Here is a 72089-nt window from a genome sequence, read left to right as displayed (position 1 = left end):
AATCCTAAATCCATCCTTGTTTGGAACACTTTTGCCATATCTTGGGCAGATCTTCTAGTGATACCCTTTCTCTTTTAGACAAGGTGCAAAAATGAATTGTTTTTGCACCTTGACCTGCAATAATTCATCTATTAATTTTTCTGTTATTCGTTATCTTGCTCTATATATTTCATCTTTTCTGTAATAGTAGTTGCTTGCAGCTTTGTTGGAAATAAAGATGTTATAAAAAAAAAACATTTTCAATGTTAGCCCAACGTATTGTATTAGCTGGGATGTTATGCATTTTACACGTTTTTTTTGTAAAAAAATTCTTTTTTTAGTAAATTAGATTCATGCAGCCTGCAGTAATTTATGTTTTAAAAACTATTTTATCTAGTTCAAAAACATATAACAGTATACTGAACATCAAACAAATAAGATAATAAAGGCTATTACCAACCAATCTGTAGAAAAAATAATTAAATATTTATGTCAAGTAATGCAAATGAAGAAATAAAAACTTTACTATACTTAGGTCACAAACAATTCATAACATAACTATTAACAATAACAAATCATTTAGTTAAAGCATAAAAAGTAAATAAGTTTCTCACCAGTCAATCATCACAATCGAAACTTGTTAAACTAATTAGCCAAGCACACTTTATAAGCCTTTTTCCTTTAAGCAGAATCTTTTTCACAATTAATGACTGATTTTTTAATTTTACATGCAAACGATCCAAAAAACATTACGCAGAATAATTTTTGGATTATTGGCATGTTTTTATACTACAATAAAATGCATAAAAAAATCATAAAAAATCACATCATAAAAAAATAGTAGCCAAACAAAATACCTAAAAGGTACAGCAACATATTTCAAGTGTAACAACATTGATCAAGATAACGCCATACATAATGGTCACAATATAAGTCTCCATATTATTGAGACTTATATTGTGATTTTTGACTTATAGATTATAAGTCAAAAATCAGGCTTTATAAATACAACATATAAAAGTCATTTTTGACACAGGCTTTGAGCTATTATTCATATTACTAAAGTGTATGTCTGATAACAACATTATTTTCAACACAAATATTAAAAAATTAACTTTATCTTGCAGATAATTTACCAGTAAATATAACTGGCCGATATGATGGCACATAAAAGAGAATCATTTCTAACTAACTAAACTTTTTGTGTGGAGACACCTAAAAACTTCACCTCTTATCATTGGTATCTTAACTTTTACACTTTGTTATGGAGAAAAATTCTAAACAATTCGATTTTGCCTTACTCTATCTTCTATAAAGTATAAACTTCATGAACTTATTTCTGAAATTGACTCACTTCAATTGTAACACCTTTAAGATGACACAATTAAAAGGAAAAAAATCCAGTCTTTATTAATAATTATTCCTCTCCTAAATGATGCTAAAATTTAAATTAGTCAAAGCCCAAAAGGAGATATCGATGCTTTTAATTGATTTTTCTAATTCTATAAACATACCTAGTCTTCTGTCCACTTATTCTTGTCTAGAATATATGACCTTTGAAAATTAGCAATTTTAATATAAATAGTCAATTGCGTTTTCCTTTTTAAATATTAACTCATTTATATAAAAATGTTAGCAATGTTATTATAGGCCGTATGCAGGTCTATCTGTTTCTTTCATCCCGTTGCTCAAATTCGGGGTCTACATTTTTACTAAATAAACTTGCGTGTTAACATTTAGTGAAACGAAAACATAAATGTTTACAATATTAAACACCATAGTTTACCTATAATAAGTATTTTTTTGTTCACCTTTCATTCACGCGTGTCGTGTTCGAGATTAATCGATAGAATAGTTTTTTTTACACTTTAATAAATGTGTAAATTAAGAAACGAATTTACCAGAGCGTTTATTGAAAAACAAGTCTAAAATAAAGTTATGCAAAATATTACATTGAAAAAAATATATTATCAAAATAAATGGCGGAAGGTAAAATTTGCTTGATACATTTTAACAACAATGTAAATCAAGATGACCTTGTCAAATTTACTAGAGCTTCTTTTGAAAGATTTTTAGAATTTCGTCAAGCGTGGAAAAATTTAAATGGTAACCACAGAGAAGTATCTGCTAAAAGTTATTGTTATTTTAGCGAAGAAGATGAAGTACAACTTCAGCAACAACTTCTAGTTGTTTCAGATTCAATTAAGACCGATTTTTGGTATCATCGTTCATGTTATCAAAGATTTACAAATAAAATTATTTTAGAAAGGGTTTTAAAAAGAGTTGAAAAAAATAAGGATGAGCTGCAAATATCTTTACAACAGGACATCAATTTGGATTTACTAGAGTCTAATAAACATTTTGATTTAAAAAGAAAAAGTAAAAGGTTGTTATCTGTCGAACTTAATAAAAAAAATATATCCAAGTCTGCAAATGTATTACCAAGAATTTGTCTTATATGTAAGAAAGCGCAACTAAAATACTATGATCAAGTAATTCTGTTATTTATTAATATAAGTAAAAAATTGTATAAATAAAATATTAATATGATATAAATGTATAAAATAATTGATTAATATAATTAAGAAGAGTGTATAAATAAAAATAAATAAAAGAGGGTTTAACCTGTTAAAAAAATGATTTTGTTACATTAGTTATACTTATATTTTTATTAGTTTGTTTTATTTAATGTTATGAATTATTTATATAGGTTTCTAAAAATATGGTATTCCAAAGTTTAACTCAAGCATTAACTTACAATGCCGGCAAGTTGCGACTCGCAGCTGAACATAAAAATGACACAAATATTTTATTGGAAATAGGTAGTAATGAGCAATGCTCTACTAGAGACTGTTCTGCAATTGAAGTATGCTATCACGCACGTTGCTACAAAAGATATGTAAGATGTGTTCAAAATGACAATGTTACAAAAGCAACAACTTCAAAAACTCTCATTTACAAAGATTCTTATGATTTATTCTGCAAAGAAGTAATTATAGATCGTTTGTGTAAAGAAAGTGAAATAATTACCATGTCACGTTTATATCAGATATTTTTACGATATATCAAAAATAATGAGGGCATAGATGCATCTTCTTATAGAAAGTATAGATTTAAAGAACGACTACGTAAAGATTATCCAGATATATTATTCCATAGGCGTGAAACAAGAAATAAAAGTGAAATTGTTTTACATCACAAGCTTTCAGCTGGAAAAATTGCAGAAAACATGATTTCGAGTGATGATACAGTAACAACTGAATCAGATAGTGACACGGATGAATTAGTCAAGAAACCTGTTCATTATGAAAATCATTTGTTAAATATGTATAAAAGTGCTGTGAGTTTACATAATGAAATCCGAAATTGTGAATCATTTGAGTATGAGTGGCCACCAACAGCAAATGACTTTAATTTACAAAATTGCAAAAAAATGGTTCCAATTAATCTATTTAATCACTTATGTTGGATGTTAGGATTTTCTAATACAGTTCCTGTTCATAACACATACATTTTGTTATCAAAGGAGAAGGAACAATGTGTTTTGAATATTTCACAGGATATAATTTATGCTGCATCAAGCGGTCAAAAACAGACAGTAAAATCTTTAGCTCTCGGAATGGCAACTCGTCAAATCACAGGTTCAAAGGAAATGATTGACATTTTAAATGGGTTTGGACATTCTGCATCCTATGATACGATAGTCAGACATGACACTGCATTAGCAACTTTAAATTCTACTACAGATCATGTGGTCCCTGCAGAACTGATTCCTTGTGTTCCTACAACATTAGTTTATGATAATCAAGATTATAGTGAAGAAACGAGGAATGGAAAAGGTCAAACCCATGTAGCAGCTGGTATATCTATACAGAGAGCTTCTGGTACTTTAGTTGGAGCTGGCAATAAACTAAAAATTAGCAGAGTTGAGCGTTCATTTAAATGGGATAAAAATAAGCTACCTATTTTCAATCTGGGAAATAGATTATCTCCATCTTTAAAGGATGCATTGTCAGATATTAATATCACAGATTTGTTTTATCAACCTTTAGTAATAGCTGCTCGAAAAATTGATTTAGCTTACAATTTGTGTAAGTTGTCACAACTAAAATTGTCATTTTTTTTACCTGATTGGACGGGATTTAACACAAAAATCTCACCTGTTATACCTACACTTTCTAAGATAACTTATCTTCCTATTATCGATAACCCTATTACTGAACTTAGTACAATAAATGAAATTTTACACCAAGGCATTGTTATTGCAGATAAACTAAATCTTCGGTATATAACAATGGTGTTTGATGAAGGTGTTTATTCAAAGATACAGCAAATTAGGTGGAAAAGTGAGGAATACAAAGATAGAATTATTGTTAGACTTGGAGAATTTCACACTATTATGTCTTACTGTAGCATTATTGGGAAAAGATTCAAAGATTCAGGATTAGAAGTAAGTTGTTTATTTAATTCAGGTATAGATTTTTTGTGTCACTTTTTTTTACATTTCTATTTAATATAAACATTGTTATTTTGCATTGGACCCTTTCACTTAAATATCTAGATTGTGAATTCTAGAATCTAGAATGAAAAATGCTTTTTCTTCTTGTTGTTGCACTTCTTTAAATAAATTAGACTTTAGATAAGCCATGACATAATTTTTATTAAATAGAAAACTAGAAAAATAATGAGATGTTTAGAGCACAATAGAGTTAGGAAGGATGTATTAAAATAATAGATGTCACCTATATAAATATATATATATGTTTAATCTTGCACTGTAATTTATTATCAGTATATTGCACTGTAATTTATGTCTAAAAATGTTTAAGTTGTATTTAAGTTTAGAAAATTCAAAATATCATTTATTTTTTTGATTTTAGCAAATCTTGGTGTTATCTGATATTGTATCAAGTGGATCAATTAATGGAGTGATTTCAGGTCGTAAGTACAACAGGTGCATACGTGCTTACAAGATTTTATTTGAAGCATTAGAGAACATCCGATTTTCAAGTTTTCTCGAATGTTCATCAATTGAACATGATGAAAATATAAATTTTATTGCATGCATGGCTAAATCTTTTCTATCTGTAGATTTTCTTCAACATGTAGAAAGCCAACAATATAGCATACTTTTTAAAAATTATAATGAGTGGATAATGGATTGGAACAAAAAAAGTGCAACTTTTTCATTCTGGTCTTCTTTCATAGAAATGGTTCAACTTCTTCTGATTTTTGTTAGGGCAACACGTACAAACGATTGGAAACTTCATGTCTCTGTTGTTCGTTCTATGTTACCATGGTTCTTTGCATATGATCGCACTAATTATCAACGTTATTTGACTGCGTATTGGCTAGAAATGATTGTCCTTGAAAAAACAAATCCAGGTATTTTTTTGTTGTTGTTGACTGATGTGATTTATTATATATTTAGTTTATTGTAGTGGATCAAAAGTTTTAATCATGTTTTAAGTTTAAGTTTTAAAAACTTGATTAAAACTTTTGATACACAACAATAAACTAAATATATAATAAATTGAAAGTTAAGTTTTCTGCATTTTTTTAAAATTCTTAAGTGTATTACAATACATACAGACTAGAATTGAAATATTTATATAATAGAAACATATTATAGAAAAAAAGAAAAAACATATATTTCTTTTCTTGTAAAGGAGCTGAAGAACAACTTGTACAAAACTGGACTGTTCAGCGTCAAGATAAGTATGGGTTTTCATCAGTTCCTTGTGATCAAACAATAGAACAGACATTTAATCGTGATTGCAAAACAAAAGGTGGTGTTATTGGGTTTACAATGAATAAGAATGCTCACCAAAGATGGATATTAGGTCAATCTCATAGATCACAAATTACTGCACACTGCAAAGAGCTAGCTGGAATTCAACAACACCAGAGGTAAGATTTTTTAAATATATTTTTGACTTTTTACAAAAGATTATACATATATACTTTTGCAAAGTACTTTTGGTGAATAGAATTAAATTTGTTTAATAATTTGCTTTTACTTGACAAAAGTCAAAGTTTTGTAGCTTTATTTTTTGTAATAAATTGTTGCCCCTTTTATATTTCTAGGTATCGTAAAGATCTTGACACCACATCCATAAGAAACCATAACGAAATTCTAATGGAAGTAATTTCTACAATCAATAATATGGTGAATCCTTTCATTACGTTTCCATCAAGTGAACTCATTCAAATATCTAGTGGAAGAGTGGCATCTTGTGATGTTAAAAATGATTTGCAAGAAGCTGTTGTTAAAGGGGAATTTGAATTCCAAAAATTTGTAAGAGATAAAATTGCTTGTGAATCACCAGAAATATTTACAACATTAAAACGACAAAATCTGAAAACATTTTCATCGCTGAAATCAAACTTTGAAACAAAAAATTCAAAAGGTCAAATGATTTCCTTGAAGGCGAACAGAAATACATTTGCGCGTCTTTTCCTTGTTGCACAAAATAAATCTATTAATGCCAAAGATATCCTATCAGGTATATTTATTCATTTATAATTAATAAATTATTATATTCTCACAAAGAGTTCTTTTTTTTATAAATCTATCTCACAAATTAATTTTTTTTGTTACAGGTTGTCTTAGTGCATATCCTTTGTCTATTGCTGGGTCTGACGGTACTTTTGTTAAGTCTCCAAAATCAAAACTGCTCCACGAATTAGAAAAAAAGACCAATGATCCAATAACTGATTCAGTTCCAGAGGGTAACGCCCTAATTTTAGATGCTATGGCACTTCTGCATGGGCTTGTTGATGTCCCTGATTCATATGGAGAGGTTGCCGACTTAGTTTTAAAAATTGTTATTCAACAAGCTCATTACCATAAATCGTCTAGAGTAGATTTTGTTTCTGATCGTTATCCTTTGCAGAGTATAAAATATGCGGAACATTATAAAAGATCAACAGAAAGCGACATTTTGATCATTATCTATAACAAAGATCAAAAAGTATACAGACCTTGGAAAAATTTCATGTCTAATGGAAAGAATAAGGAGACTTTTATTTCCTTTTTGTTTAATTGTTGGAAAGAAATTAATCCTATTTTGATTAATGGGCTGGATTTATATTTCACATACGAAGATAAATGTTATAGATTTACTTCTTTTGACAGTGAACTTGTGGTAGTGGAAGTAAATGATTTGAAATGTGATCACGAAGAAGCTGATACTAGACTTATGCTACATGTGCAACATGCTTCCAATACGAAGCAGAACATTATTGTTAAGTCCTCTGATACAGATGTGTTTGTTTTATGTACTTTTGTAAAATGTTTGTTACCAAAAATCGATCTGTACTTTTGGATTGGACAACGCAACCTTCAGCGAATTATTTCCATAAATAATGTTGTTCATTATTGGAGTACCCAAACTTGCCTTTCTTTACCAGGATTCCACGCCTTTACTGGTTGCGATTTTACTAGTGGGTTTTTTGGGAAAGGGAAAGTTTCGCTATTAAAACTGATGCAAAGTAATGTAGTATTTTTGGAAGCTTTTAGTGATTTGGGTAATAATTCGTTTGCAAAAGAAAAAACATGTACTGCACTAAAAAAGTTTATCTGCTACGCATATGGTGAACGGAATACCGTTGATGTAAACGAAGCTCGTTATCAACTCTTTAGGAAAGGAAAGTACGGAGAAGAATTTATGCCTCCCAATAATGATGCCCTTGATAATCACATTAATCGGGCTAACTATGTGGCTTACATATGGAAAAGATGCTTGACACAGTGGATTAATGTTATGAGCCCAGTTGGTAATGGCTGGCAAATTATTAATGATCAGATAAATATTTTATGGCTAAAGAACCCACCAGTGTCTGATGTAATTCTTGATATTGTTAGCTGTGGTTGCAAAAGTGGATGCAAAACAAACCAATGTTCTTGCCATCGAGGAAGTTTAAATTGCTCAGAACTTTGCAAATGTACTAATTGCGAAAATAAGAAAATGAATTCAGATGAAAACACTGATTCGGATATAAGTGGTATAGAAAGCGAAAATGAAAGTGACAACAATCTAAATCCTTTCGAAGATAGTTTTTAAATGAGGGGGGTGGGTGTAAAATATATAGCCTTTGTCTTTTTTTTACCTATTTACCTATTATAACTCAATATTTGTTTATATAAGTAATTACAAATGAAAAATTATATTGTTTTTCTTAAAAAAGTTTGTTTGTGCAACATGCCGCCCCTCTTACTTTGACCCCTTTGTTCCTCAACGAGTATTTCATTGTGTCATGAGGTTAAAGCTGTAAACATTTTTTTTTTACAACAAAACAGTTGTATTGTAGCTTTTAGAAAGGTTAAAAGTTAGGCACTAAGTATGAGCAACGAAACTTAATTTCTAGCCACATTTAGAGATACTTGCATACGGCCTATTAAACTTTTTTTCTCGCTTAACCCATCCCATTCGCTTTTAACTTTTTCGCTTCTCCGACCTTCGCTTTTAAAACGCTCTTAAAAGTTTCGCTTTAAAGACACCGAACCATTTTCATAGCATAAAATCTTTTAATGTTTATACTTTTATTACATCAATACTTTTATTAAAAGTTTTTAAAGAACTTTCCTACGCATAATCTAAATTCAACGTTATTTCAACGATAATTCAACGTTAAAAAAAAACGTTTAAATAACGTAAATAACAATCTATGAGGAATATTAAATCAAGGAGGAATCCATATGATTCCCAATATTTTGATAGTTAAAGAATATAAAAATCTAACAATATGTGATTGTGTTTAGTGTTTATACAAATATGTATTCAAAAAAAATTTTACTACCGTCGGTTTCAGCAGTCATTCCATATCCAATGTTCACCTTGAAGTCTACTAAAAAATACTCTATAAGCGATGCTTATGTATTTTATAAACTATTTTGAATTCAAAATCTTTCAGATCTTGTATAATTTTATTGCATTTTACTTCATTGCATATTATTATAACATTCGAACAATGGTCATTCTCCTTGTTTTATCTATGATATATCCAGCGATTTTTATTCACCCGTAAATTATTATAACTAAATAAATTTTTGTTGAAGTTATTATTTTATATGCTTACTGAATTAGTTATAATATAGTTTAAACTGAAATAATTCAAGTTTAATATTTTGTTAGAAATTTAAAAGTTTTGTTATAAAAAAGAAGAGGAGTAATGAAATCTGCATTCTAAAAATAAAGTTTATATATAAAACCGAATATCATTAATATATTAAAGTAAGTTTTTAAAATTATTAATATTAAATAATTTTATAACCACAAAAAAAACAATGTAAGTTTTTTATGGAAATGGCAATTCAAGTAGAAAAAAACATAGCATTTGTGAGGTCTTTTCTTAGCTTATCAAATCCAAGTTAATTTGAAGCATAGTATCTTCTGTAAATAAAAAGTAATTTGATCTTTGGTATTTTTTTGTTTTTGACCCATGGTATCTAATAGTATTTTATCTGATTACGTTTTGTTCGAAAAGGTTATATTTATGTTCTTCAAACTTTGATATTCCATCTGCTTAAATGAACAAAACCCAACATTCGAAACTAAAAACAACTGTACAATAAAATTTTAATCAATATTATTAATTTATTTGATTTCATAACAACACATTGATATTAGACATGAGATGATTAGATAGTAACCATAGATATGATAACCACATTTGAAGTTCAAAATTGTTGCAATAAATGTTGGAATCAATAACATTTTCTGTCCCTGTTTTAAAATTAAAAGAAGATATAATCTCAACAGTTAAAACATTTATTTGTGAGCAGCAAAGTGACCCAAAAAATGACGTCAAGCAAAGTAGAACGAATTATTAATTAATTGTTTTTAGAAAGAAAGTTGAACTTTTTATTTCACTCAATTTACACAAAATTTTACAGTTAAATATTTTTGCACTTAATTAGATTGTAGTAGGTACAGAATAAAAGACCTAAAAAAAGAATTTTAATTTTAACTTAATTTAAATTTTAACTTTTTTGTTTATTGCCTGTATATCTTGTAAAGTATTATTCTTAAATTATTAGGTTAATAAAAAAACTATTTAGAAAAATAGAGAGAATTTTGTTGATTTACTATTAAAAACTTTGTTATTTTGTTGATTTACTATATAAAACTTTGCTTGAATTTTAAAAGAAAAAAAGTTTTTTTAAACCTTTGTGAGATATTTGTATATCTGAACTCAGACTTGAACACATTCGAATGCAATTTTTTGAAGAATTTAGAAGAAATATGTTCACACCCGAAAGATATTATAATACAAAATTTAAACATGGTGAAAGAAAGCATAATGAGAAGTCTCCGTGAACGTTTATGCGAAAATCAGTTGCACAAAGAGATTTCAAAGACCATAATCTCTGGTAAGAATATAGAACTTGCGCACGTGGACGATAAGTTTCTAACTTAATCATTAAAAGATTTAATACGATTTTCAAAATCAATCCAGATCGAAAATATAGAACTAAAAGTGGAATTAGGTTTGTTAAAAGAAAAGATAATTATACAAAATGAGCTTATTGAAGACCTAAAAGTATCTAACGATAAACTTTTATTTCTTAAAAATCAACCAAGTCAAAACATAAATAGTAGTTCAAATCCACATCATAAAAACACGTGTCACTGAAGCAACACAAAACGTCAATAAGTCTTGCGGTAAATTACTTGAAAATATCCCTAAAGTATCAAATACTGGAAACGTAAAATCTGATTATAATCCCCAATATGAAAATAAGCTTTTTAATTATCACACGCTAAATAAAAATAAAAATTCCAAATTCACCGCAAATGTTGCAAAAGATATTTTTCAACAACCTTTTGGAAAACCGATGGCAAATAATTATACAGAAAGTCAATTACATCATGTCAAAACATATGCAAAGGTTACGGGATTCGTAAAAGACTCCACCTCTTCTATCTTTAATCGATACCTCTTTGCTCGAAAGAATTTCCGCAAAGCCGTCAAAGCAGCCCAAAACAATAAACTATATCAACAATACATAAAAATTAAAAAACTAAAAAACTCTAACCCAAAAAACTTTAGGAATGTTTTTAAGTGTAGGGATGAGTGACCTAAAACGGGCTTCTTTTCAAAAAATGATAGAATCAGCTATCTATAACCAACCTAAAATTACAAACAAAGTATTTTTCAGGAAATTCAATCTATACTCCAAAATTTAACATCAAAAAAATAAAGGTGTGGCTATGCCTTTCATTAAGAAATAACCGTTGAACAAAGAGATGCTAGGGGTCCGTTTCACCCTTGAGGTAGCCTAAAATGGGCCCCTTATTTAATTTCTGAATAAAACCTAATAACTAAACAAAAATTGACTGTAATTTATTGATGGTACATAATCTTCTGTTCATTGTTCACATTAAAATTTGAGACTCTGAGTAAACTCAACTAAGGCAGAATGTACAATGTGCCTAAATCGAAGTGACAACTCTCAAACTAATCTTGTGCAAATTAAAAGATAATATGTTTAATTTTAAAAAATATCAAAAAACATAATAAACATAAGTGCTTTTTATAATTGCAATAAACATAAATACAATATTTAGCTCAACAAAATTTAAAAGTGGTCTTTTCAAGTATATTTTAAAAAATGAAACTTCAGTTTTATTTATTACTTATAGCAGTAAAGATTAGATATCTTTATTGTTGAATTCTTCAGCACATAACACTGCTTTTTTTATTGGGTTTTTTATTTTTATTGGTTTTTTTGATAAAGTGTGGTCTTTTTTTGGCTTTCGTAATTTTTTTTTTTCTTTTGCTCTTTTGATTTCTGTTAATAACTTTCGGTTTTCTTTTAATAACATTTTTATTGTCTTTATATTTTGCTTTTCTTCCAAATCATATTTGTATGAACTGCTTGTCAAAACAGCAGTAAACCCTTGTGCTGATGATTTTTTTTTCGAGGAGTATTAATCTTTGGAATAGGAGAAACTTTTTTCAAGGGAAAATATTGGTTTTTATTTGATACTGTTGGTGGAACAATCAGTTGAAAGTGCTGAGGCAAAATCATTGTCTGTAAAAACATTTCGATTTATCGGGAAAATGCCAGTCTTAACGAAACCATTAACAGCAGTGATAGCAGATGCTGCTCGCAAATAGCTATTTTTAAACAGTTCGGCTATTTGATAAGTTGTTACAACTCGTCCAGGATGATTTCTCAGCCAATTTTCAACCTCTTGTGCATAATAAGTCATTAAAGGCTTCATAAAAGCTACATCTAAAGGTTGAAGTCTATGGCTACAATGTGGTGGAAGACACAATAAAATAACGTTATTTTGACGAGCTAGATTAATTACTTTTAGATTTGAAGTATGAGTTTTATGCCCATCTAATATTAGCAAAACAGGTTCATGCTCTGTTGGGTTAACATGCTTTACAAAGTGCATGAACCAAGTAAAAAATATATCACTTTGCATCCAACCTGATGGGTGACAAACAGTAATTGAACTGGGCGGTGCAGCATCCATTAGTTCAGATTTCATGTGAACTCTTAGAAAAACAAAAGGAGGTGGCACAAAATTGCCGGAAGCACTCATGCAGATTTCCACTGTAACCAACTGCCCATGCTCAGCAGAAGTTAGGCATCCAACCTGTTTCTTTCCACAAATAGCAACCACTTTTGATGGCTTATTTGGAACAGTAGTAATGCCTGTTTCATCAACATTATAAACACGATCTGGAAAAAAGTGATGCTTTTCCTGCAATGCTTGCAATAAATCAAAAAACTTTCCGACACTGGCTTGGTTAAAGCCCAGTGGTCTTGCTGCAGAAGTTGGCTCTAGTGTTCTTACAGATAATTGACGGTGTCGAGTCAAAAATCCACGAAATCAATTAGCACCAGCTTGTTCACTTTTTGAACTGAACCTTTTATGAAGATTGTTAAGTTTAGCAAACTGGTAGGCAACTTTACGCAAAACTTGAGGTGTTAAACCAAAAAGCATAGCTTCCATTTGCTTGATATGAGTCACCAGCTAATTTTCCATTTCAATAGAAAACACACATTTTACTGATCCAAGTGATTTCAACCAGACTTGTACAAAGTTCAAATTAAGTCTACACCTTTTTTGCAAAGTACTCCGTGGTACATTGAACTGCTTGCATGCTTTTTTTAATCCCATTTCTTTCTTTCTTACAGCCTCAATAGCTGATGACATAGACCTCTCACTCCAACACTGCCTTTTTGTTTTTCTTACATATTTCCCCATATCTAAAACAAGAGGAATTGATAGAAAAAAAGCTTATAAAATCAGTCCAATTCAATCAAACTATAAAAAAAACGTCTTAGGATGTACATTTTACACTAAAACTTTTTTGTAACTATATATAACTCTCTATATATTGTATATATTTAATATAATTACAATATATAGAGAGCTATATATAATAGGGATGTGAGAATATGCGTTTTTTGCCGTAAAAAAAGTGTTTTAAAAATTGGTCCGCATTTTTTTTCATTTAGCAAAAAGTTGAATTAGGCAAAACCAGGCTGCACCTCTATTTTGGAGCTAAATGAAATGAAATTTTGTATTTATTTAAAAAAAAGATAAAACTAAAATTTGATTTATTTCATGGCTATTTTTGTAAATAAAAATTAGTGTAATTTTACTTTTTAAATCTTTGATGTTTTTCTATGAATCACTGCTCCTAAAATAAGCAAGGGTCCTTCTTTAATTCAAAGGTTCTTTTAAAATATTTATTAAGCCACCTATCCTCAAAATTTGAAGTAAATCTGGTGTGCTCATATTAAGTTTTTTGTGAATTTGAAAATTTGAAGCATTGTTACACTGAGTTCGCATATATAAAATTACCTGATCACATGGTAATTTTATTGAATTCTGATTGGCGCAACACTTATTTTTTTATTTAGCTTCTAAGCTTTGAACAGATTATTAAATTTTGTTTTATTAAATATACAAGTTGTTTGGTCTGTTCAGTCTATTATTTTGATTTTAGTGTATTTTTTATTAGAATTTTTGGGGACCTCATGATGACATGATCTTTAAACGGAACACTTTTATCCATAAAATTTTAAAATAATAAAGTTTAATGATTTTTTTATTATTTTGTTTGTACATATAAAACTTTATATTTACTTTTAATTTTTTTAATTATATATTCAGTTTTATATTTATAACTTAACATTTGTTTAATATACTCTAAGCTTTATTTTGATATATGATTTTTTAGTTGAAAGACAAAAATTTAGACGAATATACATTTTGTTGCAAAAAAAAATTAAAAAATTGGGTCCAACTTTTCATAGCCTCTCCATATATAAAAAATCGCAACTTAAAAATCTCATAACTTTTGAAGTACTTGACCTACAGATAATTTTTATATTTTTAAAAAATTCAAAATTAGAGCCTTATATTTATGTATATGATATTGTTTTGTTTTGAAATTTCAAAATTTTCTCACATCCCTATATATAATCTTGTAATTATATATTACAAACTCTTTAAAAATATAATTAAAAACACACAACGTATAAAATAACATTTAGATTCAGTTCAATATTATATATCTAAATAATATGTATACATTGTATTTAATAAGGATTGATAAAAAGTATTGCCAAATCTATAATTAAGTAAGATTTACATATTTTCACAAAAATTACAAATTATAATCAATATTCAAATATATATGTAAATAAATGACATGAATGAAAATTTTTAAAAATACAAATACATAGCTGTTGCTTTAAATTACAATAAAAAATAGCAAAGGAAGTCGTTGCAAATACCTTTTTCAAATAAAAATATTTATGAAACCCGTTACTACATTTATAATATTGCCAATTGATTCTTTTTTTAACTGACACTAGGCTGAAATATTTTGCCGTAAAATCTTGCTAATTGCACGGGTGAAATCGGTTTGGAGTGTGTTATTGATATTTAGTGAAAAACATAAATTGTTAGACTATTCTCATAAAAACCTTGTGCCAATAAAAAGATAACATGTTAAAGCTTTAAAAAGTATCAAAATAACACAATAAACATAAGTGTTTTTTACGATTATAGTAAAAAATATTTAGCTCAAAAAAATTTCAAAAGTACTACTTTCAAATATTCCTTTTGCCAAAAGATAACAATGAAAAAAACTATTTTACGGATGGTTTTCTTAAATGTTTATAGTCTGCTGCAAAATATTCTACAGTTAAATTTATAACAATTATTGTCCAAGCAAGAGATTTGATAGGGGCCCATCTCACCTTAAGGGCCCGTTTTAGACCACTTTCCCCTATAAAAAAGAATTCAAATCCAAAACTTTTTGCTATAAACAATAAAAAGGATAAAGAATCGATTACCGCAGAATTTGCTACTATATTTGAAAAACGATTAAACACTGAAAGGTTAAATCATAGTTCTATTTATCGTCAAATTCCACCTTGTGAAAATCCTGATGAAATAGTTATTACTGATGAAAATATAAAAGTCGCTATTTCTTGCCTAAAATTAGATAAATGCCAAGATCATTTCAATATATCTGCAAAACATTTAAAATATGCCCAGTGTGATGCACTAACGCAATGGATAAGAAAATTTTTTCACTTTTCAATTAATCGTGGATGGACCCCTACATCTATGTCAACTTCAACTATTATACTGCTAGTCAAATCGTATAAAAAATCACTTATTGACCCAAATAGTATTATTCCAATCATTTTTTTCCAATCAGCATTATTCCAATATTTACGAAACTTTTAGAATACCTAATTTTACTCATCAGTCCTGAGATAAAAGAAACACACCCTCTTCAATTTGGTTTCAATAGTATGAGTTCGACCTTGCGTGCTGAATTTGTTATAAGCGAAACAATTAAGCATTACAACAAAAATAATTCGCCTATTTATTTATGTTCTTTAGATGCTGAAAAAGCTTTTGACAGCTGCAACTGGGACATTCTCTTTGATAAACTTTACTTTGATAAAAACTTACCTCTCCAAATAGTTAGCACTATATCTTCTTTATACCACAAAAGTAGTGCAACTGTCTCCTACCTAGGTTCCAAATTAGTTTCATTTTCTCTAGAGCAAGAAGTGAGACAAGGATCCATTCTATCCCCCTACCTATATAACATATATACCGAAAAGATGTAAAGGAATTATGTAAGATCCATAAAATAAATATGAAAAACTCAATTCAGGATAAGAAGAAAGTGAAAATTAATATTTCAGAAAATATAATTCCTGAAGATACTTATCAAATTTTAGTGCAGGCAATTCAATGTTGGAATGCAAAGCAACAGCGAACAATTTTCAAAAATACTCTTGAAGAAAACATTATCAAGTGATATACTTTATTCTCTCTTTATATACTTAAACTACTTTTATGTATTTTTACCTTGTAAACACATTTACAGAGGGTGTTTAATAAAATAATAATACAATATATATTAATTTAGAAATAATTTTGACTTGTGAAGGCCTCTAATATTGAATTATAAAGAGCCTACGACCCATTTCCTACCAAGTATAATAATAAATAATAATAATAATAATAATAATAATAATAATAAAGACTAATAAATTTATAAAGTAATAAATACGAGTTTGAGATGTTACAATATTTACAAAAATATATATTATTTATATATTATATATATATATATATTACAATATATTAATAATATATATATATATATATTACAATATATTAATAAAATGAAAGATACATCTCAGAAATCCCTCACATAAATGAAAAATTTTAAAAGTTTTTTTTTTACGCAAAGTTTATCATTGATTCACAATTTTAAAACTGAATTTTAAAATTTACTATAGATCTTTTAGAAATATACTTTATTGAAACATAAACACTTTGATTTTTATATAATTTCTGGGACATAGCAAAATACTTTATTTAAAGCAAATTGAAGTTATTCTTATAATAAAGTTAACAAAAACATAAAAAGTTTATTTTTGAAAACAATAGAATTATCAGTTAAATTTGATAAGGTCAGCTCAACAATTAAGAAGAAGACTCTCAAAACTATATTCACATTATATTAAAGTATGTTTTATTGTTTATATACATTTTTTATATTGAGACACTCTTTTCCCATTGCAACAACACAGGCTACATAAAATAACTTACCTTCATTCAGATTTCAGTATAAAAAAAAACCATCTAAGAAATATTTTGTTTAAAAAACAAAGAATTGGTTGCTAGTGTAAGTTTTTTTTATTTATTCAATTATAAAATGATTAGGTTTTATATATCTATTGCAATATAAGTGTTTTTAAATCAAGTAAAGATTGTTAATTTATAACAAATTTAGCACAAAATGTTTAATCTTTTTATGTTAGAATGAAAAATTGAATCTACGTAGCTAAACCAACTACCAAAAAGTTTAAAATCTTAAATAATTGAAAAATAATTTTAATTTTAACGCTCAAATAATAAGCAAAAGTATTTTAAAAATTGTAAACAAATCGCAAAAAAAGGTAACTTTTTTGTACTTACATTTTTTTCATAAGGAAACATTTCTTATTTAGTTTGAAACAATAATTTACGTAATTACTTTGTGTATAAACTTACTTAACTCAATAAATAATTAGAAACGTATATTATGACCTAGAATATACAAATAACTGGTTTTTAATTACATTTTTTCTGTTGCTGAGGGTCTTCTACTTACTCTTTTTTTACTTACACGAATAAGTAAAAAACGAGTAATTGAAAGACGAAGTAACGAGTAAAAAACGAGTGATTGAAAGACGAAGTAATGAGTAAGTAAAAATCGAGTAATTGAAAGACGAAGTAACGAGTAAGTAAAAAACGAGTAATTGAAAGACGAAGTAACGAGTAAGTAAAAAACGAGTAATTAAAAGACGAAGTAACGAGTAAGTAAAAAACGAGTAATTGAAAGACGAAGTAACGAGTAAGTAAAAAACGAGTAATTGAAAGACGAAGTAACGAGTAAGTAAAAAACGAGTAATTGAAAGACGAAGTAACGAGTATGTAAAAAACGAGTAAGTAAAAAACGAGCAAGTAAAAGAAGTTCATTTTTATCAAACAGGTAATTTTAAACCTTTTTGTAAATTTATAATTCCATATAAGTAATTAATTTTTTTGAAACGATTTTTAGTTTATAATGTAAGTTTTTTTACTTTCAAAAGTAAGTTATGTAAAAGAAGTTTATACTAAAAAGTAATTTATTTTTACATGTAAAAGTAAGTCACATGAAAAAGCTGTTTACTTTTACATTTAAAAGTTAATTACTTTTGAAAATTACATTACATAATATAAAAGTTCGTCAAATTGTAATTTACATTTACCTATAAAAGTACCTAATTAGGTAACTAATTTAAAGAAAATTATATTTAAAAAAATTTGCATTTGAAAATAAATTACATAAAAGTAATATGCCACCAAATGTACACTAAGTTTACAAATAAAATAATATTTTTTAAGCAGCACTTTTGATTTTCAAAGTAATAACAAATCTTTATTAAAAAGAAAGTTATATAAAATAAAATTAAAGTTACATAAGCTTATATTTTATATAATTTGTAAAGTAAATTAAAAGTAGTTTATATAAAACAAGTAAATTTACTTATATTTTACAATAATATTGACAGGATCTTGTACAACAGTAATGCAAAAAATTAAAGTCTAGAATTCAGACAAAGTTGAAACACGGCAGTTAGAAGGCGAATATACCCATGGGAGACTTAGAAAGGGTAGACTATTTGAAAGGAATAATTGGCATAACTGTTAGTTCTTTTTACAGGTGTTTTGGGTGAAATTTTATATTATTGAAAAACTAACGAGGAAAAGTTTTTATTATTTCTGGATTATGGGGGCTACAACCCCATGTCCCGCAGTTTTAGGAGCTCCAAAATTTGAAAGAGGATGCTTTATTTTTGTAAGGTTTTTTCGCCACTTTAATAAGAAAAAGGCTACCTGTTTAAAACTATTCCTAGACCCTGCAAGTCTTATTCCGGCATTGGTTTTGATAACTACGGTATTTTATGGGCGTAAAAAATTTAGAACTATTTATGTAAATATCTCATCTGCGTGTAGTATCAGTGACTAACTACAGCAAGGTTAGTGTAAGCAACATTTACTGTCCCTTAAGCAACTAGGCCCAGGGGAGCGAGGTTTAGGAGCCTCAAAATCTATTTAAAGATTTTTTGTTGTTAATTTTTTCAGCATAAGTTGATGTTCCAGTTAAACAGAAACTAAGCACCTGTACCTGTATGCCAAATGGCCAAAAACATTTTGCTACGCCACAGTGGAATATATGTATAACTCGAGCAGTAGCTAAGTAATGATTTATACTTAGGTTAGGAAATAAAATTTGTGGTGATGGGAGCTTGGTAAATACCTGTAAGATATTTACCTGATACCTGAAGACATTTACCAGGTACCTGTAAGACATTTACCATTTCAACCCCAATTGTGAGGGCAATAAATTTGTAACTTTTGTTTTTCATTTTCTTACACTAAATTAAAGTCGACAGGTTTTAAAATTCAAAACTCAAAGGTTATGATTATATAGAGTTAACACTCAAACCGAATAAGGTGGTTGTTTCAACATTTTTCTAAACATTCTTATGTGATATAAATAAGAACATAGTTAAGTTTGGCACTTAAGTTTGTTTTATTTACCAAAAGTAAATTTATTAACCAAAATCATTGGTTTTTCATAATTATATTATTATTACATCTCAAAATTTACGCAAGTAGATATCATTATATTATTGGTTACCATAAAGTCTTTGAATGAGTTTAATATGGCTTTAAACAACACATTAAAAGACCTCATTATAAAATCAATTAAAAATTAAATCTTGTATTTTATTAAATTTATATCTTCATGGATAATATTTTTTATAAAAATTTTATTTACAAAATACAAAATTATTCAAAGTTTCTGTTATGCAATATTTCTTTTGTTTTAGTATGTTATTTTAGAAAAAGATTTCTCTTTTTAAATAACATACTAATAACATAGTAAAACAGGAGAACTTGGTATTTCAACTACTTATATATAAATTTTTTTAGGTATATTCCCAAAAAATACAAAACTATAATTGTCAAATAAAATAATCTTATTAAACTCAAACTTCAGAAAAGCACTTGATCATCAATTTTTAGCGACAATTTTTAATGACTTTATTATGTACCGATACTTAGGGGCTTGGCAATGAGACTATTTTTGTTTTCTTCTTGCCCCCGCCATTTGTATATTTTACAAAAGAAAAGTAATTATTTGTAACTGCAAATTTAGAAAAATTAAAAATTAAAAATCAGCCACTGCTTTAAAGAATGTCTTTATGTAACAAAAAAAAAAACAATAACCAGTGTTTAATTTAAATTTGAAAAAAAAAGATAATTTGATAATATTGTTTAAAAATTACAAATAATCTTGTAGACTAAAGTTACTTATAAAAACTTAATTTTTTTCGTTATTCTTCGACAAATTTTTACGATGAAGTCTGTGTCATTTTGTTACTTATTCGCGTGAATAAGTAATCTGTTAAATCAGTCTGTTAACAATAAACCCTTTAAATGTTTTCCTCCCTTTCATGACATTCACGTGAGAGCGACGAGTTTATAACATTCATATATACATTTTTGTAACATTTTAAACTAAATTTAAGTTCATTAACTAGTCTCTAAAGTCATGCAATAATCACTTTGTGTTTAAAAATTATGACCATATAAATTTTTAGCAACCTTCCCAATTATTTAGGGGATTTAAAATATTATCTTTAATTAAGTTATAAATTTGTCTGACAATGAAATTCCGTTCCTCATTCAAAAGATCGGAGCGAAAGTTAATTTCACTCTTTTTTCGTGATCAGCAAAAAAGAGTTATTTAATTAACATAAATTATAATAAATATAACAAATGTAATAAAATTTACAATGGCATGAAAAGGGAAGTAAACATTTTAGGGGTTTATTGTTAACAGACTGCGATTATTGCAATACTTTTGATAAGCTTTACATAAACATGTATATGTAAATGTTTGGAGTTTGCTCTATGCCGTTACATAAAGTTAAATTCTTAATCAAAAACAAAAAGCTTGCTTAGGGCCTGATTTGTGATTGGAATCTGGTTGTTTAAATATTGTGATTTACAATTTTGTTAACTTTAAATTACTGTTACTTTTGTATTAACTTTAAATTACTTTTGTTACTTTTTTTACTTCAAATTTAATTTAATTTAAATTTTAATTTAATTTTTTTAATTTAAAGTAAAAAGAGTAACAAAAATTCACTAAAAAAAAAAGAACTTGATGTTATTTCATCTATATGATGAAATAACATCAAGACACTTTTCTTCACAATCGACCATATAATTTGAAATTTAAAAGTATGCTTTTTTGAACGACCCTACTAAATTCGCTATATTAAATATTAAAATAAGTGGTTGTTGTGGTTATGAAAAGCTATAAATATTTTTAAGTTAACTACTTTTACTTTTTTAACTTTAATTTTTTTTTTGAAATCAATATTGATGTTATTTAAGTCAGTTATTTCTGGAAATGACTAAGTGTAATAATTGTTGTCTGTAATAGACCAATTCAAATTAGCTCATTCTAGACATTGACATTAATAAATAAAGAAATAATAATAATAACTTTCATTTATGTTAGAGTTGTTGTACGACTAGAGCTGACTAGGGCCAAGACGAACGAGGGGTGGGGGTGAAGGATATATTCCCTCCCCCCAAGCTTTATATATGCATTTGAGTTCGCTCATTTGTACATTTAGCATTTAAGTTGGCAAGTTTTGAGGTAAAGTTGAAGTATAGCTGGCAAATGTCAAATATATGTTTGACATTTGCCAACTATACTGTTTCTAATTGGCAAAAAACACATATGACCCTCTCCCCCACCCCAATAAGAGACCTTTTCGCGACGGCTCTGAAAACAACCACGCTGAATAAGAGAAGCAAAAAGCAGTATCATAGCTACAAATATGCCCGGCTCCTTTAGGGTAAACTTTTTATCAGGGCCACTAACACTCCGATAAATTAATACTAAAACAAATAGATTAAAAAAATGTCTTTTCAAAGCTTTTTTGCAAAAAAATCTTTCTTTCTGAAAAGTTATAAACCCCAACTTTAAAGAAAAACAAAATATTAGAGAAAAAAAAATAAGGGTACGACCCCCATTGCCCAGGAAACAAATTTAACTTCATGTTTATTGGGACGAAACACATGCTGTCAAGATAAAGTAAAAGCAAAGTAAAGTCTGAAAGATAAAGTAAAAAAAAAAAGAAAAAAAAAAGAGATTTATAAAAGTGGAGTTCTCCAGTTGGCTCTGAAAACTAAGATGTACTTTTATTAAATTTACATAAACGCTGGAAGTTTCAGAGCTCTAGCTAGTTTGGAAGGTAGTGAAAAATCAACTGTAAGAGTCCGGGACAACTGATAGCCAACAAACATCTTGTGAAGTCAAACTAAGGTTTGAAAAAAAATTACTAAACCCTTAATGGGAAATAATAAGCCCTTAATGAGAAATATGAAAATGATGAATATATACTAAATAAACTTTTATCAGCACCTAACTTTCATGTATAAATATATTATTAACCTAATTCCAGCTAATTTTATATGTAACTTTGAGAAAAATGTAAATGAAAAGTATTTCTTAAGAACATATCGATCAAATTCCTTTAAGGTGGTTGGGACGCAAATACACTTATTTCTGAAATTCAACATTGCAACATTTTTTAGTTTATTAATACTGTTAAATACATTAAGAGAAAAAGTTTTCATAAAAAATATTTTTTATTTTTTAAACAAAAAAATCCATAATGGCGGAAAATGTGTTAATTTTGACCCTTTCAAATTATGTTTTTGAAAGATGATATCTTGATAAAACAAAAGAAAAATAGAAAATCCTTTTGTACATATGTATATTATTATATTATATTTTAATCCTTTATATATTTGTATATATATATTTTATAATCCTTTTGTATATTTGTATATTATACTCCGGGATATACCCTTGGGATTTGCATAAATCATTTTACCCTAAGAGTAATTAAAGCTTTTGTAAAAATACTTTTTTTCAACGAATGTTGAAACAAATTTGCACCTAAACTGAACTTTTTTATGTGATATTAAGAGTTTTATGTAAAATGCAAGTGTCATCCGGAGTATTAGATTATATCAAACACAAATTCAAAGTTTTAAGTCAAATGCTCAGTTCTATCTTGACTTATCATGTTTTGAGTTATAGAGAGTATGCAAAAAATCTCCTCAGTAAGAACCAGTTTTATATGAATCTACCAATTTTTTCCACTCATTTTATCAAAAAATCTATTTTTTTAGCTTGCAATCCTTTTCTATGTCTTTTCTCTGCATTCGTGAACTTTTTATCCATTCGCTTAATGCGGGTCATCCATAAATGATGTCAGTGGTTTTCTCAACTTTTCGACTCCCCCTCCCCCCTTTGTCAATTTTTGGCAACCCCCCGTTATATGGGATGTCAGTTTTTGTGTACTCCTCCCTAAAAACAATAAAAATGCCTAAAAACCGTTGATTTTTTTTCTGACTGAATTATACATTTATATAATAGTAGATCTCATCAAATTATATTATATAATTGACGATATCTCATTAAATAATCAACTAAGCAAATAGTATTATATATCTTTAATATAATCATCCCCAGAGTTGTTAAAGTAATCATCGATTGAAACAATAGGTAGTGAATGCTCTCCGCGCTCTAAAAAGATATCGTATTCTTAAGGTAAAATCAAATTCGTTGCGTCAACTTCTTTTTCATCTAACCATTCAGCAGTTTCCGAACTCTTCTGCAAGGCGATGACTGCCAAAAATTCTGTCTGACGCTTGGCAGCGATACGAACAGGTTGGACTCTTTTGATTAGAGGGAGTGTTATAGCAGAAGAATGCATAGAGGCGTGCTTTATCAACATAGCTTGAGAGGCAAAGTAGATATCGCACTTTTTACAGATTCTATCAGCTAGGCTAGACTGAGTTGATGGACAAAATGCATCATACGGCAGAATTGGAAATCCTTTGGCTGTACGAAGAAGAATACCTTCATTGTTTGATACAACGAGCATAAAGACGGATGATGGAAACAATTCTTTTACTCCTTCTGAGACATCTACTGCTTTGAGCCCGTCTCTTGATTGGTTGATAGGGACAGGTGGCGGAAGAAATCTTGTTCTAATTAGAGTAAAGTAAGAGCTTCTAATAGTCCGACAACAAGAACGATTTTCACATTTCACAATTTGAGTAAAATATTGACTTGTAAGAAGATGATCGGCAATCCAACGTTGATCTTGTAATAAAAGGCTCCTTGATTCAAGCTCTGATTTGTCTGGACCAATATACTTTGCAATGATTGGATAACCGTCAATTTGTAGATCAGACCAAATATCAGCCAAAGCCTGTCCAGCAAAACCAAAGTTCTTTTTTATAAATTTTCATCTATTGTCCTGCCTGATTTAAAAAGATATGTTGGTTATTATAGGTTAAAAATTATAATATTATTTTTACAATTAACATTTAATTACCTTGAGAATCAAGATGAGTTCCGTAATGTTCGTGCGGAAGAGCCACCCCAGATAATTCTTTACTTAGAGGTGCCATTCGTCTCTCAGCTCTGTTGAATGCACTGCGGCCGGGAGCGTTCGTCATGATGAAAAGAGCGTCAAGGTTATTCGTCAAGAAATGGTGAATCCCGATCTAAATTACTCTCCGGTATCTGGGACTTTCGTCGGGTCCTCCATCGACGCTAAACACAACGATAGGCTTAACCATATTAGTTTGAGGATCTCTGGTGATAGAATCGAATTCTTTGATATCCAAGAGCCGCTGAAAGTCTAATGCATGAGCAAAGGCGGTCGAGGATGCGTGTTTTCCTGATTGAACAGCAATGTAGGTAGGTCCAGAATAAGTAACAGCATCTGTTTTTCCGAGACCATCTTTTTTGATTGTAATTCCAGCGTATACAGATGGTATAAGCTTGTGTTTAGCAGCCACAACCCAGTCGTGGTTCGGGAGAGTTACCCGGTACTCCAAATGCATTAACAACGGCGCCTATTTTTTGGCTGCTGTGATTCCAATTGGCACTCTAGCCTTGCCGCTTTTGGCTAATGAAACACACTTCATCTGGCCCTAAAATAGAACAAACTTCTTCAACATCTTTTATAGTTGAACTGCAAAAGAGTCCGTCAACATGTTTTAAATGAGATTCATTCTGAGGACTGATCAATCTAACAGGAACTGCTTTGACGTGCCTTTTGCCTTCTAATGTTGCGTAACTTCTCGGAAGTAGACGAGTATAGAGGGAGCTCTTGCTGATTGCAAATCCAATTTTGTTCATCTCGGATGTCAATTCGCCGCGTTTTAATGCTCTAAATAATAAAGAAATATATTTGGATATAATTAACTTTTTTTACAGAAAACGGGATTTTATTCGTAAATTATTTTCAAATCAAATCTTGAAATTAGTTGTTAACATTTCAAGGATATTTACAATAGTGCAAGTGCTAATTAAGAGTAAAATTCTAACCAATACAATATTAACAAACATAGCTAAGCTATCATTACCCGAAGAACCTCTAACCGACGTCTTTCATCAGCGGACAAACAATGGAGAACAATATCCATAATCGCTTTCAAAAGAAGAGGTTAATCTACTTCTAATGAAGGTCAACCAGGTTTCTTTCTGATTTTTAGTTTTTCTTTGACTTCTAGATGCTCCAAGCAGATTTCCTCCATTCTAGCTTTTTTCAGTTCTCTAGTTTTCTTCTGTTGAGCTTAATCATACTTTTTTTTGGCCAGTTCTTTACATAGATGAGCTAGTTTCTTCTTTTTCTTTTTCAAGTCATCCTCTTCAGTTTCAGCAATGAATCCACTTCTCTTTCTAGTCTTCAGTCCAGCAACTTCACAATCTAAAGCTGCAATCTCAGAATTGAGTCGATCATGAGCCACTGTTTTTGTATTTTTTTAATTTTTCGTGGTCAACAAACTCAAAGTTAATGCACTTTGTTGATCATCAATAACAGATCGCTCATTGGTGGGCTCAACAAACTGTGAGGAATTCTTGTCAAATTCAAGTGGAGTATACGTGGGGGCAGACTGTTTTGGAGTATTAGCCCAAAATGAAAATTGCTTGCTCTTGAACTTTATTGCCTTTTAATTAAATAAATTGATTAAATACATTACTCTTGATTCAAGATCCTTATGCACCAGTTTCTCTTCTTTTAATGAATTCCATATACAATGGACTTCTTTCCGGATATTAGCCTTTTTTTTTATCGGGATGAGCATTTCCATACAAGACCATCAATAAGTTAAGTAATGCGGTTTTATCCATATTTTAATATTGATTTATTAGCATTGTTTACATCACAATCAGAATAATGATTTTGCTCATTGTTAGCGCAAGCTTTTTAAAAGAGTTTCTTCCACCCGGTTGGGAGAAATTAGCGTTTCGAATTTTCAATAGACTTTATGTGTTTGCATTGCATCACGTTTTACAATCAACTAGAGAGTAATAAGAGTTTCGTATTTGAAATAACAACAATTTAATTTCAAGAAATGACAAATTTATGAATTTACTTTTATGAGTTTACTTTAAACCACGTTTTATAATCCGCTAGGGAGCGAATAACGATTGTGAATTTTATATACAAAGAGTTAATATTTCTAACATAATTTGATTTGCAGTCAAATGGTAATATAATAATAAAACGATAGTAATTTTTATTTTATGTTAGTAGTTGTTATTTATTTAATGTCTCTGGGAAACTTATTATATTATAAATAATTTAATAAAATATAATATCAAATTCCCCGCATTTAATATTAATTTCCCCACAAACAAAACATTATTTCTATACCATTTAGTAGATGCAAATACCGTTAAAATCTGCTCATTAAAACTAAAAAAATAATTTAAATTGACATCATTTGGCATCAACATCCCCCTCCCCATTGTCAACTAGTGTCAAACTCTATATTTACTGACATCATTTATGGATGACCCCTTATCTAACTTTGTTGCCACAGCCTTTGAAATTAGCTTTTTTAAACCAAAGTGTTCAATGAGAAATTTGTAAAATAATTTTTACAAATTTCTCATTGTATAAACTTACAAATACTCGTTATATAAAACAAGTTAATTACAACAAGAATACGACAAATTGCAAAAATTAAATAAATACATACAGTAAGAAATATTACAAGATGTTTTTTTTCACTTAAAAATACAAAAATATGTTTGTGTCTGTTAATTCAAGTAAATACTGTTTAACTATATTTTTAAACAATTTATTGAAGTTATACTTTTCATATTTTCATTAGGAACTATGTTCCACAGACGAGGTCCTGTCTATGAAATTGAGTAACCAGATGTTTTAAGAGTTGACTTAGGTAAATTAAAATTATGGATAGAGCAACTCGTTAAGTATTTATGATTAGTTTTGAAAAATCGGTTATTAAAGGATTTTAGAAGCATGTTATTTTGATATTTAAACATAAATAACAACTTTTGGAACACGTTTAACTCATAGACATTAGGGCGCTTTAATTTCCTGGAGTAACGGCTTGGAGTGGCCGTATTTATGCACATTATATATAATTCTACTGGCTTGTTTTTGCCTAATATATATTTTTTAATGCTGAAGGGCAAGTACTTGCCCATGCAATATTACAACAGCTTAAGTAGCTATGGATAAAAGAGTAATATAAATCTATTTAACATTTTTTACTTAGTGTTTTGTTTTATGCATAATGCTTATAGTTAATGTCTATAGTTTTAGAAATTTTGTTTTTAACTAGCGTAATATGATTTTTCCAATTGAGATGTTCATCAAATATTATTCCTAAAATTTTAAGTGATGAAACTCTGCTTACTATATTGTTATTTATTATTAGCTGAGGAAGTTGCAGAGGCAAGTCATCGGATTTAGATTAGCGATGAAATAAAATGTACTTAGTTTTACTAATATTTAAAGAGAGTTTGTTTGATTTAAACCAGTCATTAAGGTTTTCCAGCTCACGACTTATTATTTTCACGACTATTTATTGTATTATATCTTTGTAATCGTAAAAATAATATACTTTCTTATTATATCTTTAGTTTATTTTATATATACTTTATTTTATTACTTTTATATTTTTAATGGGTTTTTATAACTCTTTTTGGATATTTTATAATTTAAAATATTATTAATTTATTATATTAAGCGGCTCCATGTAAAGAACGAGGTGATTTTGCATCATCGATATCTTCTTTGAAAACCCGTCTGTTTTTGAAAATATTTTATTTGTTGATATTTACAATGTAAATCTGTAATTTATTTTAACAGCGAAATATAAAATGAAAACAAAAAATTACAATTTTTTTTTCTAATTATCGTTGTGCGGGTTGGACACCAACGCAACAAAAAGGAGGTAATTAGGGTGCTCACAACCCAGTAAACTCGCCATGCTTGGCCCATGCATGGCCTATGCATGGCCCACCATCGGCGTCATTACTGGCCAACATCGGCCTACAAGCATGGTCCAATCCAAGTCTTACTCACCGTTTAAGACATGATCCATACATGGAAGCCGTTATTTGAACCGCGTTTTAGCCGGAGCTTGCATTAGATATAGACCTTCCAACATTTGTATTACCTGCTCCTTTTTCATGTTTTTGAACTGAAACTTTAAAATTTAAAACAGAGATATTTAGATATCTTAATTACTTAATTACTACATTATTTATTATATATATTAGTTACTAATTGCCTAATAATTTACTTACTGTTGATTATGAACTTGTTTTAACTACAAAGGAGTGCTGCTACATCGACTATCTTATAGCCTGCTGCAACAAGGAAATGCCGCAGCATCGACTGAGGGTTTGGTTGGGGCAGACAATCTATTAAATAATTAAAAAAATAGAAAGTATGTTAAAATATTCCTTATGTTTATGTTTATATTAAAAAGTCACCATTTTGAGCAAGTCTCACAACAAGCAAAAAAATAAAGTTATTTTATGCCGCGTAACTACAAATTTATCAGTTTATATAAGTAAATGATATAAATATATATCTATATATATATTATATTTAACATTATATATATATATATATATATATATATATATATATATATATATATATATATATAATTTTTTTTACTTATTATTTACAAAATATTATGAGTTAAGATATGACCGGAGCAGGCAGAAGACAAAAATCTTATCATCTAGCCCCGTTGTATCGTTTACACTATCATAAATCTATCATAAATTTTTACAATATTAATAAAATAATATAAATACACATTTTACATTTTCTTAAACATAAAAAAAAATATTTATACATTCATAAAAGTATATATGTATAAAAAAAAATAAGAAATAAATACAACTTTAGATAAATAAGCAAAAAAATATATATGTTTTACTTTTAAGCAAACGAAAGAAAAATTAAGAATTGAAAAAGAAGATTTTACAAAATAAAATAGAATTTGATGTATATGCCATAATCAAGTAACTGTTTTTTTAAAATAACTTTGAAAGTTTGAAGTGAAATTAAAGTTTTACTTTCAATTGGAAGGAATGAGTTCCACAAATGTGGCCCTCGGTATGCTATTGAGAAATTAGACTGTTTTAATAAGGTTTTTGGTACCTGATAGTTATGCAATGAATGCTTTGTTTGATATTTATGATTTATAATAACAAAAAGGTCGTCAAAAATATTTGGCAGCATACGATGTTTAAATCTAAACATGAATAAAAGAATACTGTAGATATTTAATTGATAAACATTAGGCACTCCAAGCTTTTTAAGCAGTGGATTGGCACTGGTGTATTTATTAGCATGTAATATAAGGCGGCTTGCTTGTTTTTGTTTATTTAAGATACGCTTTAATTTTGATGGATAAATGCTGGCCCACGCAATATTACAATAACTGATATAGCTATGGATAAACGAAAAGTAGATAAGTTTTAAGCAGTTTTTATCCAAAATATGTCTTGTCTTGTACATAATTCAATACTCTTGGAAATTTTATTTTCTATTAAATTAATGTGGTCTTTCCAACTTATTTGTTCGTCAAGTAAAACGCCTAAAAATTTAATGCAGAATGTCCGTTGTAAATTAGTTATTTTCAATTGAAATATTTGGGAGTTTTAGGGGCAAAGTTTCAGATTTGGAGGGTTTAGAAAAAAGAATATATTTGCTTTTAGTTTTATTTAGAGAAAGTTTGTTGGCTTTCAACCATTCATTGAGGTTGTAAAGCTCACGATTCATAGTGATAAATATTGACTCTATGTTTGAGTGGGTATAAAAAACCTGAGAATCGTAAACAAAAAGATTGAAATTTAATACTCTAGAAGATAAGTAAATATCGTTTATATAGATAATAAATAATAAAGGCCCTAGAATAGATCCCTGTGGAACTCTGCAAGAAATGTTTTCTAGTGTCGTACAGGTTTTGTCATAAGATACACATTGTTTGCGATTATTAAGGTAGGAAAAAAACCATTTATAATTATTATTTATAATTATTATTTTTGACACCATAATTTCTCAGTTTGTATAGAAGAATAGTATGGTCTACAGTATCGAAGGTCTTTGAGAGATCAATAAAAACCCCAAAAGTATATTGGTTGTTTTCAAATCCGTTTAAAATTTCTTTAACTAATTTAATTACTGCATGTTCTGTCGAGTGCCCTTTTCTAAATCCGTACTGATTATTATTAAGCAATTTATGTTTTATAAAATAATTGTATAGCATTTTATGCATTATTCTCTCTAGAATTTTAGAAAAACATGGAAGTATTGAGATAGGTCTATAATTAGATAATTTAGAAATATCACCGTCTTTAAAAATTGGAACTACTCTTGCTAGTTTTAAGAGGTCAGGAAAAATACCATTATTAAATGAAGGAATAAAAATAATTAGTAAGGGGTTTTCAATAATATCAAAAACTTCTTTAACAACCCTTGGGCTTATGTCATCAAGACCTGAGCTTTTGTTTGGTTTTAACATATTAAAAGCAAACCGAAGTTCATCAGGAGATACTTCAAGCTCATCCATCACACAGTCTTCTTCTTTAATATATGATTTAAAATTTTTATTTCCGGGAGTTATTTTATTTGCTAGGTTTTGACCAACGTTTATAAAAAAATTTTTAAAGTTCTTATGCAATAACTTTTCGCTCATTAATTACTGTTCTTTCATCTTCAATGTATACATGTTTTGGTAAAGTATTACCATGATCTTGTTTATTTTTTCCTATCACCTCCTTTATTATATCCCAAGTTATTTTGTTATTACCAATATTATTTTGTAGTGATTTTGAGAAATAATTTTTTTAACTTTCTTTTTCAGGTTTTCAAACAAGTTTTTGTAAATTTTATATTTTTTTTCATTTTGATAAGTTTTATTTTTTAAGAATTTTTCATATAGTCTTTGTTCTTTCTTTGAAGATTTAATAAGCCCTTTTGTAATCCAGGGACTTTGCAGGTTTTTAAGCTTAGTTTTTATTTCCTTCATCGGAAACGCTTTGTTGTAAGCATTAATGAACTCATTGTAAAAAAAATCATAAGCTATATTAACATCTTTGCAATTATTGAGCTGTTTCCAGTTTACTTTGAGTAAATAATTTCTAAACGCCTCAATATTAATTTTATTAATCTGCCTTTTTACTTACCTTTGTACTTTGTTTTTTTTTTCCTTTTTTAAAAATATATATATATATATATATATATATATATATATATATATATATATATATATATATATATATATATATGTATATATATATATATATATATATATATATATATATATATATATATATATATATATATATATATATATATATATATATATATGTATATATATATATACAGTCCCTGGCCAAATTATTAGACGTACTAGAAAATTTTATGAAAAATGGAAATTATCTTGTGATACCATACAGGAATTGTGTATTTACCAAGTGCAATATATGTTATTTGCTTATCCATTGGATTATCTATATTATATTACAAATAAAACATTATTATGAAAGAACAATATGTATTTATTGACTCTTTAAAGAAAACGGACATAAATATACTTATATGTCAATATTTTTTTGAGCCACCTTTAGCTGCTGGAAGAGCTTTAATTCTGCGCGGCATGCTGTCAATGCAGGACTGCATCTTTTCCTGCATTTGAGGATGATGATTCCAGACGTAAATTATTCTTTCTATGAGTTGAGGTTTGTTTATAATGATATCTTTAGCCACTTCTCTTTTCATCAGTTCCCAAACGTTTTTTATGGGGTTCAGATCCGAGCTATTACCCGGCCAATCCAACAGAGAAATTTTTTGCTCTGCCAAAAAAGCTTTTACAGATCGAGCTGTATGGCAAGGAGCTCCATCTTGCATAAAAGTGAATGGTTCCCCATTTGGAAACCATTCTTGGAGCTGCGGAATCAACCAATTTTGCAAGACATTTTTGTACTGGTCTTGCTTCATCATACCATTTACCACGCACAGACGTCCAGTGCCTTTGCTGCTGATGACTGACCAAATCATCACTTTTGTAGGGTGCTTCACAGTCTGAACAACACAGTCAGGATGAAATTTTTCTCCGTGACAACGACGCACAAACTGAGCTTTGTTCTGCAAAATTTCAAATGTGCTTTCATCAATAAAGCAGATTTGTCAAAAATAGCAACAAAAAACACTAAACATTTGTGCTGATCTTCTGTCATCATAGAAAAAGGTTAAATGTATTATTTATGAAGAAATTGTAAAAAAATTGTAACAATTTACCGATCTCCAGAAGTCCAGATCTTTATCACGGAACTGTTTGGCCCACGTCAGACGCTTTGCTTTTATTGCAAGTGTTAACTTGGGCTTCCTGGCAGGGCGGCAGGCCTTAAAATCTAAATATATTAATTTTCTTCGAACAGTGCGTTCAGAAGCATTCACATTAACACCTTGGAGTTGCGATGTTATAAGTTTTGTGGTAGCAAATCCGTTTTCAAGGCAAATTTTCTTTAAAGATCTTTCTGTCCTTGGAGTGAAAATAGGCTTTCTGCCGCATTTATTCTTTCGTTTTGGGATCAATTCTTCCCCTGACTCAATTTTCTGTTTTAGGCGTCGTATACTAGCTTCAGATATCTCCAATCTTCGTGATATTTTGCGATTTGAAAGTACTTTAGCATTCACAAGGGCCTTTATTTCAGCTTTTTTGCGTGGTGTAAGATCGGCTTTTTTACCCATACTTAAAGTGTTCAAACTTATTATTATTTATAAACGTTGCACACGAAATAAACAGTTAAATGCGTAATATGTACTGTAAAACTGCTAAATAAACAAACACTTCAGATAAACACATCCGCAACAGAAGCCACCGCGAACGCGACTGGAGCAGCTTTCGACTTGTACGCGTTAATGTACTAATTGACTCACATTGTAATACCATATATGGAAAATACATACAAACACGAATTGTATAATAAATTTCCTGCATATAAACTGGTATAATGCGATAAATTCTTAAAAAACTCGAGTGCGTCTAATAATTTGGCCAGGGACTGTATATATATATATATATATATATATATATATATATATATATATATATATATATATATATATATATATATATATATATATATATATATATATATATATATATATATATACATATATATATATATATATATATATATATATATATATATATATATATATATATATATATATATATATATATATATATAACTATGATATAAATATATATATATAATAATAATATTATATTTATGAATTTATGTATATATATATAATTATATAAATACTTAAAAATTATTTATACGTATATCATTTACTTATACTATAAATGATATGAATATAAAACAAATAATTTAAAGTATAAATGATTTGAGATTTTTAAATCATACTATTCGTATAATATTAACAAGTCATCGGTTATACCTCATTGAAATATCACATTTGCCGAATGTCATGTTTCAACGAGGTTAATGTTTTAACCTATGACAATATTCATTATTAAATATTATAACCCATGACAATATTCATTATTAAATAGTATAACCTATGACAATATTCATTATTAAATAGTATAACCTATGATAGTATAATCTACATAATATAGTATAACTTATGACATTATATTGCTTTATAATATAAAGTATAAATGATTTGAGATCCTCAAAAAGCATTTACTTTTAAAATAAAATAAAATATTATGATATTATGTAATATATTCTCATAAGTTATATGTAAATTATATTATTTATTTTATATAAAATAAATAAAATAAAGTATAAAACATTGACTTACTTTTAAAATAAAATCAAATATATATGCCATTATAATTCGTTTTGCTATAAAAGATTTCTTATATGTTAAAAAGTTGAAGATCTTTATTTTTTAATTCTATTTTTAATATCTTTAAGATTTTATTTAAAAATTCTTTATAAAAATAACACATGGGCAAACTCAATTCTTTTTTCAATTACAAACATGGTTTAAGTCTGGAACAAGATCGGCAGGTTCGGCACAGTCGGCCGATCGTAAAACGAACATGGCGAACCATTGGAATATGAACGGCATCACCGGCGCAGTGGTACCGGTCATCAGCCAATGAACCTCATGCATGGACCAAGCATGGAGAGTTTGCTGGGTAGCATTAACTAAAGTCGGAGCATTATCTTCCATATCACTGCAACTGAGTAAAGTTGAAGCAAATTGTTGGCAATCTTTAAAAAATATATTCAATAAGATATTGTAAACTTTTTCTCAATATACAATTAATATAACAGAAGACATTTCATGAGTAGTGTATTACAGAGTTAAATTGTGAAACTAGTAAATTTTCGATCAAAAATTCATAATACTCCTAATAAAACAAATCATTATTGACTTATTAAATTCTTTTTTTCTAAAGATGTTCAATACCATTTATTATTAACCAAAATTTCTTGCACAAAATTTTTATCAAAATCTACTTTCTTGTAACAAATGGCGATACATGTCTATTTTCAATAAATTTCCAATATTTTTTTCTTTTTTCTAATTAATTTTATCAGTAACATTTTAATAAAGGTATTCTCTCTACTATAAATGTTTAAAGAACATTTTCCAGAATTTTTTAGACTATGCCTTGATGCAAAAACTTGTTTACTTTAGACATTAATTATATACATGTTGTTCGACATATTATTGGCTTTAGAAGTAAGGGAGTCTATATCTGTAGCTAAGTGTATGTCTTTGTTTAAAAAATCACCTTTAATCATATTAAACAAACATGCCAAATCCACAAAAAAAAAATTGCCGTTTTTTATAAAATTGGGCAGTTTCGCCGGGTCGTCGCGTAGTTTTTAAGTTAAAACCAAAACATAATGGAAACGGTCCGCGTTTCTAGAAATATATCTAGTAAAGTATTCTTATGACTATAATGATTAGAATTTATAAAATCTGAGTGACTGTCAACTGTGATGCAACACTGAATCCAACTTTGTGTTTAGAGTATAACTTCATAAACTCCAGATGAGCTTTCTTTAAATGAACTAATATTAAGCGTTTTTGTTTATGAAGTTTTACATTATTTATACGCGCCGGGGACATGGTGGCTCAGTACAAGGGTACGAGGACTTGTACTAGGCTCTGATTCTGGCTTAGGAAACTGGGCCCCCAAAAAGAAACAGATGCCCTAATCCTCAAAGAGAAAAATTTTGTTTTAGTTCTATAAGTTTCTATCAGGGCATTTTTTAAAACATTTTATTTAACTTGTTTTCACGTCGGTTTGTTTGTTTGTTTGCTGTCCGTGCAAAACAAACACTAGGTCAGCGGTAATATAAAAGAAATACACTAAACTTCAGTTTAGCGTAAATAAATAAAATCGCTGTTGAATAATAATAAAAAAAAACGTTGTTGACCTGAAATTGATAGATTTTATACTGTAAAAAAGTAAGTAATGCTTTAATACTTTACTTATAAATAGTAATTAAAAATGATAATTAAAGTTTTCAAAGTAAATAAGTAAAAAAAAAAAAATCTTATTAACGCAGAAATATAAAGAAGAAAGCTAAATATAAAAAAGACAGCTGGAAACTGAAGTTTATCGATTTTCTCGTCTTGCTTGAAAAGAGAACGGAAATTTCCAGCTAGAGCAAATAAATCAGCTGAACAACGAGCATCTCGGCTAAAAAAACGAAGAGAACGAAATGTAAGCGCAAGGGCGGCTGAAACAGAAGAAGGTAGAGACAGACGTATTGGTAAACGAAAAGATTACTGAAAACAAGCATTGTAGTAATTGTAAATTAAATATAGTAAATTGTAGTATTGTAAATACCTTTACTCCATCTTAAACAATATCAATTTAAAAAATTTTGAAAAATTTTTTACTTTAACTTCTAGACATTATTCTTACGATTAAAATATTCTTTCAATTTTCTTTTCGTCATTACTACAATTATCATCAGTACTTTTTGTTCATTTTTTTATTTTTTTATTATTAAAACCTGCAAATTATAATTTCTACATGTTTGTTTTAATGTATGTTGTGTGCTTTAATCTATGTCTTTACGGTCCATATGTTTCGATGCATGTCTTTGCTTATTATTACTTATATTATGTTTAAAAATTAGTGTCACTCCTTTGATCAGATTTCTGTAGGAGTGACACCATCCTAAATAAATCATTAATTTATTATTATAAATAATTTTATGCTCGTAACAACCATATAATATTAGTTTATATTGATATTTTTTCATTTTAATTATAGTAAACATACTTATTATTACTATTACTATAATTTGTATTAACTTTTTTTTCTTTCTTATATTGTTATAATATATTATTATTATTACTATTACTATTGTTATTATTATTATTATTATTATTATTATTATTATTATTAATATTTTCAAAACTATTGTAAAAATGCTTTACGGAAATAAATAGCTTGTTGTTGTTGTGTTGTTGTAGTGACGAATGATTAAACGATGTCTCCTCTTTTATGATGAAACTAACCATCCCATCAACAAAAAAAAAAAGAGAAAATTGCTATTAAAACGTTCAAAACGATAAATAAAAAAAATACCTGTATTCATTTGCTTTGCATTGATAAATATGGTTAATATATGTTTGATAAATATAATTGTGTGTTTAATGAATTTTTGTTATTACTTTCATTCACTACTACTCAATATGCTCCAGTCCACTCCCTATCGGTTAACGGAATTTATAAATAGTACTTCTATTTATAAATTCCATAGACCGTTAGTAATTATAACTCAAAGGAAAGAAACCAATGCCTTGGTTTCTATCATAAGAAATATTTTTAATTTTATATTTATTTATGTTTCAGATGAAATGAAGAGAAAAAAAGAAAGAGGCAACATGGAAATACAAGTTTGATGCTAAAAAAAAGCTTAAGGACGAGATCATGAATTGAAAGCAGCTGGTAATGATCCAAAACAATTAAAGTTAACGGCAGATCTTGCGTCAGTGCAAGTGCCACAAATACAAAGAAAAGCTGGACACCCTTTACAGCAACAGATAATGTAGAATTAGTATCAACATCCATTGTGAATATCACAAGTAAGCCTATTATTGAAACAGAGCCAATAACAGAGATTAGTGACTAATCATCTGTACAAGAAACAGACAATAATTATGATGACATAATTGCAGCAGATAAAGGAGTAGAACTACAATATTCAGAAACATTTAGAAACCAAAATATTACTGAAACTGAGAGAGTGACTGTAGAAATCAGTAATTATGAAGTGCCTGCAACTGCAGCGGCGAACCTAACTCTAGCAGAAAATATAATTCAGAAGCAACCAGACAACGTTGTAAATGTCAATGAAAATGATCCAGCTAAATTTCTAGAGCTGAAAAATGCAAAGATGATTGATAAAAAGCAATTTATTGTATTAGGGCCAAATCAGCAGACAAAACATTCAACGTTATCTAAGTATTACACTGAATAAGTTAAAATTAATGATATTGAAGTTGTGCAGAAATGGTCATAGCTAACCTACTCTCTATCACTAGACAAAATTTTTTGCATTGTTTGTTTATGCTTTGGATCAAGAGAGGACACAAATTCTTTATGTGATTTGTTTGATAATCAGTCAAACATAAGTCAAATCATAACAAAGCATTGAACCCAGAAAAACCATCGAAATGCTGCTGAAGCTATGGTTCATGCATTATCAGACTCCACAACTGATAAAATATTAAATATTGAAACCATGAGACATCTGAACAAAAAACGCGAAGAAGCGGAGAAACTACATCAATACCTAATACGAGTTATTGATGCTATTCGGTATTTGATCGCAGAGAGTATTTCTTTAAGTGGAAATGAGGAAGCCAACTTTCACAATGACTCTGAAAAAAGTGAAGTCTTTCAATGTGGTTTCTAAATTTGTTAAAATTACTCAGTCAGTATGAGGTGCTAAATAAAAAACTTTAAAATATTCGCAGTATTCAAAAACAATCTGCCGGAAGGGGTGCTAGAATTACGTTTCTTTCTAATTATACACAAAACAAGCTAACTCATACTATGAAACAGATGGTCGAGAGGGATATTTCAGAAGAGGTAAATAATTCAGTATTCTTCTGATTACAGAGTGTGATATCAGCTGATGGCATCACTGGTATTACACTCTGTGAGCAAACTTCTATTGTATTACGCTATGATACGCTTGCTGCAGAAGAGGCCGTTGTAGAGGAACATCTGATTTCAATGGTTGAAACTGAAACAAATGCTGGTGATGGAATAAGTGAAAAAATCAAAGATGAACTCAAATCAAATAACGTAGATATTCAAAAGTGTGTGGGTATGTCATTTGTTGGTGCGAGCAATATGCAAGGAATAAACAAAGGAGTTGCAATACATTTGAAGCGGTGTTCTCCCGTAACAATAAATATTTTTTATGGATCTCATGGAACAAATCTGGTTATGAAAGCTTGTGCAAAATCTTCTATTGTTTCTGTTAACCTTTTTGGAACAAAAAACAAGCCTGGTGATGTGCAAAAACTAAACACTTTTCTATTGCTTTTCGATTGCTATAATGCCTGTCGATGTATCACTGGCTTCAAGTACTAAGGGACAGTGGTGGCAAAAATACTATTTTATCTGTTGTTAAAATTGCAACTGAAGCTCAGCTTGAACAGCAAACATTTGTTGAGAAAAGGACTCGCAGAAAGAAATGACTGGACTTCGATGAAACAGAAGATGAGCGGCTTACTCAGGCTAAAGATCAGTGGCTAGCAGAAGTGTTTTATGTTGTAGTGTATTCAACAACTGCAGTTCTTGTTGACAAATTTTCTTCACAGCGGAAATTTTAAGAAAGCATCTTTTTATTGAAGAATATGAGTGAAGATGTCAGTCATAATTTTCATGACTCTAATTCACAAGAAAAATTCAATCAGTGTTTGAAAAATTCAAAATTGTTATCAGTTTAAATGAGTTTACAACTGAAATGGTTGATTTTGTGGAGATCTATAGAAAGGCTGCTGAGAAAGGTAACAAAACTTTGCCTTCTTTCCTTATCATTTACAATTTTATGCTGAAGACTATGTTAGATGCTGTATTCCCCTCTGTTGCAGTTCTATACAAGATATTTAGTACAATTCCAACAAATTTAGCAGAGTGTGAGAAAGTTTTCAGCAAACTGAAACTTGTCAAAACTCGTTTAGCAAATAGTTTGACATCAGAGCATGTTGGGGATTGTGTTCTCTTGTCAGTGGAGCATGAGAAAATGTGGAATTTGACGTATTCAGACATAATAAATACAAATAAGTTACGTAATATTTTGTATCCATAAAAAACTTTTTTTAGTATAAGAATAATTTTCCTTGATCGCTTATTTGTCTTTCGTTAAAAATACTTCACCGAGCCCCTCTTCTGGAAATTCGTACCTGCTTTTCAGGTGCCACCACGTCCCTGATACAAACATAAATAAAATCTTTTTCTCCTGTACATAGTCTAGTGAACTCTTCAGATTCATAAATTTTAATGACTTTCTGTTTAACAATATCTTTCAAATGTTGCCCTTTTTAAACCACAGGTTTAACAAGTATTCCTTTTTCATTTTTCAATTTATGGGTTTTCTTTACAAAGTGTTCTTAAACTGAAATTGGTTTGCAAGTTTTTTGAATTGACTAATCATCAGAAGTTAATAACTTCTGATAATTAGTCAATTCAAAAAACTGGCAATAACTGAACTTTTTCTTCCTTCAGACATAAAAACTTTTTTTTTTTTTTTTGCATCTATAAGTTTGTTAAAATATTATAGTTTATTTTTTCTTGTTAGAAGTATTTGCGCTGATTGTTCGATATTAGGATCACTAAGCGCCAAACTACCCTATACAACGAAATGTTGAAAAAGATGCAAATATTGGAGGAGGCTGAATAAGTGCGAATTTCATAACTGCGAATCTGCATAAGTGCGAAGCAGTTGCAAAGACTGGCATAAGTGCGAGCTGGCACAAGCGCGACCTGGCATCAGTGCGCCGAAAGAATTTGCAATCATTGGCATAAGTGCGAACTGGCATATGTGCGAATCAATTGCAAAAACTGGCATAAGTGCGAACTGGCATAAGTGCGCCGAAAGAATTTGCAAACATTGGCATAAGTGCGAATTGGCATAAGTGCGAACTGGCATAAGTGCTGGCATAAGTGCGAACTTGCCAATTCGCCACTTATGCCAATTTGCACTTATGCCAATGTTTGCAAATTCTTTCGGCGCACTTATGCCAATTCGCGCTTGTGCCAGTTCGCACTTATGCCAGTTTTTGCAATTGGTTCGCACTTATGCCAGTTCGCACTTATGCCAATGTTTGCAAATTCTTTTGGCGCACTTATGCCAGTTCGCGCTTGTGCTAGTTCGCACTTATGCCAGTTTTTGCAAGTGATTTGCACTTATGCCAGTTGGCGCTTGTGCCAGTTCGCACTTATGCCAGTCGCACTTATGCAGATTCGCAGTTATGAAATTCGCACTTATTTAGTCGCCCCAAATATTGTTGAATATGTTGAATAAGTCTAAAACTTTCTATTTCTATGTCAAAAAAGTTCTATAAACTAAAAGTAAAAAATAAAACAAAACAAAAGCTTATAAACTAAAAAAATTAAAAGTAATTGCACTTAATTATTTTAAGTATATAGTATATTGGTGTTTACAAAGAAACACTACATAAATCATTTTTAAATATAAACTAGTTATTTTCAACTTGGTTGTTTAGGCTGGTTTGGCGCTTAATCATCCACTTATCATCGCTTTCTGCGATTTTTCACTAAATTTAGACAACTTCAAAGCATTCGCGCGAATAGATTCTCATATCGAATCAACTTTTTCAGTGATATTTTCTTTATGCATTCCTGCACCAAAAAAAAACATTGTACTAATCAATTTAAGAAATATGTAGCAATTATCTTTAACTGATAACGATAGATGAATTAACACTTAGGCTTTTATAAAGTGATTGTTTGTTGGTCTGAGGTCATTTCCATTCGTTCTATAAAATTTATTATCTTTCATTCATTTTTGTATCCAACGATGTTTTATTAAAAAAAATACTGTTATAAAGCCTTGGATCAAATCAAGGTTCTTGTATAAACAGAAGACGGTATAACGTAACTTTTTGAAGCCAGTATTAAAAACGGACGCCAACTTGGTTAGCTAAACATTTTACAAAACTTGCCTAGTTAAACCTAGTTAAAATCAAGTCAAAAGAGCACCAAATGATTGAACTATTCTTCAGTTTATGTTTAGCAGCTCATACGATCTTATGAAGAATTAATTGCTGACTGATTGCCTTTTTTAGTTTATTCTTATTACATTCGGAATACTAGATAGCTGCATTTCAGCATGATACTAGAAGATATTGTATTTCAGATAGTTACTGTGACGCGAAATATTTTCGCGTCACGGTAAGGAAGGAGGCGTGAACTTCCTGGTTAAATGCACTTCCGCGGTGCTCTGCTCACAAGACCGTTAGGTCTTCTTGGGGGCCCCAAGAAAAGTTTCAAAATTTTTGTGGTTATAACTCGTTATAACACGGTGTAATATGCATTAATACGTTTATATATATATATATATATATATATATATATATATATATATATATATATATATATATATATATATATATATATATAATATAAACCAAAGTAAAAGAAACCTTTAACTTATATATATATATATATATATATATATATATATATATATATATATATATATATATATATATATATATATATATATATATAAGTTAAAGGTTTCTTTTACTTTGGTTTATAATGAATATAAAGTTTACTAAACATCAAGTTTATTTATTTGATTACAATTTTTTTTTACCCTTATCAGCTTCTTTAAGTGCCCCAAGTTGGGGCACCTAAACAACAATAAAAAAAAAAAAGTATAAGAGATTCTTGAGAAACTATTTTGTTAGTGAGTTTTTCCATATATTTAAACATTTGAATACAAATACATTTTCATGTGGGTGTTACGAAGAGAAAACTATGTATATATTTACAAACGTATTAATGCATTTAACACCGTGTTATAACGAGTTACAACCACAAAATTTTTTAAACTTTTAGTTTCTTTTAGAATGATACAAACTCTCTTAAAAAAGAATTAGCTTCGCGAAGGATGCCTAATGTTACCTTACCTTAAGTTAATATTACCTTAATATCACCTAAGGTAAAAAGCCCGAGCTCAATAAAAATCAGCTTGAACTTGTTATAATTGCATTTCTTACAAGATATACTTTAAATTTTTTCATCAATTAAGATTATTCAATATCTTTGTATTATATATTATAATTGATTTTTTTCATAAATCAAGTCATTTATTATCTTTGTATATAATGTATATAATTGTATATAAACTAAAATGAAAGGTTTTGTATTGTAATAGAGAAAAAAGTTTTAACAATGATAAAATTTTAATGATATAATAAGCTATTTTCGGTCACTTTCAAACATAAATTATTTCAGTACTTGTTAACTTTAATCTACTATTTCCGCAGCACATTTTTATACTGTAAAATCTTGAGGAAAAAGCTAATAACGTCATTTAAATTAAGCTACATAAAAAACTGGCCAAATTATAACTGCGCCAAGGTAAGAATTAAACACTAAAAGAGATAGTAAACCTATGAAATTAAGATAAAGAATTAAACCTCATTACAAATGTTTTAATAACTTATAGATAACGTTTTGTATAAATTCAAAAATAATCAATAAAGTATATGATATGCTTATACAAAATAAAGTTAAAGTTTTGAAAATACCAGATGCGTATAAAATGTTTTTTTTTATTAAAAAGTGTTTATTAAATTATTAAGAGAAATGTGTATATACTTTACTAAAACTCTATCGGAGATTATTTGAATTGTAAAATAATTTTGATTTAATACAAACTCTATTACTTTGAAATAAACTAAAACAACTTAACCGGTAGTCCTACATTTAGGCGGCTTTATTTAATTATTTGATCTAGAAATAACCAAGAGGAGCGCAAAAATGTAAATTAATATCACAATTATTATTACTTTTAATGTTAATTAATAGTTATGTAACAATCTTACAAATCTTGGCAAATCAATCAACGTACAACCCACATTAGGTAACAGACTTACAAAAATTAGTTAAACAAAAGTTACAAACTAACAAAAATTATTATGAAATTTATATCTTTTGCTAAGTCACTGCGAACGAGAGCGCGAAAATAGATGAATAAAAAAGTCCGCTAAAACGGAGGGATCGACAGCGCTTTGAAAGTCGTACATTAAAATTACCTTGACGAAACTTCAATGTATATTAAACATAAAATAAATATTATTCTTTATCCATATTTAATGATTATCTAAATATTGACTTGAGCTAGTTTAAAGTTTAGCGTGATAGCAAAAACTCACAACTTACATTGCAACTACAGATTAAACATTCTTTAACAAGAGCTTTAAACATTAAAAGCAAGTTTAAAATTTAAAGAACGTAACATACAGTACACAAAACAGATAAAGAACAAGTAAGCATAATTAATTTAAAACAAGCTAGCAGATTACTAGCTTACTTTGAAGTATAAAGTGATACGTTAGTTGTTCAACACACATTATCATATAAATTCTATAGCACAAAAACGAAGTTAAAACTGTACCTTTAGAATGTGCAGAGACTTTATTCACAATTCGATATGCCTATAATGTTTTTAGAATACGAAAATTGGGGGGCACAGCAAGAGTAAGCCCCGTTGTGTTACCACCTTGCCAAATGAAGGTGGCACTAGACATGACTTTGCTTCAACAAATAATTTTCTTTTCGCTCATCGTTCACCATAAGGATCTTCACTCAAACGAGCTACAGGAAAATTAGTCGTCAATCACTGACAGTATCTCTACCATAGGTTCGGGGACTTTTCCCAAAGTATGCCAGAGCACCTTCGATAGCCTGTCTTTGCTGTGCCCACGTTGCAAGTGTCCGCATGTTGAATTTATACAAATATCTGTCCAATCAAATGTTAGTGCTAGTTTTCTTAAAATCTCATGTTTCTTATTCACGGATATTTGTTTTGAATTGGTAAATCAGGTAAATAAAGATGGCCTCTTCGAGATACGGTTCTAAAAAAAACGAGGTAATGCATTTATTTAACTAATTAAAAATATTTAAGAAGAAAATTAATTCATTTTTCCAACACTGTTTTTTAAAACTAATTATACTTTTATTTTTAAGTTTTTTCTACTTTCAATTTATGTGTTTGCTAACATAATACTTTCATTATTATTTCCTTTGATAAAACAAGTAAATGTTTAACTATTACAGAAAATTTATTAAGTTATGCAAAATTACATTAAGTTTTATCATTTTTATAAAACTCAAAAAATAAAAAATTCTATTAATAATTTGTTATATTTTATTATATGTCGTATTTGTTTTTGATCTTTAAGTTTTTACCTTTTTTATCTTCAACTTTTATGTTGTTTTTTTGTTAATAGTATTTGAAATATTTTTATATATAAATTCTACATAAATCACCTATATATCCCTATGTGCAGTGGTACATGACAAATGTACATATGTACATACATAACTAGTTATAAACATATAGTGTTCTTATATAGTTATGGACACAGCAGATTATTATTGACTTATATAGTCATAGACACAGCAGATGTACAAATGTTGACTGAGGAATTTGGTTTGGGAAGGCAATCTTTTAAATGAAAGAAGAAAAGAAAATTGTATTTGAATCTGATTTATATATGCATACATACATACATACATACATACATACATACATACATACATACATACATACATACATACATACATACATACATACATACATACATACATACAAACATACATACATACATACATATAAATATATATATATTTATATATATATATATATATATATATATATATATATATATATATTTGTATACATTCATACACACATGCATACATAAAGTTATTAAAATCTTCATTTTCAAAACTACCTTTTCATGACATCCTTGCATGGATGCACTTCCTTTTTTTGTTATTTAGAACTATCTTTGACACGATATGATTGTTATCGTAATCTTAAATTTCAACACATTATATATTCTAATACATTTATGCAAACCTTTAATGTTTTATTTTGTATTATTTTTTAAAAACTAAACTTTAATAATAATTTGAATATGAAAATAATGACTTGTCAAGATGTTTAATGTGGGACATATATGTCCAGGACATACATTATGCATATAAAATGCTAACTACTCTCACTTTATTGGGGTTGTGTTAATTTGAGTTGTGTGGCTATGATACTAATAACACTTTAATAATCCATATAAATGCCTTCCTATAATATTGAAGTGGACCACATTAATTTTACCTGTTTGGGAACCATTAAAACATAGTTTTAAAAATAATTTTTTCCTAAAGTCTAATATCATTTATACAAAAATAGTTCGGTTTAGAAATAGTAACTCTTTTTATTATCTCAAATACAATTCAAAAATAAAATATTTCAATTAAAAAATAATTTAAAGTGAAACACTGACATAGTTTTAATAATTCTGTTTAATTATCTTTATATATAGTTGGGTTTTTTCTTAAGTTTTTAAGTTGATGTCTTCTTTAGTCTCGCTTTTTAGCCTAAAACATTTATCTCTATTTTCAACATTATTTTTTTTAAATAATATAATTAATAAATAATTATTTTTGTTTTTATTAACTTTTCTTTTCATGAACATTTTGTGTTTGTTACATTTAGATGGACTTTGTTTTTTCTTTATTTGTTAAAGAGTTGACATTTGCATTGCAAGAAATAATTTTCATTATTATTAATGCATATATTTATTATTAATGATTTTATTTGCTTCAAAAGTTATTAATTAATTAACCATTGGTGATATATATTATTTAATAATCATTTGTAACTATTTTTTTAAATATTCATACAATTTTTATATATAACAGTCTTTTAATAATTTTTTTTTTTTTGAGGTGTTTACCAAAAGAATTCCTGAAAATCCAAAATATAAAAATGTGACTACAACTCTTGATACAGGTTGTATTTTAAATTATTTTCTTTTTTAGCAATTGTTAGTATTAGATAAATAGATATTTTTAATTTAACAATGTCTCTAATTGTATTTAAAAATCTGCTTTTCAGGGGCAAGTGTTAGTAATTATATGAAAAAAATTGAAGAAATACGCAAAAGTACGTAAAAAATTTTATTTAGTAAAATTTAATAAACTTTTTTTAATAATATGAAACATAACTCTTTACATCATGTTCTTTGCAGTTTTTTTTAAATTTAATAATATATAATTGTTGATATATATTATATTTGTATACAACAAATGTGTATGTATTGCATACACATTTGTTGTGTACAATTGTTATGTAGACTATAGATTTCGCAAAGATGAAATTTTCAAACGTATGAAGGTTTCAACCTTTGCTCAACTGGTAAGTTAAAAATTCTTCACCATAGTACTCTTTTCATTGTTATTTTTTATTTTTAAAAAGTTTTTTTTGAAATTGTAAGTTCTTGATTAATATTTATTAACTATTTTTAAGTTGACTGTTTACACCAACTAATTTAGCTTCTTATCTTTTTTTGTTTTTGTTTTTTTGTTTTTTTTTTTGCAAAAGTTGCTGATAATATCAATTGTTTAAGTTGTTGTGCTTACATTAATCTAGAAAAATATTAGGCTTGAGAAGTGTCTTCTATCAAAACATATAAGCAATGTTTATGCTTGCAAAGTCTATGTAAGCAAAATGCCTTTTAAGCTTTATAGCATACAACATTACTTTGAAAAAAAATGCAGAATCATAATAAATTAAAATTTTCTAGTTTTTAAATAATAAACTGCTTTTGAAGGTTTTAAAATACATCCAACAGAGTTTTTTTTATTATAGTAATGTTTTTATATTATATATGTTTTTAAATAAGGAAGTGTTTGAGAAAATCTAAAAAAAAATAAGGCTAAGATAAGGCTAAAAAAAAGTAAGATAAACTACTCAATAAAAAATTTATCTTCTTAAAAACAAATCAACAAATCAAAAAGAAATGGTGCAAGAATGGAGCATGTTTATGAAAATATAAATCCGGCCAAATGTGGCTCCTTGAAAAAGTGATTTTAAGAAATAATAAAACTTTTTTTTTTTTTTTTTACATTTTTATATTTTTGTAGAAAATGAAATTCACTATCAAAGAAAAGGTCAATATCGAAATAAATTTTTATAAAAAAGTAGGTTTCTAATAAAAAATAAGCTAAACTTTCTAAATATTGACCGAAATTAGACTAACTGTATTTTTATTACTATTTTATTTCAATTCACCAATGTTATGAATGCTAGTACAGTCAAGGAGGCTTGACTGTACTAAAATATTTTTAACATGTCTATTACTTTAATTTAATACCAGTTATTTATTTACTAAAAACAATAATAACAAAAAAGCGTAACAATAATAATAACAAAAAAGCATAAATAAGAAAATAATGTTAGTACTATAATATTGTTTTATTAGATTCTTCAAGTTGCAGAAGTTGTTAATCTTGAGCTAGAAAGACAAATTCTTGAAAACCAAGAGAATGAAGAAAATGGTACAACATATTTTATTGTTACTAAATAAAGTTCTTTAAATTTTTCATTTAAATTACTGTTTAAATTGTTCTTTAAATAGTTAATTAGAAAATAATATAAGAAATCTTCTAAAAAGATTCTTTTTTGTACTGAAATTTTTTTTTACACATGCTACTTATATGCGTACATATATACAAATAGCCAAATATATATATATATATATATATATATAGGGCATATATATATAAATATATATGTATATATATATATATATATATATATATATATATATATATATATATATATATATATATATATATATATATATATATATATATATATATACATATATATTTATATATATATATATTTATATATATATATATATATTATATATATATATATATATATATATATATATATATATATATATATATATATATATATATATATATATATATATATATGTATATATATATATAAACATACAGCCCTCGGAACTAGGGTCGGCATTCAGCAATGCTGACCCATTTGCTGACCTGCAAGTGTTTGAGCTTGGCAAATAATCACCGACCTTGTTTCTATATTTTATGGTAAAACCTTTGTATCAAATTTTTTTGCCTACCTGATGCCAACCTCTAACAGATTAAGGTCAGCAAAATATTGCTGACCTCATTTTTCCTGATTTTAAGGGCTGTATATATATATATATATATATATATATATATATATATATATATATATATATATATATATATATATATATATATATATATATGCATTTCTATGTTTTATAATTTAATATACATTTTTTAATTTACTAGTTCCATGTTTGATGAGAGATAATGAAAATGTAGAAAACGAAGAATTTGCAATTGATACTCATCGTTCAACTTTACACAAGTGATTTTTTTTTCGTTTTTTTCCATATATAACAAGATCTTTTGCAAGGAATTAAAAAAATATTTAAAGGGTAAAGTTAATTGGAAAAAAATTACTATTCAAATTGAAGAGCTTATTGTGAAACAATGACAAGCCACAAAAACAAATATTTGAGGAAAATGACTTTTAAGTTTTATTTAAGTCTATAAAATCAGTGCTTAGCTATTATTCTCTCAAATTTATACATCATAAAAATACTAATGGATATTATATATTGAACAAAAAAAAAAAAAAAAATGCGAAGTAATGTGGAAAAAATAAATTTTATTGAAAAAAACTGTGGCTTGTAATACTATTGCGAAAAAATAAACATGACTAATCTAATCTACATATTTAACAATAAAAATCACTTTAATCTAAAATAATCTCAGTATCTTTTTCTTCAGTCTCTCTAATCATGGCTTGTAAATTGTTATAAAATTGGTGGTGTATTGGCGGCATATACAGCAAAAGAGTTTTAATATTGTCAATCTTTTTCTACGAAATTATTAACGATGTTATATATTTCTGCTCTTACTCAGCAAGTGATGTCTGCAACAGTCTTCCTTTCTTTGCAATATTTACTTGTTTGTACTCATCTTCATCAACGTCATGTTTGATATAGAAAACCTAAGTATTTTTTGCATTAAAGTGATAGGTAACTGCGTTAGCGAAATCTAATCTTTTACCATCGTTTGTATGTGTAGTTCTTTTAATATTTGCAAGAATAAGGGCAAAATTTAAAAAATCTGTTTGCCTCATATCTGTTACTTCAAACGGTGTTTTTATGTTTGCTTTGCTAATAATATCATGCCATTCTCCTGGAGAATAAATTTGTGGTGCATATTTTCTATGACGTTTTTCTATAAGAGCTCTTTTTCTATAAGTCTCTATCCGAAGAAAGATGAGTATGGCCACTTATAAGAAAATTTTGAGTTATACTTTCAAATTTTTTCTTTTCTACCAACTGTAACCAGAGAGCCATCAGTAGCCAATTTTTATATTGTCCGGGACAATAATCAGTAAAGATTATTAAGTCATCTACTTCAGTTATTTTGCTTAAATACTTTAAAAGAATGGATGCTACTTCATCACTTCCTCTTTTTGCTATATTTTCTGTCCAAAGAAACATGTGACCCTTTCCCGCTGTGCAATCATGTATGCCCAAATTATACATCCATATTTTTCTACAATAAAATGCTGGACCAGTTGTTAGTTTCGGAAGTGGCAAAGCCTGTTGTAAATCGAAAGTTACTAATTTTATATTGTTGTTTTTTGAAGCTGCTGTTTCCAATTTATGCTTTTCTTGCATAGCTAGGGCCTTTGCATTATGGAGTCTAAGTTCATTTTGTAATCGAATCAACTCTTGATTGTTGGCAACTATTCTTTCTGGCTCTATTTTAATATTGAGTTGATCACAAGTTTTGCAGGTGTCCGATTTTGGTAATTTAAAACCAATATTGTATTCTGAACAAAAAAATTTTCTATAAGTATGCTCTAAAACTGGTTCAATATTTTGTTGTATACACCAGGGAAGATAATAATCCGAATAAAGACTTGATATGGTCATATCGCAGTTCAAGTATTCTTTGTGTAAATTTTCAGTTCTACTATAATGACTTTGATATTTTGGAATTAAATTTATATGGTTTCTAACACCTGCTTTTTTTTCTTCACTCACTTTATTGGGTCTGTTAGCATGTTTTCCTCTTTTATCTGTCTTTGGTATGGAAATCCCTTTTATCTTTTTTGAAACAATATTGTTCAATCTGCCTTTTAATTGTTGCAATCCATGAACATTTAAGAATTCATTTTTACATACTTTAATGCTCTGGCCATTAACATTGATAAAATAATTTGCATTGTAATTTCTACTAGATTCATTTTTTTTTGTTTATATCTGTAAGACCTTTTCTTCTGAACGATATTTACGCATCCAAATAGATAACTTTTCAAAACTAACTAAAATTTTATTTCAGCACCCCCTAATTTTCCCTACATTTACTTTTACAACCACAAGGTTATCCTAAAATTCTAGCCGGAACTAACTTTTTTGTTTTATCACTAAAATATTTGTGACCCAGATTTTGTTGTGTTTTTCTTTTTATTCTTGAATAAGTGCTTTCATTTTTTGTCTCCAGCGACCCTTAGGATTAGGTTCCGGTGTTTCGACTCTAACTTGCTTGTAGGCTGTTAATTTAGGATATTCAACAGAATCTGTAACATCTACAGATTTGTTTAGGGTGTTACTCTAAAATAAATATACAATAATATAACAAGCCACAATATTGAACTATTTTGCTTCTATTATAATATTAAGTGCAATATAATAACAAGCCAAAAAATAAAAATAAATGTTTACCTGTTGATTTGAAGCTATATTTTCAATGTCATCAGGGACATTTAATTACAACTTTAATTTTGTAAATTTGTCAAGCTTACATAATTTAAACTTAAGTAAGATAAAATAACTCAAGAAGATCAGTATTCAAATTTTTAAATAAAATAAGATATTAAATTAATTTTTTATCAAACAATTATCAGCCATTTACTAAACTATAACAAAATACTTTAATATTTTAAACTATTATATAAAGTGAATACCTCAACAACTACAATAGAGTATTCTGGTGCACTCTGATAGATATTTTGATCCAAGAGGATGTTTAGAGACCAATTAAGGTTGACAAAAAGAGAGAAGGGAATAAGGGATATTTGCCTTTTCACAGTTCGACTGTACATTACAGCCTGATACAGATCTCCTGAAGCAACCTCAGCTCCTAGACTTGATACAAATAACAAAGAGCAAAAACAGTTCCTGTTGTTGGTAGTTCAAAAATATAGACAGAAATATCCTGACAGAAAAAAGACAAGAACAGTAACTATTGTCTTAAATAAACCTACAATCAAAGTAAAAAAGCATGTTTATTGCTGTCTTTTAATAAATAAGTAGAAATGCAATGACAGAAAATGGATGTTTTTAATGCATGTAATAAGTAAATAAATGTGTACCAAGTAAATGAGTCATTATCACCAGTCTCCATTAGTGTTATGATTTTCCTATGTTAATGACTAAGAGTGCATAGTAAAATATGCCTTAAAGTTAAATGACTGGTAGCGCCCAGTAAAAATGCTTTTTTCCCATTGAAATTTTTACACATTTATTTTCTCACCAAAATGAACCATTTCAGTGGGTGGCCCACTGAAATGGTTCATTTTGGTAATAAAAATAATTTTAGTTTTTAATTTAACTTTATTAAGGAGTTCTGTATTCATATTTTGCAAACCATTTATGTGCAAACTGTTGAACAAAAAAACTTCTACATTTTTATCTTTCACTTACAAACTTTAAGCTCAAAAAAAAAAAGAGTGTTGATATTGTATTGTATTGTATTGGGTGACTTAAAGAGTGTTGATATTGTATTGTATTGCGTGACTTAAAGAGTGTTGATATTGTGTTGTATTGTATTGCGTGACTTAAAGAGTGTTGATATTGTATTGTATTGTGTGACTTAAATGAAAGTTTGCATAAAATTGACTTTCCTTATTTTGGTTGCCAAAAATTATAAATCTCTCTTTTTTGTTCTAAATTTTAAATGTTTGCAGCTTGCCATCTTTAATAACCTAAAAACTATTATAAATTAGTATTGTTATATGGTTTTGATAAATGATTTGATTTTGAAAAATTATTTGAACTCAAAATTGTGTTAAATATGTATTAATAATGCATTTACATGTTGAATGAAATTTTGATTAAATTAAAAAAAGATTACTTTTATTTTAGTAATTAATTTCTTTATTTTGATTTTTGAGTTCTAAACAAGCTAATAATTCTTTCAAGTGTTGTTCGTGGAATAGGCGAAGTTGAACTACATGCAAAAAATTGCAACGCTGTTCTTAATGCAATTTCTCCTCAAGAAAATGTAAAGGAAAAAAATGTGGGTAACTATGATCCAACAGCACCAGATCCTTCATGTTTACCATTTCTTTTGTTGGATATTCGAGATGAAGACTCGTATAATGCTTGTCACATTATAGGAGGTAAACTATATTAGATTACTATTATCTATTAAAAATACAGTTTTTATTTTTATTGTTTAAATTTTTATTTGATTTGTCATGTATATATACATTTAGTGCGCACAGACAAAAACTTAAGAGAGTATAAAAAAAAAAATTAAAGGAAAAATAATGAAAAACTAAGTACAGTTATAAGAAAAAATGCTATAAGTTAAATACAAAACTTTATAGTCAATCTTAACTGGCAGAATTCATTTTAAAAGGTTAAAATAGCAATTTCCGTTCAGATGTTTGTTGATTGTCCACTGATCGTTATTTTTTATTTTTTTTATATATATTTATGATGATGATTATGATATTTAATAATGAATTTAGATATTGTATTTCATTTTATGTTTTAATAGCATTAAATTACCCATCAACTATGCTCACTCGATCAGTCAATTATTTAACTAAAGACTTATTTAACTTTGTATCTTTTTCAACATATGAAGTAATATTTTTTCTTATTTACTTCTTTATTATAATAATTTATTTTGATATATATTTTTTTGAATATAAAAATTATGGTTTTTAAAATAATGATGATCAATAAAACTATAATCCTTTTTTACGCTTGTTGGGTTCAAAAGTTAAGATTAGGGTGGTTATGCTTTTAATTTAAAAATATTTTTAAAATTTATTTGGACATAAATCTTCAGAGTGAATTTATGTCTATATATATATATATATATATATATATATATATATATATATATATATATATATATATATATATATATATATATATATATATGTATATATATATATATATATTTATATATATATATATATATATATATATATATATATATATATATATATATATATATATATATACACACACAAACCTCAGAAATAGGAAAAAGTTATCTTTAAGATTGAGGTCGGCAATAATTTGTTGACCTCTATAAGATTGAGGTCGGCAATAATTATTTGATGCGAAGGTCTTGCCATAAAACATAGAAACAAGGTTGGCAATTTTTTGCCCACCTCAAACACTTTCAGGTCGGCATTGCCGAATGCCGACCCCAATTCCAAGGGTTGTATATATATATATATATATGTATATGTGTATATATATATATATATATATATATATATATATATATATATATATATATATATATATATATATATACATATATATTTATATATGTATATATATATATTTATATATATATATATGTATATATATATATATGTATATATATATATATGTATATATATATGTATATATATATATATATATATATATATATATACATATATATATATATATATATATATATATATATATATATATATGTATATATATATATATATATATATATATATATATATATGCTGTTATTGAGGTATATGAATAAAGAAATGTTCATCATGAAAGTTTTGGTTTTTGAGCTGATATTAGATCTATTACAGAATCTATTGTTGATGTTATTTTATTGTATTATAATTATTAACATTGTTATTGACATTGTTATCGGTAATGTTATTAATATTGTAATGGACCTTGACAATATTTTACTAATAGAAAAATAAGCCTGGAAAGATTGTTATAGTTTATGACGATGATGAGAAATTGGCTCCAAATGTAGCAACTGTTCTTGTACAGAGAGAAATGGACAATGTTATAATGCTTTCTGGTGGTAAGTTTTAGTTTATTTTTGAAATGCTTTATGCAACAAAATTTTATGACTATTGTTAAGTAGTGTATTTATTTACATATTTATGGTTGTATCAGATATTATAAACATATCAATTCTAGGTATGTGACAAAATTTTTAAATTCAAATACTGTCATATACCACTAATCAAATACTGTCATAAATCATTGGTAAAATGTTGAAGACAGTATTTTAAAGGTGAAAAAATTATCAAAATCCAACAATTCTACAAAAAGTTATTGTGTTTTAAGTAGCAAATTTTAGATATACGGGTTTGTTGAAGAAACCATGACCAAATTTTAAGTTTTTCTAAACTTGAAATGTCATAACTTTGTCAATTCTTATCAAAATTCATACAACTTGGTATCAAAAGAAAGATCTAAGTATTTATCAAAGGATAAAAGAATAAGTGTATATTAAAAAGAAATATTTATAATAAAACATAAATAAATTATCTACAAAAAACAAACTTCAAATATAGAAAAACTTAATACACAAAAAGACTATATACAAATATAAACTTATTAAAAAACTATATTCATACACACTATACATACACCTACCAATAGTTGATGTAAATACACCTATAAATGTATCAACATCAGCGCATATTAATAAGTGTATAGTATAAGTGTAAGTGTAGGTTAACAGATAGGTGGTTTAAAAATATGTTTATTTTTTTGTCTTTCCTTTTACCACCTCTGCCATCCTTTCCACCACTAGAAGTCTGAAATTTAAATTTAGGCAACTCTTTGCCTACATTCATAAAAGATCCATTTTGATTTAGGCACAGTGTGGTTTTGGCACCAAACCATAAAATTACTTCTTGACAAGCCTATATTTTATAAAAAGTATATCTAAATAAAATAATCAAAAAAGGAAAATGAGCAAAAAATTGAGACAAAAACTTACTATGGAGGTCTTCACAAAAATTGTTGGCACCAGTCGTAAAGATGGCATCAATAAAAAGGTAAATCTGAAAATAATAGTATCTTTAGTAAAATTACAAAAATCTTATACTAACCTGTCTATAAACAATTTTTTAAAAATAAATAAAATAAGTAACTGGTAAAATTCCACATCTAATTTGTTCTGCAGCAGGTAAATTAAAAAAGAGTTCTATCAACTATTAGCTCTATTAACAAATTATAATTTTAATTAGCTCAATAAACTAAGAAAAATCCTACCAAATGTTTCTGTTTTCCTTTTCTTTAGATGTCAAGCTAGCGCTAATAATGTGAACACTTTCTTGTATTATAGTGTCAAGTCTTATAGTAAGTTGATTGTTCTCGATATAATGATTGCAGTTCTGATATAATGACTATTTCATGAATCATTTGTTCAGCAGTACTGCAATTGGGAATATCAGTACAAATGACACCAATATATTGCCCTATTTTATATATTAGCAATGGAATGTTACCTGTTAAGACATTTCATAACAACATGTTATAATTTATCATTTTCATATGTATTTTCATCTTCTCAAATTTTCAAATTTGTAATCTCATCCTCCTCTAGCAGAAACATTTTTCAAGCAAAAATCACTGTTATTTACCAAAATATCAGCATTATATTTGAGTTTTATTTTCCTAAGTATTTGCTTTTCATTTATTTTTATATCATTTTTCAAGCAAAAATCACTGTTATTTGCAAAAATATCAGCATTATATTTGAGTTTGATTTGCCTTAGCATTTGATTTTTATTTACTTTCAATGCCTTTTTTTTAACCTTCAAATTACGAATACGCTCACTATATTATTTTAATTTTTTTTTTCAGGTCTTCAATTTTTGTACATTAAGCTTTCATATTTTCTTCTTTTCGTTTAACAATTTTTTAATTAATGCTGTCTTGCTCTGTGTTCTCTGAAAGAGCTAGCTAATTGAGAAGAGAAATAAGATAACTGACATTTAGATCTTTTTCTAAAGTCAATTTTTCTTCAGTAAAAAATTTGTGTGGTAACTAAGCACCGGCGAATAGTGTTTTCAATAAAGGAATAGTCAATAGAGAATGGTAACTTCGTAAAATTTTTGCACCAAAGTTTAATGAGTATTGGTCTTCAGCCTAAAATTGTACTCAAATGAATACTAAATGTTACTATTTATACAAATAGTTATATTTGGTAAACAAATTAATATATTCTTATATATTCTCATAAAAAAGTATTCTATAAATGAATAGAAACGAAGGTAAACTTTTTAATTTATACGCATAATTGGTTTTGGCCATTACTCATAGTATTTTTTTGTATCATTAATCATAGGGGTTTTTTTGGATAGAATATTTGTTTTGGTATGAGTCTCATACCAAAACAATTACTCTAACTTGTCATTATTTCTGCTGGTCCACATGTTATTAGTAAATGCTATTATACTATTAGAGTAGGAACATCTAAAATCATCAGTGATCACTTTTTTTTACTGTTTCATATAGTTCGAGACTTTGGGTCTATTGATTTGATAAATCTAATGATACCATCAATTGAGACTAGATTGAATGGAGTGTTTGTTGTGCACAACATGGCATATTCAAATTTATTTGTTTAGGGTTTGTGGCTTCATAGAATTTAGCTTGAAATGCTCCCGTTATTGAGGATTGTCTGGCATGACCAACAGCATTTTTTTTTTTTTTTTGATGAACTAGATTGTTCTTTTGCAGCTCTCTTTTTGTTTTCCTATAACTGCATGTTTTGCTTTATGATGTGTATGAAGAGTAGAAGTTGAGTACTATGGTGTTTTGAGCACATTCTTACAATGCTTGCAAAACGCTTTACCCTCTTTAGGTGTATTTTTGTCAAAGTGGCACCAAATCAGACTTACTTTAGACATTTTGTCAAAACAGGTAATGTTTGAATGCAGAAAATTTTGCAACAAGATATTTATTTTCCTAAATAATGATCACATTATAAATAAGTATATAATCAACTTAAGCTAAAAATGATCATCAATAATAATAGTAACAATGAATTATCATTATATGTTAATGATAATTAAAATTATAGGCAATGATGATACGAAATGATAAACAATGATAATAATAATTAAATAATTATGAAATGACTGTAAAGGATGGTGTCCCTCAAACAGTAATCTGATAAATGCAATGACACCAAATAATAATAATGATAAATATGACAATAAAAAAAATAATAAAAATAATAACAATAATAATAATTATAATAAATAACAATATAGAAATGTGTATGTGTATTTGGATTATGACTTTTTTTCAACCCCATGTTTCTGTACTGTAGTTTGATGAACTTTTACCTAAAAAGTACGAAAGGATTTATTATTTGCATATCTTTTGAAAAAAGTTCCAATAATAGTAGTACTTATATCATAAGTACTACTATGTAAAACATATTAGTACTTATGTCAAAATCGATTTTTCAATGGCTTTTTTCAAAAGATATGCAAATAATAGTTCCTTTTGTGCTTTTTAGGTAAAATTTCATCAACCTACAGTACCGGAGCATGGGGTTAAAAAAAAGTCATAACCCTAATGTGTAAATTATAATATGTATAATTATGTATAACAAAATGATATAAAGTGATCATAAAAAATATAAAATAGAAACAACAGTGTAAAAAAATAATAATAGTAACAATAATGACCAATGACAAATAGCAAAAAAAAAAACCAATCATTGAGCAAATATTTAGTTTACAATAAAATAACACAAAAACAATAAATACCACTTCATTAACAAATTATATAATTAAAAACTATTCATTGCTTTCTCTGTACCATTTGATTCCTAACTTAATTCTACAGCTTTTATGTGCGTTCTCATGTGAATTCCACATGAATGATTGCTAATACCAATCATTATGCATCAACTGTGGCAGTCATGTAATCAAATGTATCAATCATTATGTAAATAATTTGTACCAATTTAGTATGCAAATAATTAACGATTTGTTAATAATGTCCAAAATGGAAATATTGGTGTAGCAATCGTTACAAAATCAATTAAGCAAAGACCAGATTTTTAAACTTTAAAGTTTAAGTTGATCACTTTATTAAATTTTATAATATGTTAGTAAAAGTTTAAAGTGAATTAAATGGAATATTCCATTATTTATTAGCAAATTCTAAATTTGGTTTAAAGTTTAAGCTAGATTTTAACTTTTTTAACAAAAAGTGCAACAAATAGCGAAGTGCACATTTAGTGACTAAATCTTTACTATTAATAAATATTTATTAAACTTTGGTTGTAAAGTTTAATGAGTATTCAGTATTTTTTAAACTTTGTAACTAAAATTTATTTAATACCCTAGCATTCCTTAAACTTCGTAACCAAAGTTTAAAGAATATTTGGTATTCGACATTCATTTAAATTTGATCTTCAAAGTTAAACAAACTTTGCTGATGCTTAGTGATAACAACATAAACAAATGTGCCCTTCCCCTTCCCCCCACCTCTTGTTTAATTAAGATTGGTTTCGTCAAAAATATATACTTATCTAAAGCTTCCTCGAAATGTACTTGTGCATTTAAATTTTTGTATGAAATTTTGCAGGTGGCAATAAAAAAGATTTATTAACAGTTGCAAATAGTTTTAAAAAATGAACTAACATATCTTGGCTAAAAGCTTGAGGCTTAATCAACAACAAAGTTTAAAACGTCAATAAAGTTTCAAAGTCAATAAAGTCTATAAAAAGGTTAACAACTATAAAAATAAAAAAGTAAAAAGTGCTAGCGAGTATGAGTATATATTTTTATGAATATATATTTTTATGAATACATATTTTTATGAATATATATTTTTATGAATATATATTTTTATGAATATATATTTTTATGAATATATATTTTTATTTTTACTTTTATTATTAACTAACTGATTAATTAATTAAAAACATTATTAAAAAAAAGTTATAGTTTACTCCTAAATCAACAGTATTGCCTGATTTCAAAAGTTTGATTGGTTATTTTTAAAATGTGCGTTTTTTTAGGCCTTTAGCAACAGTTTTAAAATGCTTATAGTGCTTAAATAAAACTTCAGGAACTTTTTGTAAACTTTTTAAAATTGTGTTTAAAAAATGTTCCTGAAATTTTAATGTTACTTAAATGTGCATTCTATTTTTTATAGATGCGTTTCAACTGCAATTAAAACTTGGGATTACTTATTTAAATTGTTTTTTATTTATGATTAAGTACTGTTTGAAAAAACAATAAATTATAAATGTAAGTTATAAAAGTAATAACACTAGTATTACTTTTATAACACAGTTAGAGACTATAATGTTATTACTATATAGTCATAAGTTTATTTTTGTTTTTTATAACTTTTTCGCTAACAAATTTAAATTGGTTTATGCCCTTGAAAACAAAGTTCACGGTTTTTAATCAAAAACTTTAAAGGCCAGATATTTTTCCAGATATTGTCTTTCATGATCGCTTAATTCCTTGGGAGTGCACAGAAAATTTCTGTTAACCAGCCTTGCACCTTTTCTTCATCTAATAAAGTAGCATAAATGTAGATGATATATTGTTTCCTGCCTAGAATGATGACTTTCTTGAACTTCTTCATTCTACTCATGGGTTTCTGCTTGTAACTTTTTGGTACAAGCTATGCAACTTTTTTTTTATCTTTTACTAAGGCTACAGCTCTAAAACTCAGTTTAATGATTCTGAGGGTAGTTTGTAGTAAGGTTTTTCTCTGAAAATATGAATAGTGTATCTAAAACATCTAATCTTAAACAAATCTCATCTTAAACAAAAAAAAAACCATCCATCAAATTATTTTTTACAAATATTTATCTTTTACAAATATATGTGGTTTTCAAAGAAATTTATCCCTTGAGTTCCTTCTTGTAAAAAAACCTTTTGATTTTTACCTATTTGCACCAGATCTATATATATAAAATATTTTTTTGTGAGTTTAAACTCAGCTGTTTTATCTTTATATCTCAGTGCTGATAGCTTTTTTTTTAGTTAATTTGCAAATATTTCTTCTAGTAGTTGCATGCTTGACCCAGGCAAATATTTATCATTATGTATCAATTTACCTATTTGTTGCAAAATCAAGTTTGAATCCTCTGGATATTTTTTATATATTTTTGTTTAGTACCTCTTCACTCTTTTGCGCTCTTTTTGATGTTAATTCCAATCAAGTTGACCAAGCTCTTTCACTTTATCCCTCATCCAATATTGTTGTTATTAGTGACTCAAGTGCTCATCACAATGAACAGCTTGGGTCTAGTACCACTGACCCTGTTGGTACAAAAGCTCAAAACTTTTTTTTTCTCAATCTTACTCAGATAGTTAATCACTTACTTAGTCCTTGGTTTTATTTCTTGACCATATATAGTCATATCTTGACCATAGCTTGTGCTCAGTTTCTTCTTGTTTGGGTTTGGATGGTTCTTACAAGTATATGGTCTTAATAAAATTGTATACTCTTTCCTAATCGGAATCACTCTATAATTTGCAACTCTCTGCTGGTAATTAAGCATCATACATAATCTCCAGATTAACTTAAGGAATCATTTGTTTTTTCTTTTCAATTTTAATTTAAGCCTCCCTCTCCCTCTTAATAATTTTTTTCTCTGTCCTTGTCTCCTTTCCTTCATTTTTTTCAAAAAATTCCTTTGAGAACAATTGTTTTTTTTTAACAATTGAGATGAAATTCAGTAACAATTGCTCGTAGACAAATTTTAGACTATAGCAGAATACATTAGGCCCTCAGAATCTGAACTTCTTTTAACTAAAAGTTTTATGTTATTTATAAATATGCAAGCCAATCTTGATCCAAGTTGTTATAAGAAATGAGCTTAAGTGCCATTTGAAAATGAGAAGTTGCTATTTCAGTGTAATAGCATGATTTATCCCATATTGAAAATTCTAGAATACAGATGCAAATCTGTTGATTTCTATGTGTTAATTGTATTAAACAGTCAGTAACCCTCAGAATTAGGTAAAACGAGATCAGAGATAATTTGCCAACCTTATCTGTTAGAGGTCGGCAAAAAAAATTTGATACAAAGGTTTTATCATAAAACATAGAAACAAGGTCGGCAATTTTTTGACGACCTCAAACACTTCTAGGTCAACAGTTAGGTAAGCATTGCTGAATGCCGACCCTAATTCTGAGGACTGCAGTCCGTGTTATGCTCAGCATAATGAATGGTAAAGACTTTCTTCATTTTTCTTTAGCATAATAAAAAACAGAGAAAGTGCAAATTAAATGGATGTAACAGAGCTTGATTTTATAGGATAATGATATTCAATCTTAATTAATACATTAAAGAGTTTTTTAAAATTAAAATCGGGTATTTAAGTTATTTAAGCTTATCTGGTAAGATCTATATATATATAGTAAATGATTTAAGTATTTGGTACAATTTTTCTTAGGAATGAAGGTTCTCAACAAAAAGTTTCCTGGATGTTTTTTGACTGGTACCCTTCCATCAACTTGTTTTTCTCCAGTAACTGACCGAAAGGGAAAGCCTAAACCATCTCCTTCTCGTAAAGAAAATATTGGAGTGAATTGGTATACCTCTGATTGTATCCTTTTAATTTCTTTTTTTATTTTAATTAAAAATTAAAAAAATTAAAATATTTTAGTTATTAGTTGTTAACTAAAAGTTATTATTGTTAACTAAAAGTTTTTTCAGACTGTTTTAAAAGTGTTTTTCTTTGATAATTTTTTTTTTATCTTTTACCTTACTCTTTAATACTCTATGTATATAATTTTGTTTTCAAAGTTTTAATTAAACTTGGTTAATGAATTATTAATCAATTTGTTCCCAATTTGATTTAAATTTAAATTTAAATTTTTCACTCTACATTATTTTTTACAAAGATTTTAATTTCTAAGAAACATAAATAACTTCCTTTAACGTAAATAAAGTACTTCAGCAAATTCAAGATAAGCTGGATAATGTTTTGGTTGAAAATGAATCAAGTAAGATTTTTAGTGTTACTCACACACTTGCACACACATATGCAAAATTCATGCACATACAAATATACAACACAAATTTAAACCCTAAAATCAGTCTAAATTTATTTATGTTAATGAAATATTATTTTTATTTTTAAAATTTAATTCAAGTAAATATAAAAAAGAGTTAAAACAAAACAGTATGAATGCATAAGTTGTTTACATTTATTTATTACACCAATTATGTTGGTTTTAAAATAATTCTTATTATATATATATATATATATATATATATATATATATATATATATATATATATATATATATATATATATATATATATATATATATATATATATATATATATATATATATATATATATATATATATATATATATATATAGAACTCTTATATGTTGTCCGAAAGTTTTTTCCATATTTTGTTGATAAAAAGTAAAAATTAAAATGCAAGACCGGAATTATTTTTTTTATTAATTGATAGACTGCCTGCCCCAACCAAACCCTCAGTCGATGTAGCAGCACTCCCTTGCGATTCAGGCTAAAAGATTGTTGGAACTTAAGCCTTGTCCTATAATTCCATAACATCTTAAAGGGATCCCAAAGTGCAGAAACAAGTTGTGTTCACATTAAAGAGAATGATAAAAAAAAAATGTTTGGCTGGAATATTTTCAAGTAAAACAAAATAATAAAGGTATACCAAGAAAAACGAACTTTATTTATTTGTTCTTAGGGGTCGTCCATAAAGTACGTATGCCAAAAATTTTGAAATTTGACCCCTCCCCCTGTTGCCATGCATACTTTTATATCCCTACTCCCCCTTAAAAGTACGTACGTTTCTCAAATACCCCCCCCCCCTCAAATATCCCCCTTCATCCCTCCTTTATTTTTTTTTCTCAATAAAAAATTTTATTTAAAAAAAAAAAAGACGGAGGGTACCTTAGATACTTTATACGACCCCAAAGCCCTTTGTTTGCGCATTTTAGAAATGTCTGTAAGTATATATGCAAATAATAATTTAAATAAATTTAAAATACCTCGAAGGTAAGTGTATATTTGGGTGAGAGGTTAATGCGGCGGGAATAGTCGAGGAGATCCAGGTTCGATTCCCGGTGAAATCCATGTAAACCTTTTTTTTGTTTTAATAACGAATCAAATGTAAATAATCTATACTTAAGGTGGACGTTTTTTTCAGGCACCCCTCTTTAGTAAGTAAAAAACGAGTCTTACGTGAGATCAGTAATATTGAATACAAAGAGTAAAACCCTGTGGGAGGGGGCAACAACAAATTTTGTGCCCTTTTGCTAATTTAAGAAGCTTTTTATTTTAGCAAAACCTAGCGGTCAAATTTGGAAGATTTTGAGATGCCATTGACACGTTTTTTTTTGGGGGGGGGGATTCCGTCCCTTCAACCAGTTTAAGTCTTAAGTTTGTTAATATGCCAAATGAGGCAGCCTTGCAAAAAATTTGGATGGCGGAGGCCTGGGAACCAAAAAGCCCTAAAACGTTTGCCTCCCCCCCTTCCCTGCCCAAACGTGAGGGAAATATGTAGCAAAATTTTTAACTTTACCATCTAAAACTAAATTGAAATTCATCGACAGATTTTAATTTTTGTAGAAAAATATTGTAAATTACAAAAAAGTTATGACCATGCAAAAGTTACACCCCTCTCATTTTGGGGGTCGGAAAATTTGCATGGTCATAACTTTTGTAATTTACAATATTTTTCTACAAAAATTAAAATCTGTCAATAAATTTAAACTTAGTTTTAGATGGTTAAGTTGAAAATTTTACTACATTAGTGCCCTCACATATGGGCAGCAGAGGGTAAGCGTTTTAAGGCTTTTTGTTCACAGGCCTCCGCCATCCCGATATTTTGCAAGGCCTCCTCATTTGGCATAGGTATAAACAAACTTAAATTATGAGTTTGCACGATGTGTGAAAGTGTCCTATCTGGAACATCAAAAAATTCTGAGGGCGCCCATACATGTGTGTGCATAGAGGAAAACTATACCCTCTACTCCATATACCATACATCTTTTTATGTTGGCAAACTAGAATCTTTAGTCAGAATGTAACTTTTCTATTGATTAGCTGGTTAATTGTGATAAATTAGAAAATCGAAGTACGAACTTTTAAATTGAACCCTCCCACCCCCCCTCCCATACGCTTTCGTATGCTTTTTGAAGACCTCCCTCCTCCCCCCTATGAGCGTACGTACTTTATGGACGACCCCTTACGGTTTAATTAATTCTCTACATAAACAAGGAATTCAAGTTCTTTTGGAAATCAGCATAATATTTTTCATAATATGTTCTTTTGGAAATCAGCAACTGTGTCGCTCAATATCCAGTTCTAAATATTATTCTGATTTCCAAAAGAACTTGAATTCCTTGTTTAATATTGTTTTATTTAAATGTTTGATGTTATACAATGAATCTACCAAGCAAGTGTTTCCTGCAAGTGTCCTAAAGAATTTAAAGTTCCACCGACAGAACAATTATTCTTACTGGATCCAAGAAAAAATTCTCAATGTATGTTTATTGGTGGAGTTGATACAATTATAATGACCAGATTGCAGCATCGTTTAAAAAGAAAGCATGCTAATGACGAACAACTTAAGACATACAGATTAGATGAAGCTATGAAGTTGAGTTTTCAAGGGGTAGATGATGGACTAAGACGGGCTCAAGTGAAAAGGATAATGATAGTGAAGTGTATGTCAGTGACAGTGATTTCTTGCCTGCTATTGCTATGTAAGCAAGGCAAATAAGAACACTGTTACTAATCTAGTCAAGGAAGCAGATAGATATGACATATCAGATCAAGCCACAGCTTTCTTATTGATGTTGGCATGATTACTAAGGACCATCAGTGTTTGGTGGTTGACAAGAGTAAAATTCAGAGTGAAAGGCTTAAACTAAGGAAGACTTTGCATAAGATATTAGGGAAACAAGTGAAAGCATCACAGACATTTATTTTGATGGCAAAAAAGATAAAACTTAAGCGAAATATATATTATCAGAGACAATAAGTGGCCTAGCGATGTAACTGTGAAGAACATTATGTGGTGGTAGTATCTCACTTATGTCTCACCGACGTCAGGAAAAAGTATCAACATCAGCAGCAGCATTATGTATGTCATTTCAGAATAAGGCACAAATCATACTGTTTGTGCTATGGGATGTGACAGTACAAATGTGAACTTAGGTTTTAAAGGTGAAATAATCCATCAAGTTGAGTTATCTTTTTTGATGTCTTGTGAACTGATTCATTTGTATGCTGCACACAAATGAGTTGCCCTTGCGTCACCTACTTACACATTTAAATGGTGCTTTATCTGGTTCTACCAGTTTTATTAGCCCCATTGGAAAGGCACTGCCGATTTGCGAATCAAAGTTTATTCCTTCAGTTCCAATCAATTGAATCCCAAGAGTATGCTCATTTTAAACGAAGATGTGTTAGAAGAGCTGCCTTCAGACCAACTGTATCTCTATCACATAATTAACACAATTAAAAGTTGCATTGTGTCTAGCAATGTGTCATTGACAAAACTAGGTGTTCTAAATTATGCAAGGTAGTTGACAGTGGCCAACTGAGTTTGTCAATTGTATATTGCCACTCAGAACCCCACAATTAATCTTCGTGTGATCATACACTTCATAGTAAGCAACTACACTCCAAACTGGTTTGCTATTAAGGGTTTTGCCCTGTGTACTGAAGATTCAAATCATGTTTAGTTGACAACTCATTTTCTAAAGGATCTTTCCAGTGATACTGTCGCTATTGTAAAGCCATACAGTTGAAGTGTATACTTTTTTTCATTGTAAAAACCTGTTGTTTTTTTTTTATATATATATATATATAATTCACCTCCCGAAGGCCGAGAAGGCCACTACAGATGAGGAGGCTACTTGTAGTTATAACCCTCTCTCAACTCTATAACTCCGAAACACGAATCTTGACGAACAAGGCCGCTGTGTGGAGAAACAAGTTGAGCGCGGCACTATCAGGGAGGTGGTGGGAATCGAACTCGGAACCTCTCGCTTATGAAACGAGCGCTCTACCACTACACCACTACCGCTTGCAATGTTAGCAGACTCATGTGACCTTCATGGTTGGAAATAAGTTTTTAACTTTTTGGTTTGATAGATGTATTATTTATTAAAGGCAATTGTCAACGGTATAAATTTTTTTACACATGAGACACGCTTAACAATTATAAAAGTTTGGTTTAAAGTTAGAATAATCTAGGTTGTATTAATTATTTAATTAATCTGTAGGTATTCGAATCCGTTTTAACTAAATTTCAAGGACAACCTATATAATTCTCTTCACTTTGATAAAAGTAAAAATTTCTTTTTGTTTTTGGCATTTTTTACTTTCTAAATCCAAAAATTTAGTTCTTATTATTATAATTTGACACATAAATTAATTGCAATAAATTTGCAACACTTTTACAAAATACTAAACATTTTAAACTTTGCACAAAATAATAGCATAACAAGAGGTTTATTCAGCGGGGTATTGCGCCAATAAAAATTTATGAGTATGACACATTAGGTGTCAAACTTTGAATAATAAATAAAATTTGGAAATAATAATAAAACAAAGAAATTTTTTTGAAATTATTTGTCAAAAGATTTTTTTTTTTTTTCTTTTTAATTTATCAAAGGTCGCAATTCTTCACGCACCACGCTATCGTCTTCAAGAGTAAGCGACCGAAACGGCACAACAGGTTCAGTTACAAGTTCGACGTCAAACACAACTAGGTCTAATCAGGCACCACCAAGTCAAAAGTCGTGGAGATGATATCAAGCAATAAGGGAAAATATTTTTTATTATCAATTTTTTTCTCTTCGCCTATTTCATTATAGTGAAAAACTCAATACATTTTTTTACGTTATTTTGGGTACAGCAGAACATGTTCTAATATAAAACATTCTAATAAAAATTTTTTCCGAAGAGCAATTAATTTTTTTTTTTTTGTTTATTACTTTTTATTCTGTTTGTTTGTTTATTGATTATTTTTTTCTATAAAAATATAGTTTGCGATCACATCCAGAATTAGTAGATTTTATCAGACATTTTTAATGTTGTGAGAATTTAATTTTTGATTTATTGTTTTTGGCCTGTTGTTTTGTTTTTGTTACAATATTTATGTTATATATCCTTTTTTATATACACATTAATTTTATTTTAAGGTTTACGTTATTTCACCATTGTTTATTATGTTACAAAGTAGTTTATTAAGTTCTTACAACGTTAAAAAAAGTTAGATACTAGAGTAAACTAACAATTTATAAATGAATTAAACTTTATTTTTGAATTTACAAAACAACTCATTTAAATATTCGGTGTTGCTGAACTCTTAAATAACTTTCCGTCCAATGAAAACATTATTATTTACAAAACTGGAGTTTTTATAAGTATTTATGTAAAAAAAAATTTTTTGTTTGAATGTTAAATTTCAAGAACTTTTATTAAAGCAACAATGTATTTATTAATGCTTATATATAATTATACTATGTATCCTATTTCTTTTGTATATAAAATGGAATATATATAAATAAATATAAAATTTAATTTGTATTATTAATGTCAGATTTTAACGTATAGATTATTTTTATTACAAGTGATTAAAGTTAACAATTGAAGAATGTTCCGGAGCTGCGCGTACGCGTACACATTACTTATGGATAAATTAATCAGCGTGTTAAGAGGGTCATACTAATAGCAACCAGACAATCTCTAATGGCCTTATTATAAAAGGACAAAAATAGACTTCGACAAAGCACTAATTGCAACAATTTTAATTACAACTATCAAAAATGAATTGTCTATAAAAAATGTTTGTCTTTCTAGACAATCATTTTAAAAACGGACACTAAATGAACAATCTCGATTTTTTAATGAGGTATAGAAGATCTATTTAATATATAATTTGGACTTATAACGAGTAATTAAATTTTCACTTCAGCATCGTTTCAAAAACTGAAAACGAGCCCAAAATTAAAAATACAATTTTTCTAACAGAAGTTCATTTTTTAATTTTTTGTCAAATCAATATTTCTGGTTTTATGAAATCAAGTAAATTTAGACAAAATCATAGACACCAAATAGACAAAAAATTATGCTTTGTAGACTTATGAAGTGAAAATTATTTTTTAACTGAGCAATCTTAGGACACCATCAAAAATTTGATAGACACAACAAGGACAAAAAATTAAACATTTGTTGTGTCCATTACAACATACAGAATTGTCTATGTCTGTGTTGTAAGTCTATCCATAGACTAGTCTGGTTACTACATACTAAACATTAAAATTAAAAAACATCGATATATATTTCGGTTTATATACTACTATACGAAATAGGCTAATAGTCTTCAGTTTTGAAATATGTTTTAAAAACTTAAGATATTTAAAACTGTCCATTGAAAAATAAAAAATTTTTGACATTTTTATACCAAATTCAATAACAGACACAGTTAGCACAGATCCTGATAATACGCTGACCCAAGAGCGCTACATATTAGGGGGATAGTGTACAGGTCAAGATACCCTGTGATGCAAATTTTGAAATCTTTTAATTTTGTTCGCGGAAAATAATTTAATTTGAATGTTCAAATTTAAAGAAATTTTGACTTAATAGTGCAACAATAAAAATACCTGTAGAATGAGATCCACTGCATATAATTTGATAAAAATAGGTGCAAATGTAGCATATTGCCACACCAAACTTTGGATAAAATTGCGGTCGGATTGGTTTTCTCGTTAAAGATTTATGGCAGTTTTAACTTATATTTTGTTAGGTTTTTACTACTTAGACCTCAAAACGTTGCGGATTACTGTAATATTCGATCACTATTTTCAAAATAATGGTTACATGAGTGTTCTACTATGTAATACCAACAATTTTTATTATAATTGTTTTATTGCTACAAGTATCATTTTCATTCTATAAACAAAATAATTGATTTGCTATTTGAAGCGCGGTTTAAACTGGCTTATGCATAGCGTAAGTATCTCAACATTGCCTAAAGTATAAACTACTGCCAAAAGCAATAAAAAATGCAAAACCTGGCAAAAGAACTATCAGTTAGTAAATCAAAAAAAAAACGTTTCTAGTAAAAGAATTTTAATTGGCCCTTGAAACCTTAAATACATTGACTGAAATCAAGTGAAAAAATAACCTTATTTTTTACATTATATTACCATCAAATAGCATCTGATTAAATTGTAAGATATGGTCTTGATTTTCTCCACAAGAAATTATTCAAAATAGCTTAATATACTCTTTTAGTCAAATACACCTTAATATTTTTACATGCAATATTAAAATTCATAATTACTAACGGCAATTAAGGATTAAAATGGTTGAAATGTTCATTATAAACAGTAAGCCTTGATTTTCTGCTGCAAAATCGAATTATGGAAGCAGTTCTTTAAAGATGCTTATTGTTCAGATCAGTTATGCAGCATAACAATCTTTTTTTGTACTCTTGGTAATTATTGTTTCGTTTATACCTTAACCAAGTTTATAAAAGTCTTGATGAGCAGTTTCGATAGTTTGCTCACTATAGGGCCCTTTGGGGGATCCTTTGCAACTGATGAAATCTTTGATGTTGTAGAAGACGTGTGAATTTTGGGTGTTACACTTGCACCAATTATCATTAAGTAACGCAGCAAAATCCTGCGGATCCAAAGCAAACTTTTTACAGCTAAATTAAAACTTTTGAGTGCTTCGATTATCTAAAGAATGTTGGGAACCAAGTTTGTATCTGCAAGTTGTCGAGGCACATCCACATTTTAAAAAAGTTTCCTGAATCCATTCACCTTAAACTGATCCCCACGATACGGGCTCAGTTTAATAAGGAGTGCAGCTGACCACAAAAGCTTTCTATTCAGGCAGTTTTAATTATCTTGAAAAGATAATTGACAACTCCTATAAGCAGATGCAATTCCATTGGTGGCAAAATTTCCAAATTCAGAACAAGGTCAGGCCCGCTGATGATTGGCACTCGAATGATATTTCCAAACAACTTTACCCAAGCAACTACCCTGCCAGATTGCTAAAAAGACTCGAGGCTAGATTAGATTAAGTTTCCAGATTCGGCAAAACACTTGAATTTGACGTCACACCATATACCAGAGTGCATACTTGAATGGGTTTGACGACCGTAAATTATGTTTGCAACTTTCATATTGCAAGCCAAAATTAGTTTAACTCCATTTGCATTAGTTAGTGACCAGATTTGTTTAATGTGGGAGTGAGTTCTGGCAAATCTTCTAATACCTCAACAAAAATTTGTCTCTTAATTCCAGTGTCTTTGCCAGTCCTTTGAGTGAGAGGTTGTTTTTAAGGCGGTGAGCTAGTATGAACCCTTAATGCAGTATCAACAATGCTTCGACCAAACTTAAGAACCCTTTACCAGCATCGATTCCGATATTAACACAAAATCCACCCGAAGTTTTGCGAGATTGAATTACATGATTCACAAGACTTGATAAATCATTGCAGTGAGCAACAACCCGAACTGTACAATAATCTCCTTTTCCGTCAGTAATTTTCAAGTCACTGCAGGCTCTTAAAAAATTCTTACAAAAATTGGCTCTAACATATTCCTGCTTGATATTTGATTTACAGTTTTGACCAGTTTCTTTAATTCATTGTTTGATAGTACCGTATTTAGTTACATTTACAAGGGCTAGAGAATTTAATTTTGGAGTCCTAGATAGTGGCTGGGCACTACTTTGACCTGAAACCAAAACATACTTATTTTATCTTTATATTAAACTTTGTTCAGAAATTTATTAATATACTTATAGAAACCTATCTTGTCTCTTTTTTTAAAGATTTTCTCTGAATATATATGTAAAAATTATTGAAGTATAAATATTTAACTGGGTTAATTGTAAGTGGAGGCCCTCCATATGTTTTAGCAAGTGAAATAGTTTCTTCAGGGGATAATTTTTTATTTGAAATAACTCGCAGGCATTTGGCATGTGCTGTAACGTAAATTTGTTTCTTGCTCAATAGTGGTTTGGTCTTCGAGAAGATCTTTTTTTTGCAGCTTTGAATAACAAATTTGGCAGATTAGTTAATAACATATCGCGCCTCTTATTTCAGGTCTTACTTGTATTGAATTGAAATTAAACAGAGGAGGGAGTATAACTTCTTTACCCTCTTGTCTCCTGTGCAAAACTGTTCTACACGATTCGCAGAGTCCTTGTGATATCCACGTCCCTAGTAGTACCGCACTCAACTTGTTTCTCCGTTCAGCGGCCTCGTTCGTCAAGGTTTGTGCTTCGGAGTTATAGAGTTGAGAGAGGGTTATAACCACTATTAAAAAGCCTCCTCATCTGTAGTGGTCTTCTCGGCCTTGAGGAGGTGAATAACAACACAAAAAAAAATATTCTAGAATCACTG

At 28.2% G+C, this 72089-nt stretch overlaps 2 protein-coding genes across 2 annotated transcripts; both read left to right on the top strand.

Moving 5' to 3' along the window:
• Positions 1-1866: 1866 nt before the first annotated feature.
• LOC136082236 (uncharacterized) lies at positions 1867-8068 on the top strand. Its single transcript, XM_065800820.1, has 6 exons — positions 1867-2471; positions 2690-4429; positions 4860-5364; positions 5649-5889; positions 6067-6485; positions 6583-8068. Exons 1-6 carry the CDS (start codon positions 1959-1961, stop codon positions 8043-8045), a joined length of 4881 nt encoding a protein of 1626 aa, XP_065656892.1. The 5' UTR covers positions 1867-1958; the 3' UTR covers positions 8046-8068.
• A 36462-nt stretch (positions 8069-44530) lies between these two features.
• On the top strand, positions 44531-68243 carry LOC105848688 (centrosomal protein of 41 kDa B). Its single transcript, XM_065800819.1, has 12 exons — positions 44531-44637; positions 46503-46566; positions 46672-46719; positions 46910-46971; positions 48038-48113; positions 48918-48996; positions 52856-53055; positions 53439-53506; positions 54611-54725; positions 62107-62259; positions 62606-62659; positions 67333-68243. The coding sequence occupies exons 1-12, from the start codon at positions 44602-44604 to the stop codon at positions 67467-67469; spliced, it is 1092 nt and encodes a 363-aa protein (XP_065656891.1). The 5' UTR covers positions 44531-44601; the 3' UTR covers positions 67470-68243.
• The last annotated feature ends 3846 nt before the right edge of the window (positions 68244-72089 follow it).

The sequence above is a fragment of the Hydra vulgaris genome, chromosome 07 (genome assembly GCF_038396675.1).
Source record: "Hydra vulgaris chromosome 07, alternate assembly HydraT2T_AEP".
NCBI classification, from domain to species: domain Eukaryota; kingdom Metazoa; phylum Cnidaria; class Hydrozoa; order Anthoathecata; family Hydridae; genus Hydra; species Hydra vulgaris.
Note: the sequence above shows the minus strand (reverse complement) of the source record. Positions and strands in the feature narration are given on the sequence as shown.

What these genes read in the sequence shown, in the direction of transcription:
- LOC136082236 (XM_065800820.1), top strand. Translation starts at nt 1,959, where the DNA reads ATGGCGGAAGGTAAAATTTGCTTGATACATTTTAACAACAATGTAAAT. An exon ending in TCAAAGATTCAGGATTAGAA is followed by an intron (nt 4,430 to 4,859) that starts GTAAGTTGTTTA and finishes TTTTGATTTTAG; the next exon opens with CAAATCTTGGTGTTATCTGA. An exon ending in TGCCAAAGATATCCTATCAG is followed by an intron (nt 6,486 to 6,582) that starts GTATATTTATTC and finishes TTTTTGTTACAG; the next exon opens with GTTGTCTTAGTGCATATCCT.
- LOC105848688 (XM_065800819.1), top strand. Translation starts at nt 44,602, where the DNA reads ATGGCCTCTTCGAGATACGGTTCTAAAAAAAACGAG. An exon ending in ACGGTTCTAAAAAAAACGAG is followed by an intron (nt 44,638 to 46,502) that starts GTAATGCATTTA and finishes TTTTTTTTTGAG; the next exon opens with GTGTTTACCAAAAGAATTCC. An exon ending in CATCGTTCAACTTTACACAA is followed by an intron (nt 48,997 to 52,855) that starts GTGATTTTTTTT and finishes AATTCTTTCAAG; the next exon opens with TGTTGTTCGTGGAATAGGCG.